The sequence below is a fragment of the Apaloderma vittatum genome, unplaced genomic scaffold, assembly GCF_000703405.1.
Source record: "Apaloderma vittatum isolate BGI_N311 unplaced genomic scaffold, ASM70340v1 scaffold4058, whole genome shotgun sequence".
Classification (NCBI taxonomy): domain Eukaryota; kingdom Metazoa; phylum Chordata; class Aves; order Trogoniformes; family Trogonidae; genus Apaloderma; species Apaloderma vittatum.
In genome coordinates, this window is record NW_009730085.1 from 18,794 (window position 1) to 90,882 (window position 72,089).

Sequence of the window (72,089 nt, forward strand, 5' to 3'; positions counted from 1 at the left end):
AGAGTTTCACAGGTCTTCAGGAAAAGAAAGAAGTATATACTCTGAAGGTCTTTTGAAAGAACTGAAGATTAGTTTCCATCTCCTGTTGAAATGTATTTTTTAAAAAATACTAGTCCATGTAGGAGAGGAATGATTTCTTCGTTTTTTCTTTGTTGTGTTCAGTGAAGAGAGATTTTAATACTTTCAGCTATAGTTTGCAAATGTCTTTCAGAAATCTGGAGTACTTAATTGGAAGACAGGTACATCATAATTCATATTATGAAGAGATCTTTTTTTTGCACTAGTGACTTCTGTAAGATTAAAGCAGCTGCATGTTGATAAAGATTCAAAACTGCTTCATAACAAGTGCACTGCAAATTTTCTAGACAGTGATTATAATGTGTGAATTAGAGCTAATTAAAGTATGTCAGTAGTGTAATGTACAAAATGGCTGATTGCCAATTGCAGGAACAGATTTAGGAGCTTCCTGCAAATTTTAATTTTTGATGAATATGTTTAGATTTCAAAACATGCCCTCTGATAAGAGGTGTTTATTCTTTGTTTATGTGTCAGTGCTGTTGCTAGAAACAAAATATTATTGACTAGGTGTTTGTCACAGATGAGAAATAATTTGTCGTGCAATCATTTTGATACTTGCTTTATAAAACGTTGAACACTTTCACCGTATGTAAAGGTGACTATTTTATGGTTGTGAACACAGCATGAACAAACTTTCACAAAAAGGCTTCTTGTGTCATATGTGGGATGATGCCACTCCTCTTAGTTTTGTGTCGACAGCAAACTTGCTTATGGTGCTCTCTATTCCCCCATCCAGGTCATTAATGAATACACTGAACAGCACTGGACCCAGCACTGACCCCTGAGGGACCCCACTAGACACAGGCCACCAACTAGACTCTGCCCCATTGACCACAACTCTCTGACTTCTTCCCTTCAACCAGTTCACAACCCACCTCACTACATGATCATCCAGACCTGTAGTGGTTTGACCCTGGCTGGCTACCAAGTGCCCACACAGCTGCTCTACCACACTCCCTTCTCTGCTACACAGGGGGAGAAAATATATCAAAGGGCCCATGGCTTGAGATATGGGCAGGGAGATCACCTGCATCTACCATCCCGGGCAAAAGAGAATTGATTTTGGGGAAATTAGTTAAATTTATTAAAGAACAAATCAGAGAATAGTAGTGAGAAATAAAAACAGATCTTAGAAAAATAACATCAATCCCAGTTTATCCACCTCCTCCTCCCAAGCAGCGCAGGGGAACAGGGAATGGGGGTTACAATCAGTTCATCCAATGTTGGTTCCACCACTTCTTCTACCTCCAAGGCAGGACTCTTCACTCTTCCCCTGGGCCATTGTGGGGTCCCTCTCATAGGAGACAAGCTTCACACAGTCTTCTACACCATGAGTCCTCTCACAAAGGGTAATCCGCCCCAACGTGAGTCTGGGGTGCAGTCCTTAGGGGGAAACTGCTCCAGCACGAGTCTCCCATGGCGTCACACAAGTTCCACTAGCCAACTTGTTTCAGCGTGGGCTTCCTCTCTCCACGGTCTACAGGCTCTGGCAGCAACCTGCTCCAGTGCAGGCTTCCCACAGGGCCACAGCCCAATTCAGGCATCCACCTGCTCTGGTGTGGGGTCCTCCAGGGACTACAGGTGGACATCTACACCCTGTCACACCCATGGGCTGCAGGGGTACAGCCTGCTTCACCATGGTCTTCACTGTGGCCCAGGGAACATTCTACCTGGAGCACATCCCCCCCTCCTTCTTCACTGACCATGGTGTTTTCACATACCTTCACTCCTCCATCTCTCTGTCAGTTGTGTGATGCAGTTTTTTTTCTTCCTGTTTCTTAAATATGTTTTCACAGAAGTGTTCCTCTCCTATCATTACTCATAGGCTCAGTCTTGGCCAGCTGTGAGTCCATCTTTGGAGCCGGCTGGCATTGGCTCTATCAGGCTTACAGGAAGCTTCTAGCAGCTTCTTGCAGGAGCCACCCCTACAGCCCCCCAACCCCCACCAAAATCCAGCCAGGCAAACTCAATACAAGACCACACTTCCTCAGTTTTGCTATGAGGATGCTGTGGGAGATGGTGTCAAATGCTCTACTGAAATCCAGATAAAATACATCCACTGCACTGTCGTCATCCATCCACCTGGTTTTGTCCTCAAAAGAGGCTATCAGGTTGGTCAAACATGACTTCTCCTTTGTAAAACCATGCTGGCTGCTCCTAATGACCCTCTTATCCTTGATATGCCCAGAGACAGCGCTGAGGATAAGTTGTTCCATCACCTTTCCAGGGATGGAGGTGAGGCTCACCGGTTTGTAGTTACCTGGGTAACTCCTTCCTGCCCTTTTTAAAGACTGCAGTGACATTTGCTTTCCTCCAGTCCTCAGGCACCTCTCCTGTTCCCCACAACTTACCAAAGATGATGGAGAGTGGCCTAGCAATGACTTCCGCCAGCTCCCTCAGCACCCATGGGTGCATCCCATCAGAGCCCATGGATTTATGGATGTTCAAGTGTTCCAACTGATCCCTAACTCAGGCCTCCTCAACCAGGGAAAACTCCTTTATCCTGATTTCTTCTGGGGCCTCAGGGCTCTGGGGCTCCTGAGGACAGTATAGGCAGAGGCAAAGAAGGCATTCAGTAACTCTCCCTTCTCTGTATTCTCTGTCTCCAGGGTACCCACTTCATTCACCAGAGGGCCTACACTGCCTCTAATGTTAGTTTTGTTGGCAATGTATTTGAAGAAGCCCTTTCTGTTGTCCTTGACATCCCTTGCAAGGTTTAATTCCAAGGAGGCCTTAGCTTTCTTAGTTGCCTCCCTGCATCCTTTGACAGCAGTCTTTTATTCCTCCCAAGTGGCCAGCCCCTCCTTCCATAATCTATAGACTCTCTTCTTCCACTTGAGTTTGCCCTGCAGTTCCCTGGTTAACCATGCAGGTATCCTAGATCTCTTTCTTGATTTCCTGCCTGTTGGGATACACTGATCTTGAGTTTATGGACAGTGACAGACACTAACATGAATATTACAGAATCATAGCATGTTTTTGGATGGAAGGGACCTTTAAAGGTCATTTAGTCCAACTCCCCATCTTTAAATAGATCAGTTTTCTCACTGCCTGATCCAACCTGACCTTGAATTTTGTCCAGGAATAAGGCTTTTACAACCTTCCTGGACAACTTGTGCCAGTGTTTCACCACCTTCATTGTAAAAAATATCTTCCTTATATCTAGTCTACATCTACCAACTTTTGCATTAAAACAAATACCTCTGGTCCTATTGCAACAGACTCTGCTAAAAAGATTGTCTCGATCTTTTGTATAGGCCCCCTTTAAGTATTGAAATGCTGCAGTAAGGTCTCCTGCGAGACTTCTCTTCTCTAGGCTAAACAACACTGGCTCTCTCTTGGAACCACAGAATTATAAAAACATTAAAGTTTGAAAAGGCCTCTAATGTCATCAAGTGCAACTGTCACCCTGACACTACCATGACTACTAAACAATGTTCCAAAGTGCTACACCTACACATTCTTTTTTAACATCTCCAGGGATGGTAACTTCACCAGTTCCCTGAGGAGCCTGTTCCAATGCCTCACCACTCGTTCAGTAAAGATTTTTTTCCTAATATCCAATCTAAACCTACCTTGGCACAACTTAAGGCCATTTCCTCCTGTCCTATTGCTTGTTACTTGGGAGAAGAGGCTAACACCCACCTCACTAGAACCTTCTTTCAGCAGCTGTAGAGAGCAGTGAGGTCTCTTCTCAGCCTCCTTTTCTCCAGATTAAACAAACTCAGTTCCCTCAGCCACTCACCCCTAAGACTTGTGCTTGAGACCCTTCACCAGCTTCCTTGCCCTTCTCTGGACATGCTCCAGCACCTCAATGTCTTTCTTATACTGCGATGCTGAGAATTGGACACAATACTTATACTGCGGCCTCACCAGTGCTGAGTACAGGGGACAATCTCTGCCCTGCTCCTGCTGACAGCACCATTCCTGACACGGGCCAAGTTGCTGTTGGCCTTCTTGGCCACCTGGGCACACTACTGGCTCATGTTCAGCCGGCTGTCCGTCAACACCCCCAGGTCCCTCTCTGCCTGGCAGCTCTCCAGCCACTCCTCCCCAAGCCTGTAGCACTGCTGGGCTTTGTTGTGACCTAAGTGCAGGACCCAACACGTGGCCTTGTTGAACCTCATACGGTTGGGCCGTTGATCCAACGTGTCCAGATCCGTCTGCAAGGCTTTCCTACTCTTTCTTTTGTCAAGGAAGTGTTCCATCTCTCAGATGAATTTTGTGGCCCTCCTCTGGACCTGCTCCAACAAAACCATGCCTTTCCTGTTCTGATGACTCCAGGGCTGGACACAGCACTGCAGGTAGTGTCTAACCAGAACAGAATAAAGGAGGAGAATCGCCTCCCTCGACTTGCTGGCCATACTTCTTTTGATGCAGCCCAGGACATAGTAAACCTTCTGGGCTGTGAGCACACATTGCTGGCTCCTGTCCAGCTTTTCGTCCACCAGTACCCCCAAGTCCTTCTCCACAGGACTGTTCTCATTCCCTTCATCCCCCAGCCTGTATTAATACTGGGGGTTGCCTCAACCCAGTGTAGAACCTTAATACTGTTAAGTCATCTACTGAGTGTCTACTTGCACCAGGTACTGCCTCAACGAAAAATTCAGCAATGCCTAGTTCCTACGTTGTACTGCTTACTAGGAGACTTTTAATAGGAGAAAGTGTATTAATATCTTCTGTTTTGCAGAGGAGATATGAAGAGATTTCAAAGATAAACACTAAATTTGTCTTCTGTACCACACTCTAGGTCTAAGCTGTGTGTTGGAGGTATGGGAGTCCTGGAAACTTTGGCCCCATGTGCTCCCACAACTTCAGTGATGACCTGTCAGGAGGACGGTTCTGCATCCAGTGTTGAAAAGGCTTTTTAAACAAAGTTAAATCTGAAGATCTAGGTCTCTTATCAAACCAAATACACTTTTAAATAATTGCAGGTGGCTTGCTGGATAGTTTTTTTAACCAGTACATCTGATCCTAAAAGAAGTAACAAGGATTCTATTTTTTGAAACATCTCAGTTACTCAAAATTTGTCAAATTTCTAAGTTAATATGTATTTAACTAGAAGAAAGGCAGAGATTAAAAAAAAAAAAGATACTGTCCAATAAAGACTCAGCTTTGACAGTCTCTTTAAAAAGTGGCAATAATAGTAGTATTGAACAGCTTCCATTGTGTTCGACTGTGGAGTGGAACTGTAGAAGTGAGACGCTGTCTGCCAGTGCCATTTTATCGAAGAATTACATAATGGCTTAAAGCAAAGTGTCTCCTTCCACACAAATCAGTCATATCCTCATACAACTGGATCAGAATTGGGCTGACCTGAGCAAGTCTTTGCCAATGTCTTGAATTAATAAATAATTGAGGATGACATAGAGCTAGAGAGTAGAGGGGAAGGAGATCTTAAGGCAATTTGGTCTGTGATATTCTTGTGTGAGTAATAAGGGCAATCTCTACCCAGAAGAAAAGGGGAGCACAGAAGTTATTAGAGAATTCAAAGGAAGCATGAATGAGTTTGTGCTGGAAAGGTGCTCCATCCCTGGCAAAGTGATGGAACAGCTTGTTCTGGGCGCCATGTTGAAGCATATTGAGGAAAGCAGGGTTATCATGAGTAATCATCATGGATTCACCGAGAGGAAGTCATGGTTGACCAATCTGATAGCCTTTTACGATGGCATAACTAGATGGGGACATGAGGGGAGGACAGTGGGTCTGGTCTATTTTGACTTCAGCAAGGCTTTCGGCATTGTCTCCCATGGCATCTTCACAGCCAGCTTAAGAAGTGTGGATTGGATGATTGGGCAGTGAAATGGATTGGGAACTGGCTGAAAGACAGAGAGTTGTGGTCAGTGGGGCAGAGTCTAGTTGGAGGACCGTGGCTAGTGGTATTTGTATCTGTCTATATATTTATCTATAGTATTTATCTATCAATATAAATATAAAATATGTATATAATATATACAGTATTTATATGTATGTATATATATTATATGTATATACATATATATACACACGTACATTGACTACTTTGTAACATTTACTGTATCAAAGTTAACTTTTGAACCAGTGGGTTGAAAACAGATTAAATGAATTAAAAGGAGGACGAGGATAATATCCAGTTATATGTTAAGAAACTACTGTGAAGTGTTGTATTTATGTATTGTTAATACGAAACAACTAAACTAATTATTGTTTTTTAAAGACATGAGCATATCCAGTGTAAATTAGATGTATTCTGAGCCTGGACAAAGTGCAGATCAGCTGATTTTTCATTCAGTTAATCAATAGTACTGCCTGTGCTTTTTCGTTGACTTCTTAATGCTAAATAGTGAACACTAACAGCCAGATCGGCAGCAATCTAAATTAGCTTAATGGGTCATTAGAGCTCTGCTGATTAATACCAACTGGGAAACTGGTGTGGACTGTAGACTGGAAATTTAGGAAATGGGAGTACTGCTATTTTATAACTCGTTTCATTCATTTCTTGTAGTCCTCTGTATTGCATAGTGACTTATTTTATTGCTGTATTGAATCAAGCAGGGATACTGTTAGCAACAAATAATGCAAGAACTGGATTGAAATTGGACTGGGAGGCACAGTGTGTTTGACAGGACTCTAGGTTGATTGGTCATGTGGGACTTTAAATTGCCTGTTCGGTTATGGTAGATGAGGAAAAGGCAGGCACTGACAGTTAGAATCCTCTATTCTCCATGTCTTTACTTGTTGCCATTCTGTTAGCAAAATCAAATTACTATTATCTTTGTGTTCCTTGACGAGAGAGCATGTGCACCAAATGATGTGGCCAGTAGACACATTTTGCAATCCTAGCTAAGACTCTTCCAAAAGTGGCATTTGTAATGCTTACCTGTATTACAATTTGATCTGCCAGCTAAAATCAAAGTAAGCCCCATTTCCTGCCTATTATTTGAGATTGAGACCTTTCTTTAGGCATCTGGTGTTTTGCTGTGTTTTCTTTTCTGTACTTTTGTGATACCTCTTGGTCTTCGAGGTCAAAAATGACACTTGCTGCTGGTGTGGGTAGAAACATTACTCAGAGTTATAATTAAAAGCATTAAAACTTTGGAAGGGGTATTATTAAACCTTATCGTTGAGTGGTGAACCTTATTCAGAAGTGAGATTGTGGATCTGTGGGGAAGAGAGGTTGGCAGATTATCCCATACCTCTGTCTCTGGGCTCCTAATCCTCTGCTGAGATGTAGCCCCTGGCAGAAAGGGACTACCTGCCTCATCACAGCATGGCTAGTCTGATGATGCTTGCCTAAACCATGCTGGGCTGCGAACATACCTGAGTCCAGCTTGGACAGGATTTATTTTTAAACCTCCCGGTTTGGTTGCAGAGGGGTCTCCTGTTTATCCACACCTCAGAGTCAAGGAGTGAAAATGTAGCTCATCTCTGGTTATGTTTCCATTAAGTAGTGACCAAATAAATAATTTTATTTAAACTTGTTACCTGGATTTTCCTTTTCCAGCTGGGTGCATCTTTCCACTGTCCCCTCTACAAAACTTCTCGTCTCACTGTCTTCTAGTCTTGATGTGATCTCACTGCAAGTGGCTATTTTTCTGGCATTGATCAAGTGTTTTACAGGTGTTGTAGTTGCTTTTCTTCACTCAGTGTGCAGCCAGTCACATTTTTGTTTTCTGTACCTGTGCTAGAAAGGATAGTTTAGAGTGGCAACTGTGGCGATCTTCCCTGAGAATATGAGCTGCAAGGCATGGTGCGTGAAGGTGGTGAAAGACATGAGGACAGCACTGGCTGTGAGGAGGACGTGCTCTGACACCTGCCACAGACTCTGGGTGATGACAAGCTCAGCGTGTGTCATCACCTGATGGTTCATGATGCCTTGCAGCTGACATCTTATGAAAGCCACAACCAACTAGAATGCTCACATGGAAAATCTTTGAGATTATTTTCATGGCTATTCAGATGGATGTAAAAGTCAAATACTATTATGTGGAGGAGACAGTGAGACTGCCCAGAGAAGAGCTTTTTCCTCTGCAGTGCTTTCTCAGGGAGTCATGTTGTAAAGCAGTGACTGTGCATAGTATACCAGAGCTGTGCTGTGTTGGCAGTCCCGTGGGCTTGAGGAGGCCAGTGTAGTAACTTGGTGAAGAGATTGTATTTATGGCCAGCTAAATGAGCCCGTGTGCTTCCTCATGGTGATGCTGCTCCAGTTGCCCATTCTCTCTCAAGCCTGTTGAGTTACAGCAAATCAAACTGGCTGTGGGGCAGTTTGCAGGATGGAGGAATCCTCCATTTGTACATGCATACCTGGTGACTTCCTAAAGTTCAGGCTTCAAGTGCTTAGGGCTGTTTTTCTGTATTTTTTCAGGAAAAAAATGCCTTGGTAAAGATGATGTGTTGTTTTCCATTCACATCTCAGGGCCTGAGGGGAAATATTTCTTTATTACTCTCTGGTGAACATCAAGTCAAATATTATGGTGCCTTTGCTTGTAGTTGAGGAGACCTTGTATGAGAGAGACTTCTGCAGCACCTCATCTCAGGAGGTATGTCTTGCATTCATTACAGTCGCTAAGAGAGTTATTTTGTTTGTAGTAGTTTGTCAAATATGCCAGGCAATCCATAAAATTAGAATAATGTCTAATGTGAAGATTTGAGGCAACCAAAGGATAAGGAAAGGTGCAGAGGGTGTGGAATGGTTAAAAGATTACACCTTCCATGCTTCCCTCTTCCTCCACTTCCTTTGTAGTATTTGTCATCGTTTTGTTATGCTGTTTAGCTTGGAGAAGGCTGATGGGGATCTTGTCAATCTCAGCCTTGACTTGGTCAGTCAGCTAACTTTATATGAACATCTTACTACAGGTGGTCTTTTAAGGGAGTTTGTATGTGAAAACCTCTGTGAACTGACTTAGAAAAGGGAATCGCACTTGCTTTCCCAGCTGTTTCCTGCAAGAATCAGATGAACTACTCAGATTTGCCCCAGCTTCTCAAGTTCAGTGACTGAGATAATCTAGCCTGGATTTCTTGCATGATAATAGAAATTTCTCTCAATATCATACCTAGGACAGCCCATCCCGGGGTGCTGATAAACTGGCTGTCAGTGCACTCATTACAGTGCAGGAGGAGTCTTTATTCAGCATCATAGGTGTCCTTGCAGCAGAGTTTGATGTTGGTTCAAACAATTGAAAAATCTTGCCTTTTAAAGTTCTTGTGGAGATCCATCTCAGACGGCAGTGGCTTTCTTGTAGATATTTTAAAAGTAACAGAAAACCTGGTTTAAGGCATCATTCTTCTGCTGGCTTTGCAATGCAGTCTCATTTTATTCAGGCACACTTCCTGCTTTCATTTCCTTGGCCTTAAAATAATGGTTAAAGATTCAGAAACTGCACAGACTGTGCAAGTAAATTCTCTCATCTACAAGATCGCTATAACTGTTCATTAGCGATGCTCAAATTTAATAAAAAATACTGTAATAACTGTACTGAGGCTAATGCACACATCAATATAGTCACGAGTTAGGAAAGGGCTATACTGTATATTCAGGAGGAAGAAAATATAGATCAAAATGAGGAGAGAGAAGAGATGGGGGAAATGCAAAATCAAGTATCCAAAATGTTCTTTGTTGTTGAAAATATGCAGTAAGTGGCAAGAGAGAAATCTCTGTAATCGGAAGCAATTATTTCAAGGGAAATTTCTTCTGTTACCAAGGACGTTTTCCATGAAAAGAAATCAAAGAAAAGTAGAAGAACCAGGATTGTCTGATTTGATCCTCTTTTAGAGTGTGAACATTAAATTACTTGTGTCTATACATAGTAAGTAGTGCTTTATGTGTGCATGAACAGATCAACGGCCTGCTCTCATCTTTTATAGGCCTCCTCAGCTGCATACTGCCCTTCAAGGCTGTTCTGTCCACAGTAGCATTAGGGTTATGAACAAGAATTATGATCGGAAGGCACTGACTCTGGGGAGATGCCACTTCTCATGCTCAACAGATCTGCTTGAGGTCATCACAGCTTCTCCCTAGTCCCAAAGCTCTTGGCTCACAATTCAAGTGCTGCTGATTGCCCCAGGAGATATGACTTGGATGCTGATGACATACTCGGCCAGACTGAGCTGGTGCTGGGAAAAAATATGCCCCAAACTATTCCTGGCATGTTAACTTTATGCCTGGAATCAAATATACCTCTTCCTACATTTTCCTCCCTGAAATGTTCACATTCTTGTATGCTAGTTCCTGAATTAAGAAGAAAAATAGCTAAATCAGTACTTTTGAGACGATCGTTTAACTAAAGTGTCAGATGAGATAGAGATCTCTGATGCATCTGAGCTTGCAACAGTGAGCTTGCAGAACAAAAAGGAAAAATAGCATAGTAGATTTGTTTCCAGTGTTGCCAAAAGAAGCGAAAACTTGAAAAAATTGCAATTTGTGGAGTGCTGATGATAGACAGTAGCTACAGATCTGTCCCCAAATATTTTATTTCCAAGTGATTAGATAGCTCATTTGTCTTCAGATTTTAGTTGACCACAAAATACAAGGTTGTATGTGATATTGAATATTGTATTCAATCTTTATATATGCAGTCAAATTCATAAATGAGAAGACTGTGGCAGTCTGTCCATCACAGGGTTTGACCTTCATCATGCCAACTGTGCTGTGTCTGATCTGCTGCTGAAGTTGCAACTTTTGATGATCTTATACTGTATGTTTTAGGTGTTTGAGCAATCCTGATGTAAAGTTTCTTTAAAAAGAATGGTAGTTACTCTTGCTGCATCAAAAATAAAAGCTAATTTACTATTTTTTTCTATAGATTGATGTTCTTGTTCCATGAACCCTTCTGGATTTTAGCATAGCAGGTGAAGGGAGCCTACTTCTGTCAAAGAATTTGTGCTACATGTCTGCCCACAAACAGTTGTGAAATCACATTTACACTTTCACTTGACTGACCAAATGAAAATAAGCTTTTATTGGCTTATTGTAGGTAAGTTTTATAAGTTTTAAGGCTTTTGCACCTTTTCAGATTTTCAGTACCATACACAAATGTCCAACAGGGCTCTTCTTGCATTTGGTATACACACAGGTGATACCATTGTGGTCAATGGGGCGGAGTCCAGTTGGAGGCCTGTATCTAGTGGAGTGCCTCAGGGGTCGGTGCTGGGACCAGTATTATTCAATATATTCATCAATGACTTAGATGAGGGAATCGAGTGTACTATTAGCAAGTTTCCTGATGACACCAAGCTGGGAGGAGTGGCTGACACGCTAGAAGGCTGTGCTGCCATCCACCGAGACCTGGTCAGGCTAGAGAGTTGAGTGGGGAAAAATTTAATGAAATATAACAAGGGAAAGTGTAGGGTCTTGCATCTGGGTAGGAACAACCCCAGGTTCCAGTATAGGTTGGGGAATGACTTATTAGAGAGCAGTGGAGGAGAAAGGGATCTGGGGATCCTGGTGGACAGCAGGATGACCATGAGCCAGCACTGTGCCCTTGTGGCCAGGAAGGCCAATGGCATCCTGGGGTGTATTAGAAGGGGGGGGGTTAGTAGGTCACGAGAGGTTCTCCTTCCTCTCTACTCTGCACTGGTGAGACTACATCTGGAATATTGCGTCCAGTTCTGGGCCCCTCAGTTTAAGAAGGATAAGGAACTGCTGGAGAGAGTCCAGCATAGAGCAACCAAGATGATTAAGGGAGTGGAGCATCTCCCTTATGAGGAAAGGCTGAGGGAGCTGGGTCTCTTTAGTTTGGAGAAGAGGAGACTGAGAGGTGAGTGTCGCAAGGATGGAGCAAGGCTCGTCTCGGTGACAACCGATGGTAGGACGGGGGTAATGGGTTTAAACTGGAACACAAGAGGTTCCACCTAAATTTGAGAAGAAACTTCTTCTCAGTAAGGGTAACAACACTGGAACAGACTGCCCAGGGAGGCGGTGGAGTCACCTTCTCTGGAGACATTCAAAACCCACCTGGATGCCTTCCTGTGTAACATCGTCTAGGTGTTCCTGTTCCGGCAGGGGGATTGGGCTAGATGATCTTTCGAGGTCCCTTCCAGTCCCTAACATTCTGTGATTCTGTGATTCTGTGATTCTCCTCCACCTTTTCTTCTGTGAATAGCAAAGAGTTTTATATCACATCTGGAAATAAAAAGAAGTGGGGAAGGCACACCAACTGCTTCTCTCAGTCCTGAACATGATCATTTCCACTTCACAGAGTCACAGAATGGTTGGGGTTGGAAGGGACCTCTGAAGATCACCTAGTCCAACTCCCCTGCCAAAGCAAGATCACCTAGATAACTTCTACATCTATAATGCAAAAATGCATGCTGTTTGCATTTAGATGTCTGTAGGAAATCTGTTGGCCTGACTCACACTAGGCAGAGCAGCTGGGTATGGCTCTTGGGGGGCTGTGGGGATGCAGAGAGGTTGTGGGCAGTGCTGCTGCCCTGAGCTTGCCCTGCTGCCACTGTGGCATGAAGTGAGGTCTCTGCTGAACTGATTAAACACAAGAATTAGCCTGCTTCATTCTGCACTGTGGCATGATCTTGCAGCCCTTTTTCAGGTTTCCAGTGGTGTTAATCTTACATTTGTCCAAGTAAAGACTGGATTGTTTGGAACCTACATTTGATAAAAGTAATAATTCACTTAATGGTGAGCTTTTAGAGTACAGTAATCTGGGGTCTTTGGAAAACCTCTGCCACTCGCATACTGCTGCACTATGCTGTTCGCTGCATGCTGTCTGCATGAAGTCTGCAAGGAAATCTGTCTGGAGGTGGCTTGACTGAGAAGAGGTGGGAGGCTATCTACACTTCACAGTGTCTCAGAAAACATTATAGCACCTCTTCCTACACAAATAATTACAGGACAGTAAGGAAGTTACTAAGTGAGAGGGGAAACATGCTCTCAGGAGCATGGCATGTGCTAGTTTTCTGTTAAAGAATAGTTTCTTTAGCAGAATTGGCCTTGTGAGATGTCCATAATTGTGAACATGCTCATACTGTTTGGAGAGCTAAAAATAGAATTGCAGCTTATTTTTTTTTTCTTATTTCTACACTTTCCAGTAGAGTATTGAGAGTTTGAAATATGGAATTAACCAGTGTAGTGTTCTAAGAGCAACAAGAGCTGCTGGCCTTTGCATTTGCAGGAGGAAGCTGTAAAAGACTGAATATGTACACTAAACATATTAATGTTAATTGAATAATGAGTAACCTAATCAGATTTTTAGCCAAGCTTGCCTGTTGTACTGTGATAATTGCCAGTTATCTGAGGCCTTAAAGCCAAGTATTTCCCCACCTTCCAACCTGTTTGATCTTAGAAGCGAGTTTGTTATGGGAAAGAAGCAGTGCTTGGGTGACGCACTGATCTTGGATCAGTCTGGTGACCAGAAACAACTCCCCAGTGCATGCACTGCCATAATCCACAAGATGGCTCTTAAAAAGCACTTAAAATGGTAACAGCTTCAGACTGAGTCACAAGCGGTTCATCATGGTCGTGGAGATTACTGACAAAGTCAACAGAGATGGGCTACCTTTGGAGTCAACTGTAGTCATGGTTCAAAAGCACAAAACACACTGATCCTCAGCAGTATTTTGTAGATTGTAAGGAGATGATAGAGGAACAAGAGTGAGTAGTTGGTTAAATCTTTTCCTGTGCATGAAAATTTCATTTATTTATAGGGAGGAAAAAATCAGAGTCATTCCAGTTGTGAAAGCTGGTCACTAGATATGGGATGACATCCTCAGAGTGATGGACAGCCAGTTCTTCTTTCTTCCTAGCTAAGAAGCTGATTCAGCCAGATGTTTTGGAGCAGTCTTCAGTGATTTGTAGTAATCTGTGCAATTCTTTTACTTCTCTTTGGACTCCGGAAAAGGGGGTGTTGGACCACATGACCTCTGGAGGTCTCTTCCAAACTCAACTATTCTGTAATTCTCTGAAGGTTAATCTCTCTGTTCTGTGTTATGTTGATCAAAGAGCAGTTGCTTTCTGCTGAGTTTTGATTGTTTGTACTTCACCATGTACAGCTCTAGGCTGTGTCCATTGATCCAGTAGCTGGTGTGTCTGTTAGTAGAATTGTGCAGTGATATTCTGTGTGAATCAAGGTGCTCCAGCTGAGATCTTTCGGCTGAGAAATACAGAGTTCCACCTATGGCAGAAATAGTATTAGAAACCATGTCTGGCAGAGCTTGACAGAATATGACTTTGAAGTGTTTTTTAATACAAAACAGTTCTGCTCACCCTTGCAAGCAAACCATGTTAAAATGTTTGCACGTATGTGTGCACGTATCTGGTTTCTCACTTTGTCCCTTTGACATACAATCTGACTGCAGTACCAGTCCCCATAAGGCAGCACAGCACAGGCCCCTGACACCATGTCCCCAGGCATGTGACCAAGGTCTGAATTATGGTTGTCTGCCGCTCTGATGGCTGGTCCAGGAGTCAGCTGGTGGTGGAGGGAAAATGCATCTTTATCTGCTGCAGAAGGAGAGTGTCAGTTGAGGGGGAGGCTACCAGTTCCAGGAAGTAACGGGGCAAGAAAGAAGCATTTCTTTTCCTTTTCCCACATTATTGCTGAGGTCTTCAAAGCAGAACAAGACACAAGTGAAGGAAGAGAAGAATTTGTTGAAGTTACCAGGAGTTGCCCAGAGGACGTGGGCAGACTGTGGAGTGGATATCTGATGGGGAAATTGTAATTGTGCTGTATTTGTAGCAGCATCTAAATTCTGGTGAAGTTAATAGTAATGTAATGAATGCTGCTTTAACAGCTTCATTCTCTGTCACACCTGTCACCTTTTTTGCTTTAGTTCTCAAACATGACCAGAATATACATTTTCTCTTTTGTCACTGCCTGCCTCTTCTTGCTTGCTGATACCTGACAACTTCAGTTTATCTGGTGTTAATGTAACTCCAAAGCCATTTGGAATTCTGTTCTTATGAACGAAGCTAAAGCAAAATGGGACTCTTTCTTGCTGACATCAGTGCACGTAATTAAAATCATTCAAACAGTTAAGTGTGCTTAGAATTGGGCTCTGGGTTTGTGCTTTATTTGGTAATCTCCCATTGAAAACCAAGATTAATTCATCCCTGTAATTATAGTTTGAAAGCATTAAAATACTTACTTAAAAGGTTAAAACTACTGACTTTGGATGATTTAGCTATCTGGATCCAAAGTTATTTGTACTGCATAACCCCGAAAGAGATTTGATTTAAAAAGTTTTATGATTTGTATTTGTGTTACCTCACAGACATTTCAAGTTTGTTTAATGGGATTGTTTTAAAAATTTATTCATTTTGCTTTGTGTCTTTTTTCAACAGAAACCTCAGGACATTATATACAAAAGGAGAAATAGCTTTTCTGGTTTCATTGCTTGAGAGGGAGTGATTCAGTTTGATTTGAGTTATGTATGGGCTAGCTCACCACTTAGAGAATGGAGGCTTATAAAATATTTTTTCTTACTTTCTGATCAGACAATTCACTTGAATAAAACATGTATTATTACATTTTTTTAAATATTCCTCTCATGTATAGAAAAGTCTGTATTTTTATTTTTAACGAAAATACCAATTTCCATGCTGAGACCAATTACTGGAAAGTGTGCTAGTTTGGCTGGCCAGGACTCTGGGAAGGGCACTCACTTATCTGACTTTCCATTGAGAAAATTTCCTGACCCTTCAGAGAGGCAGAAGGTAAGCATGAACCTGCTGGTGCTGCAGGCAACCTTGGCTAATTTACGGGCAGTGCAGGAACTCATTGTCAGGGAGTTGCAGAAATCCTGGGTGACTGTTGGAGGTTGAGATGGGGGAACGAGACTGTGGATGAGCTTCCTCAGCAGGTACCTTTCCTCAACAGGCACCCTTTGCTAACCATGGTGGCTGGCTGTGACCATGCAATTTGGGTGGCTGAAACCTGGGAGGTGTCTAGTTCAATGTCTGCAGCTTATTCAGAGGCAGAACAAAACAAAAGTTCTGAGAATTGCAGGGAGAATGCTCCCTGGTCTCTCTGCAGAGGGACAGTTTTAGACTTCTCAGGTCTTCTTCACCAGGTCTCAGCTGAATGCATGGGGCTGTCTGTGCATCTTTAACTTGTTTACCTAGAAACAGCAGTGTGGTACTTGGAGACCCGAGCTGTTTCTCATAGAGTTTTGACAGAGTTTATGGACCTAGAAATAGGTTTTATGGATAGCAGAGCATCATAACTTAAGGTGATTGGATATATAGCCAGTGGGCCAATGTACGCAAAAATGGGTCGTACATATAGTCTTCTTCTGACCCTGACTTGTTCATTATCTGGATTTTTACATTACTTCAGGTAGTGTCTGCCTCTCTTGCCCTGCCTTTGCATTTTAGAGTGCTGATTAAGTATGGGCAAATAAGCCTGTGACTTCCGGTTGATGTCAGGGGCACGCAACTGGTAATGAGCACTGGAAGAACAGTTGATAAGTGCAGCAGTTACCTGTGGGGAAGCTGAGTCACTGCAAGATCTATAATCTCTTTTTTTCCCAGTTGTTCTTGTTTTGCTCTCCTGAGTAATCTTTTTATTAAGCAAAGCTTGTATCACCCAAGCGACTTGAACACTAAAGGGCTGTGAGGTCAGAGTCGCATTGCTCTTGGCAGCACCCTTTGACTTTCTGAGAGGTGCTGTGGCTTTGATGGAGAGAACATTGCTCATCCACCTTAAAAAGAAGGTGAAATGCGATATTGTGGTGCACCAAGTCTAGTGTTTATGACTAGACTTGAAATAGCAGTGCAGCTAGGTAAAGATTCGTAGGGCTTTTTCCTTGTTTGATTGATTTTTCAGGCCAAGCAAAACAGTGAGAACAGACTAAATGAGATTGCAAGAACATCTGCATTGGTTTTCTGTCTACCAGAGGTCATGGAATTTGTCCTAGCCATTCTCCACAAATGTATTGTGATCTACTGTCAGTCACTGCAGAGTCCCCATTGATAAGGGTGTTTTCAAAAAAGCTAGGCTACACCACATCTAACATTTCAGCAATAGTCAGCAAGGGATGTCATCTCCTAAATATAGGAAAAGAACAGCAGGGAAAGCTCTTAGTGATACCCAAAGCAGTAGTAAAAGACTCCACTTCCAACAGCTGTTGGATAATCCCAGCACAGAAACAAGAGGACCTTGAGATCTGTGGGAAAAGAAGAAAGTAAAACATGCCAGAACATGTGGAACTTTCCTTCTACCTGTTTGTGGGCTATCTGCAACTTGTGGATCTTCACGGTGTGATTGCTGCTGTCAGGAGCATTCGAGCAGCACCATTCAACTCAGTAACTCTGTTTAGCCAGACTGTTCTTACGAGGGATGGACAGAACTGACAGTGAGTCAAAGGGAGGGCAGAGTGAAGTTCAGATACACTTGCCTGCTTTAGGAATGATATGTTAAAGCTTACCCATCAAAAATAGTAGCTTTGCTGTGACCGTGCAAATCTCTGGGAGACTGAAGAAATGATTCTGAACTGAAATGCGCTCTCCTTGAGGGACTTCTTTCAGCACTGAGCCCAATTATTTTTTAAATGGGGGGTTTAATGCTCCAGAGAAGCTGTAAATATGTCTGTAGCTGAGCTGTAGTGTAGTGTATATTCTCAACTGTCCTATTGTGGGAATTCAGTAAAGAAAACACAAGACCATCCTCCCTAGTAAAAGTACTAGCAGCTGTTTCTTGCAGTCTAAGTGATAATGCACATTTTACTCTTGAATATGTAGTGTTTGGCCACATCTTATGAAAATTTAATGTCTTGGTGTTTGAAACTCGCTGCTTTCGGGTTTTGGATCATAGCTGTTGTAGACACTTTAAATGTCTCTTGGTAATTGCTTGTAAGGTTGAGAGAAAAGAAATTAATCTTTTTGTCTTGTGGGAGGGGGGAATAAGCAGACACAGAATAATTTACATTGGAAAGGAGCTAGTCATCTGGCCCATCCACTGCTCAAAGCAAAGCTAATTCCAAGTTAGATGAGGCTGCCAAGCCAAGCACTGAGAATCAGAGATACAGAATCGAGCCCTGCTGGGCCCCTGCTCCAGGGCTTAACTGGTCTTGTGGGGGAGTTGTTTTTCCCTTACATTCAAGTGAACAAGTCCTTTTGTGCAGAGCTATTTTCTAGCCAGGAGGTCCCCATCTGAGCTACTGAATCGGTTTATCTGTCAGTCAAGGTCTGTCTTACCTTTGACTTCTTAAGGTTCCTGTCATCCAGCTTCTCTGTTGTGCTGAAGTTTCCCTGAATACCAACTTACCTTTTTCCCCAACTTGGTTTCACTTGCATACTTGCTGAGGGTGCTCCCCATCAAGCTGTCTCTGTCACTGGTAAAGATGTTAAGCGGAATTGGCTTGTAATAAGCTGTGAGTTAGCCTTTGAACCTTCAGCCACAAACTTTAGAGCTTGGTGGTACAGACAGTTTTTCATATAACACAGCACTTGTCTAGTTGGTGTCTTCCCAGTTAAACTGCAAGTATATTAAGGGTGACTGTGTTAAAAGCCTTGCTCAAACGAAAGGAAAATTTTGTTTTCCCCAAAGCCAGTCATTCTGTGCTAAAAGGCAGTCAGGTTAGTCAGTAATGATTTGCTATTGCTAAATCCATGGTAGCTGTTCCCAGTCACCTTTTTACCATTCATGAGCTGGAAATGGTTTCTGTCAGGATTTGTTCTGTCATCTTCTCTGGGACTGAAATGAATCTCACAGATTGTTGTTCCCCGGATTGTCCTGCTTACCTGTTTTAAAGATGAGTGTAACTTTTTCCTCCTCCAGTCATCATGACCTGTCAAAGGTGAGAGGGTGCAGCCTTCCAGGGATCTTGGCCTGTGCCTTCTGCACATCCAGATGAATCCTGTCTTGTCCCTTCTACTTATATGCATCTAATCTGTGTAAGTAATCATTAAAGTAGTCACCTTTTACTAATGAGAAGCAGTTTGAAAGAGAGAAACTACTAGGCAGAGAGACGTAGGGTGCTTGAGAGCAGACCTTGCCAGTGAAGACTGAAGCAAGAGAGATTCTGAGTGCTCAGTAATTTCCTTGGCTTGCATTATGAGCTCTCCTGCCCTGTTTAGTAGTGAGCCCCCATTCTCCTTGCCCCCTTTTGCATCTGACATATCTGCAGGAGCTCTCTGTTGCCTTTCCTGTCCCTTGCGTGTTTCTCATGCCTTTCAGGAATTCCAGCTAAGCTGTGCCCTTTCTATCTCCCTCCCTGTATTCCTCCTCTGTTCCTCCCAGGGAGCCTATCCCTGCTGAGACCTTCTGTACATGGATTTTTAAGTTTGAGCTCATTCAGGGGTTACCAATTCAGCTAAACTTACCTCTTGCCTTGCCTCCTTGCTTTCTTGCACACTGTTTGTATGCTTTAGAGGGGTTGTCTTTCAGGTTCAACCATCTCTCCTGAGTCCCTTGGCATTTAAGGAAATTCTTCCACAGGATACCACTTAACGAGGTTGTGAACAAGCTAATACTGCTGTTCTGAAATCCAGAATCTTTATTCTATTTGCCTTCCTTGCTTTCCTCAGTATTTTAAATTCTTATAACACCTCATAGTCATTCTGGCTAAGTCTGATGGCAAACTTAGCCAGAATGACTTCATAAAACTTCAAATGTCATCTTCCTAGCCATTTTTTCTTTAATTTGTACTACATTCAACAGTGCATCTTGTCTACTTAAAGGAATGCCTGCAGGAAAGAATTCTTTGATGCTCTCCAGTTGACCTGTTCCTGCTGTTCTGCTCTTCCAGCAAATGTCTCAAAGTTTCCCATGAAAAAAAGCTCTGTAATTGTGAGGCTGGGCAGTCTGTAGCATATGCATGCCTTTGTATGTCCCTTGTTTACCTGCCCTGTGGTTGTGATTCACAAGCCTTCATCCTTGACTCCTTGTATCAACATTGTATTGTTTAAATAATGGTAGAACATCTTGAATGTTTTCCGAAGGTGCTAGACAGTAAACTAGTGTTAAAATGTATTTGTACCCAAGAGGAATATCAGATTACTCCCCCTCCCTGCATTACTTGGGACAAGTCATTTTCTCTTTCTTTGCTTCCCAATGTCTCAAACCGTTAAATCTCTGTAGTAGAGACTGTCCCATACATCAGGCCAGTGTGTACTCTGCCCTACTAATTATAGCAAATTATAGTAAACAAAAAAAAAAAGTATAGTAAAGATGGCTGATATGCAAGCATTGCTACCTTCCAAAGATTGCAGGCATCACTGCACTAGTATTGCTGAATGTACCCAGTATCCTGGCTTCATGAAAGCTGAGATTTGGTGATACAGAAAACATGCAAGTCCTTCTCAATGGCAAAGTAGGATGGCCATGTCCTCATACACCAAAGGAAGACTGAAGGAAAGTACGTTACTGAAAACAAGTGTATGTTTGTACAGGATTCTCTTTTTACCAGGAACATAATGATTTGGGGCATGACAGTGCAAAAGATCATACTCTAATTTATTCTGCCAAGTGTAAGGATTTTGAATTTCTTTGAGTTAACAGCAGTAACCCAGTTAGAACAACAGAGCAGGATGAAGGCAAAAGGAATGTAGATTAATGCATGATGAAAACAAAAATTTAAATGACCTGTTCAAATTACTTATACATGCAGAAAGACAAAACATTTGTTGTATTTTTCAGTCAGAAATAATTTTTATATACTCTTGAATAACTGGCAGTTGCTTCATTTAGTATCAAGTTAAGTCAAGCCCTATATTCTTTTTGTAGTATTTAATAGGGCTTCCTTTTTGGGTTTACAAACCAATGGAGGTTCTCCGTGCATTGTGTGCTTTTCTCTGTATCTTCCCTGTAGGAATGCCCATTTTTAGGCTCAAGTATGTGCATGAAGACCTTAATTAAGAAAAAACATTTTTCTAAACTATCCTGCTTGTAATTTTCAGTCATTTCTAACCGTGGCATTTCCACCCCACTCCTACTTCTCTGACTTTTACATTACAAGTATCTAAAAGCTACCTTTTGACAAGTTGTTCACATACATTTTCTGCTGTGAGAACTGTGCTGCCTATCTTAAGTAGGTTTAAGTAGTTTTTGGCACTAGCCAAACAACTTCCGGTTGCTAGTGGCTATAGATGAGACAATAAAAGTACAATTGGCTTAATTAATGCCATTTTGAACCTACTGCTGTGATCAGTTGGTCATGTTTATACATGTACTTATTCTGACATAAAATACTACTGAAATAAAAGGACCTTCAGTGGACAAACAGGATTTGCAAGATCCATCCCTTGCTACTATCACTAATATCAGTAGTTAAGCCTTGTTTTAAACAAGACTGGATTTACTTTGATTTCTAGATTAGTGCAGGTGGCATTGAGCAGAACATTTAATGTGTCACATTGATTTTCCCTGTAATGCTGTTGAAACACAAATCACTGCTCTAATCATTTGTTTTACCATTAAAATTCTGTATGCAGATCTGGTCCCCTAGGACATCCGTGTGTAACGAGATCTAATCAGGTTCTGCAAGGAATATGCTATTGCTTCAACACTTAGCTGTAGAAAGCTTCATCACAATGGGAAATTTATACAATATTTAAAGTAAATTGTAGTTCAAAGAGACAACCATGAAAAGCAGAGGTGTGCAAAATTTTAAGACATTGCTCAGATTAAATAAAGCCAAATTCAATCCAGAGTCTTAGGATGATTTGTCGTAGCTCCATTTATTTTTAAAGAAGAAAGTGTTGTATCTGTCACTTCAGCTTATAGAGTTTTTTCCAGTTCAGTTAAAATAGCATTGCCATCGGAAATGACTGACTAGCAGGACCTCATTTTTGTGATACTTAATTGCCACAGCATACGTGAAAGTAATTTTGAAAACCCAGGACAACCTACAAAAGCAGCAGTAGCAGGCCAGACTTGTGCTCTGAAACTCATTTTGGTGCTAGGAGTTAGATCTCAGAGGACCTAGTCCTACAGTCTATTTCAGACATGCAGGTCTTGCTGACCTGGATAGAGGTTTGCAAGTGGTGTGACATAGGCTGAGGAGCAGCTGCTTGCTGTGGTGAGTCTGACCAGAAGCATCCTCTCCGGCTGGGACAGGGGGAGTGCAGCTCTGCCTGCAGCTAGACAATATTTCTGTATATACTGCCAGATTTCAGCATGAGGTATTTTGAAGGTTAGTGGTAGTCAAGGGTGATGAGCAACTCCTAGAGTCAGCTCATTTCTCCATAAAACAAGTCCCTTACAAAGGAATTAGCTTGTGTTTGAAGATGTCCTTAGTTCTATTGGCTGCTTTCATGTAAATGTCTAAACACTCAGCAAAATAAGTTGATTTTTTGTGTGTGTGGTTGTTGATTTATTCTTAATGGCCATACTCTTGAGATGCAGAGAATTTTGCATAGCAAAGCACCTTACATATTTGTATTCAGCTGTTATGTTGTGGAAAATGATAACTTCTGTATGTAGACATGTGAAGTAGTGCGTCTAATTCTTGTCAAGAGTATGATGTGGAGTTTCTGTATTTTATCTGTGGAATGCAGTGTTCTCCTTGTCTCTATTTGCAGCAAAGGAAAAAGAGAAATCCTAGAGGTAAATTTAAGACTGAAAACAGCACTCAGTAACCTTGCTGATGACCAGATGAGACCTGAAATAAAGAGATCAGACAGGTTACATGTCCATGGTTTTTTTCAGCTTGTATTTTAGCTGTCTATAAAGGAGGGAGGGTGGTGTTGTTGGTTTGGTTTGTTGTGGTTTTTTTTCCTTTGGTTCTGCAAGCTAGATGGTGCATGATTTGGTGTGCAGGGCCACACTCGCCTTGTAGGCTCTAGGGATTTATTGTGTGACTAGCTTTGCTGGGGTTACACTAGGATTGCTTTGATATTCAGAGCCTGCTGAATTCAGTGATCTTTAACGGCATAAGAAAAAACTGGAAGAGAGTAAGGGAGTGCTTAGAAAAACAGTGAAACAGGCACCGCCTTTCCTTCAAGTTCCTGTGATCGGGTAAACGCTGCCAGACAAATGTAGTGTATTGAGAAAAAGGACATGGGAGGAGTCCGTTGGTGTTGGTACATGTCAGAAATTATTAAGAAAGAATCACTAATGACTTTTAATATATGAATACAATATTAATTGTTTTCCTCTGTTGTGTTTTTAGGGTCTCATGACTCATTTAGCTTCTACATCGATGAAGCCTCTCCAGTTGGGCCTGAACAGCCAGAGACGGTCCAGAACTTTGTGTCTGTTTTTGGGACTGTGGCGAAAAAGCTGATGAGGAAGTGGTTGGCTACACAGACCATGAACTTCACCAGCCAGCTGGGGGCAGGTATACGATATTTTGATCTTAGAATTTCCACCAAGCCCAGAGATCCAGACAATGAACTCTACTTTGCCCATGGTTTATTCAGTGCCAAAGTCAAGGAGGGTCTGGAAGAGATCAATGCATTTCTTGCTGACCACCCAAAAGAAGTGGTCTTCTTGGACTTCAATCACTTCTATGGGATGCAGAAATACCATCATGAAAAGCTTGTCCAAATGCTCAAAGACACATACGGAAACAAAATGTGTCCTGCTATATTTGCCCATGAAGTCAGCCTCCAGTACCTGTGGGAAAAGGAACACCAAGTGCTGGTGTTCTACCACAGTCCAGTGGCTCTTGAGGTACCATTTCTTTGGCCAGGCCAGATGATGCCAGCTCCCTGGGCAAACACAACAGATCCGGAAAAACTGATTCAATTCCTCCAGGCATCAATCACTGAAAGGAGAAAGAAAGGCTCCTTTTTTATATCTCAAGTAGTGCTGACACCAAAGGCTAGCACGGTGGTGAAAGGGGTTGCCAGTGGTCTCAGAGAAACGATCACAGAAAGGTAAGTCTCTGGCAGGTAATGTGCTGACTGTGCTGAATGTGTATGTTGGTAATGCTGCTTTTCTAATCCTTTTTAAAGAAACTGCAGCAGATGTGGTTCTTCCATACTACTGTGGGTTAGTCAGAACTTGAGCGTAATCCTAAAATATTTAAAGAGAAATACGCTGAGAGAGAAGCTTTTGCATCTTGAAAGAAAATCTGGCACTAAAGCCTAATGACATCTACAGGATTGGCTTAGCCTTATATTTTTCTTCTTTGAGTGCAGGTTTTTCCATTTGTTTAGTTTTTCAGATGTAGTTTCCTTCCATAAACACTAGATGCCTTACCTCAGATTTCCTTACTAGATGTGGACAAAATTAAGTCAATGCTTTAGAGCGTTTAAGTTTTCATTTGTGCATCAAGCTTCAGGTATTGGTGAATAATTATTTAATTTTAGCTCATCAGCAAATCCTGATGCTGCAGAATTCACATCCTTAACTACCTTTACACACCTTAAAGATGCATGTCCTTTCTCTCTACATACTATCACACATTATGTCAAGGATATCAGGACCTAACAGGCCTTCGTTATTCATACAGGAAAGAGATTGTAGACCATTGTGAGATTCTGTACATGGAATACTGCGTTGTTAGGCCATTAATTGTTACATTACAAAAAAAAAAAGCCTTCTGTATAAGACATGCATTATTTATACCATTCTGACTTTGATAAATCATGGCTCATTTTCTGTTTAAAGGCATGTATGTGTGACTGTGTTCTTGAAAACTTGGTAGGAAACCTGAAATTTCGTGCCAAGACATGAGCTATTTTTTCCCCTCTAAAAAAAAATCAAAAGAACCAAAAAAAGAAAGGAAAAAAGAAAGGAAAAAAGACCCCAAAAAATGGAAAAAAAAAAAAAAGGAAGGATTGCAGAGTGTGGAAAATTTATAATGGGGATCAATGGCCTGATAATGTTCTGCTTTCTGCATGGCTGTGCCTCTGCCAGGAAGGTCTGTTGGGAACACTGTCCCCTTCTATGAGATGAATGATGCAGCACCTGTGACACTGGAACCTGCAAAGAAAACATGCCTCATTTTTGAGAAAGATTGGGCCATTTTTTATGGCAGCTTTCCCAAGCAACCGTTAACTTGAAAACACAGGGAAAAACTTTACCTGAAATGGTGAAACACCGACACAGACAGTTTTATAAGCAGTGAAATATGATTCAGAAGTGCTTGTGCGACTGCACTTGCAGCTTCTAGTATATCCTCTACATCTGTTTTTATAGGCTCCTTTGTACTGGGGATCTCCCTTTCTGCTGAGTCTAGACTACAATTCTCTGTACTGAGATACCACTTTCTTGATGAATTTTACTGTTAAGCATTCACCTTGTTCAGAGATTTGTTTTCCCTGGTAAACATCTTTCTGAGTGTTCTTTAGAACATGAAGTAGCACAATCAAGAAACTAACAGGTTCTTCTTAAAAGTTGCTGTATCAATAAAATAGCCATTAAAAAACTTTTCTTCTTCTCTCATGCATAGTGTACTTCCTTGAAGTTGTTTGGAAAAATAAAAACTTAAAATGGATTGTGGGTATGTTTGGCTGAGCTCTGGTTGACTTGGGCCTTTGGACTGTTAGTATGACTTTCTCTGCAGGAAATTTTGATATTATAACTCACTTGAAATATCAGTTAATAATTGGGTTGGAATACCTGGCAATGCTGTTTTTCCAAATTGCAACTCAGGTTTTTCACATGAGCCACGAGTGTATAATCACATCTGCTGCATAAATACTTTTTTCCTTCTTTGCATAACTCTTTTAACCATTGCAAAAGAAATGGACCTTTACAATTATCTCCAAAGCTAGTATTTAGTTTTCCAAGTGTGACATCTCATTTGGAATTTGTATTTGTATTTTTATTACAAAAATACAGTGCAGAAAGACACAGGGTTGGAATGTGTGTTAATCTACAGAGAAACTGAGCTTGTCTATTGAGTTAACTGCTCTAAAAGTAAACATCAAGTATACTCAGAACTGCTCCTTAATTGATAATGATCCTGTTAAAAAATAAATATATGAGCAATTAGAGGATGCACAATTACTAGAATTTACAGAATTCTCTTCAATCTTGCTGTATTTAAGAGTAATTTATGTAATTTAATAGTATGTAATCTGCACTAAATAAAGAGCTGGGGCATATTTTCCAGCTGTGCTATGTTTCCTACTTTGAACCATTTCATAATTATTAGTAAAAATGATTAATCTGTCCTTTTCAGAATGAGTACACAGACGAAATCCCATTATTGTGTGTAGGTAGATAACATACATGCTTTTCTTGCCAGTTGCTGCATAGATTTATACATTTTACACAATTTTCTGCTTATTAGTAAATGCTGGTGAAGAACTTTGCATTAAGAATGCAGTATCTTGCTTTTGGCAGCAGTTCTTTTAACATACTTGTGTTAGGTTTTTCCTCACATGGAAGTTTGAGACATCTGAATGCAAATGTGGAATAATGTTGAATTTTTCAACTAATCCTTGTGTGAGATTTTATTCTCCCCTAAATACCATATTTAAGAAATATTCCTTCTGCATTTTCAAATTAAACCCATAGTTGTCTCCTTTCTAACCTATATATACAGTGGCTATTTTCATTTACATGTTGGCTTAATTCTGAAAATGGAGCAAAGTGCAGATCCTTTTGGATCCAGTAAAACGTACCTGGTTTTGATCTCTGAAGTTGCTTGTTAGTCATAAAATTATTTATGATTTGAAGAGCAGTGGGCAGGTTAAGGGGAAAACCTGGTTTCTCCTAGTTGCAACATCTGTCAGACTCGGAAAACTGCAAGCAGACACCATGCAATAATCTATGCTTCTTTCTGCTGCTTTGTAGCTCACGTTGTGAAAAAGTACACTGAAATATTCCTCCATAGCCAAGATTGTTGGTTTAATAGATTTTCGTCACGGCTGCTTGTCATGACAAAGTCCACACGTTCAAACTGCAGTATAGCAGTCTCCTGAAGCGATACACTTTGGAAGGATAAGTTCTGCTATTCTTCAACCTCTTACCCACAGCATAAATATGTAAGATGGGAAGCCCACACTAACCTTGATGAAAAACAAAACCAAAAAAACCTGTTTCATGCTGCTAAGACTGAATTCAGTTGAAGATACACTAGGACTCAGTTTTTTGCTGATAACGCTTGCTCACAGGCTTTGCTGTCATCATAGCATCGCATAATGCTCTGTGGGACAATAATTTGAAAGAAGGAAAAATTATGAGGTTATAAAGCTTTCTATTTTGCACAAATAGAAGAGGGGGAAAGCCATTTCTCATAAGCTTTTCCGAGGACCACAGCTCAGCATTACAAAACTTTATAACATAGCATTCATATTCATTGCTTGAATGAGGAGAATCACTCACATATGTGCACATTATGTTTCTTGGATTTGATGAAAAACTTAGAGGACTAACAATATGTTTTCAAGCTTAACATTCTGTCACACACAGTTTAGATGCCAAGAAATACCCTTTGATTAGCAAACAGTACGCACCAAATGAATTACGTTCCTTCTGCTTATTGAATTAACTTCACAGTGAGGCAGCTGCCTTTATTACATCTGAAAGGCAGTTGTGAAATAACCTTTGGAGGAGTGTAGAGCTGTTCATAATAATTTAGTTTGTTTTCTGATTTGCAGTGAAATTGCTAACTTTATCTCTGACACTAGAGACAAGCATGATATTCTCTTTGTCATCTCTGAGGCTGGATAATAGAGAAAAGGAAGAATAGATACCCTTCAGAGGATGAAAAATTCCTGTAGTACTTTTAAACCTTTCACGAAATAGAGAACAAACATGTATCCATCTGATTGTCATTTGATTCACAAATTAGTCTCTACAGATAAAGTTTCCTGTAGCTCACATGCGATTAAGTCCTTGCATACCATGCTGAAGCTTCCTCCTTAGCAACCAAAGCAAATAAAAAATATATATAAAAAAAATCCTGCGCATAAAAATGAACGTTTGAAGTGGAGGCAAAGCAGCCATACTATTAAAGTGTTGATAAGTACACTACAGAAGCTGTCTAGAGAAAAACCATCTTTCAGTGCAGTCAGAAGCTAAGCAGGGACAGATTTAGCTAGCAAATAGGTGGCTATTATATGAAAAATCATGCCTGAAGTTGCAGGAAGTGGGATTTTTTCAGCAGGTTACTCAGGATGCCAAGCCATATCTCAACCAGTTGAATTTTCAAGTTTGTATGTTGCTGGAGGAGTAGGATTTGATGATGTTTTGCTCCGAACTTGGTACTGACCGATGCCATTGTTGAAGTATTTTATGTCAAAAAGAAAAACAACAGAAATGGCAACCGTGGCAACTGTATTTTGCTAACTGTCTGGGCATCCTTCATGCCTGAAACCTTGGTATGTGTCTCTATTATGAGCTACAGGAGAGCAGTAAGCTCTGATGAGCTGTTTCGGGTTTAGGCAGCCCCATAGCAGCAATGGTGTGAGTTCTTTAAGTGACGAGAGGCCAGTGTAGACTTGGCCCCTCACTAATGTGTATGGTACAAGCATGCTTGTTCCTCAGTGTGTTTGACTTTGGAGGTGACTGTCTTCTTCCTTCTTTTTTCTTTTTTCTATTCTTTTTGTTCTTTTTAGTTGGTTGGTTTTGACCTCAGAATGCACAAACTATCATTCTGATATACTACAAGGGAATTCAAAAATACTGGGCCATTCAGCGAAATCCTTAGTATTTTTATTCTTCTACAGACTATCCGTAATTACTTTTCTAGTCTTACCATGCAAGAGGCAATTTCGGTGTTTGAACACAGAGCAGCAGAGGAAGACCTTGGTTTCATTTGAGGCATCTATCTGCCACTTCAACAGGCCCACACAGTAAAATTCCGAATGGGCTATGTGTATTTGGTCTGATTTTTCTGGAGGGTGTTTTAGTGGCTTTTCGTCATCAGAGCATCTGTCTGCACAAGGGTTTTAGCATAGGGTTCCCTTGGGAAGTGCTGGGTTACTGTGTCTGATGGATTTGGTCCTGAACCACACAATACAAGAGCACAGCATTTTTAGTAACTTTGTTAGGGCAAAGAATGTATTTACATACCTGTTAGTTGCCTGTGTGATTTAGTCCAGAAAGGAAGTTGATGTGGAGATCACCAGCTCTGTGACCACCAGCGTTATTGGTAGCTTAGCTTTGGGGTGTTTGTTTGGAGTAGTTGGCTTAGTGCTTTCTTATGGGAGGTGGGGTTGTCTCTCAGTCTTTTCCTCTGTTTAGCCTGCTTGCAACATCTATAATTTTGTTTCTACCAAACCACGTGCTTGCAATTACAGTATATGCTGTGTGACTGTTTGTAGAGATATTTTATGTGATCCCATCATCGCTTTCTGAGCACAATCTGACCCTGTGTATTACAGAAAGCAGCAAGTGTTTTTCATCAGGAGAAAGAAATGTTCATTCCCTAAGCACTGCTGCTGTAAGCTGTCACTAACATCTACTTGTCCTGGAGATTTTGTGCTTCAATCTGCACAGCTGCTGTAGTGAAACTGCAAATGGATCATTAAGTCAGTTGAGTTTTCTTTGATCTTTCTGATATTACTTAGATCACTAAGGAGAGAACTAGGGCTGTGATTCTGTGAAACTCTACAGCTAATAGATGCTAACAAGTATTACCCTAGGGGAAGTTCATTTGCTGATGCTGAGCCTGGGTCTTTGAACTCATTGTGAGTGGAACAGCTCCTTGATGGATTGGTCCTTCTCATCTTCATTTGTAAGGTACAAAATGAGCACAGAGATTTACACAAACAAGCCCTTCCAGATTTATTCACAAGGTGGCTTTCAAGCTTGTAATGATTTTTCTGTAATACTAAAACATGTAATGCAAATTCAAGCAAATACAAACTCAGCGGACAGGACAATACCCGTGTCTTTATGTTGTGTTAGCACCTGCATGCTGCAAACCCTTGACTACAAGACTATATGAGTAAGTAGATCTATAGGCACATCCTTGTCAATTTTTAAGCAGAGAAGTGGTCAGTTCTGGACTAACTAGCATGTAGTCACTGTAAATTTGGAAGTTTGATTTTTTTTATTTCCTGTGGCTGATCCATGGTCCTGGAGTGTATGTGGATGTGTATGGAAATCGTAATAAAAAAAAAAAATCGTTGTCAGCTCTTAAAACTCTGTTGCATATGAAAGTCTATTGTGTCATTTCTGATGGGTTTGGGTGATTCTCAGCGTCTCCAAAGACTTAGGAGGGATTTTAGTTGTAGTCTAGAGAGAATGCATCCACACTTCTCTCTAGAGAAGTCACCTACATATCCCCAACTTCTGCAGTGGCTATCTCCATTTGGATGGTAGGCTAAGGAAGCCTTAACTACAGAAAGCCCCTGGGATCCTTTGTCAGAAGGTACACCAAGTCTGAATTTTCTGAAATGCTTACAAACGAGTAGCCTTTGTAGATTGAATGAGCAGTTAGGCATGGAGGCTATAGCTAAAGTGATGGTGGGGCAAAGCATGTAAAGGAAGCACTGAGGGATCCTGGAACCCTAGTGCCACATTTGTGCAAAAGAAACAGCTGGAACAGGGGTAGTGGAAAACAGCTCATGAAAATGTTGGTTTGATCTAGTATAAAGCTTATTTTTATTTCTTTTATTCTTAAATACTGGAAATGTTTAACCTCATTTTATCAATCTTTTCTCTTCAGCTTTGCTCCTAGGCAAAAGTTTCATAGCTCTATTTTCTCCCAGGATTGATTTTTTTTTGGGGGGGGGGGGGGGGAGGGCGGTGAAGGCTGAGATGTGAACTTCATGTAGTCAGAGATTACAACGAGACTTTGTCTCTGATTATACTAATAGCATTGCATGTATTGTCCCAGGCTGTACAGTGGCTTCAACAGAGGGCAGCCCGTTATAGTAAAATGTCTTTCAGTATTTATCTCAGACACTATGAAAAATAATAAAAATCATGTCTTTAAGACACTGAATGGAATTCAATGGGATTTGACCGTTGGCAAGATTTTAGTATTGTAGCTGTTGTTCTGAGAGTTTTTGTAACTAAGCAACTGTCATCCAGAATGTATTATATAATGAAATAGTATTAAGATGTGAGGGAGAAAGAGTGGTTAGAGTAGGGTAGAAGACATGGTGAGATGCAGGCACTTTCCCACTGAAAAATTTTTGTTTTCTGAGCTCTAGCACAAAAGAGGATCCTTACTATCATTGGTTTAATGGTAGGATACTGAAACATTACTAACTTAATCTTTCAAACAGCACCATAGTGCTTATGGTGCAAGCAGTTGTGTAGTAAGTTAAGAATGAAATCAGATCATGGGTGATGGGCTCCTTACTTTTGCTGCTGGACAGTGAAAGGGGACAGCCATGGACCTTTATTCCCTTCCTGCTTGGATTCGTGTAATCTGAAGTCTGAAACTGTCTTCTTGCATTTCCCAGTGAGACTCATTCAGATTACAACTCTGAGGCAATGCCATAACCCAAAGAATTCCTACAGATGTGGTATTGTGCCACATTGCTTGAGTATCTGGGAAGGGATCATTTTAAGCCAGTGCATTCACAGCCTTGTTTCCTGGGGTTCGGAGGAATATTGCAAGGAAATCTTCCTCCCCGTGCACAGGTTTTTCTAAGACCGAAGTTTGTTATAATTCGCCTCAGTTTTGTTGCTTATCAGAGGAAAACAACAAAGGGGCCACCCCTCTGTTGCCTGCTTTTTGATTGAGGACAACGACAAAACAGTGAGGACTCAATTCCTCACGATCCTTCCCTGCTGTCTCAGCTGAGCTGAGTGCTGCGCAGGGCTCGTGACAGCCTTTCACCAGCTCTCTCCTCCTACGTACTCTCTTTTTGCTTTTTTTTTTTCATTTCTTCCTCTGGGCTGCTGCAAGCAGGGAGCCCAGCAAGTTTCATTTCTACTTCGGCTTTATGCGCAGTGATGGCTAGGATTTGTACAATTAAAATTAACTAAATCTGAAACCAGAGCATTACCATCAGCCTTTAAAGTTGCCACTGGGAGGAATTAGGAAAGTTGTTTCATACCCAGAGATACTGTTTCAGGCCGTCATTGGTTGCTAGGCATGTGGTCCTGAAGCTTATTGCTGGAAGGCCATCAAGGTACTTGTGTATTGTCTACGACTCGCGGTATTCCTCTGAAGGGTGTGAGCATGTGGCATGGAGAGTGTCTGGCCCTGGTTTGGTCCATCTGTTAAGCATCCTCCTGCAGAAGGTAAAGGATGGGGCTCAGCCAAGAGGGGTGAGTAAGTTCGCCGCTGTGGCACTGGAAACGAGAGCCGTGCCCTTGTCTTGCTCTCACACTGGGCACTGTTGCTAATCTCAGCTTGGAGAGCATTTGGCCGGTAATGATCTGTCCCACGTCGTGGCATTTGCTGCTGATTTCGTCTCTCCATCAGACAACATTTCAGTGGTATTACTGTCTGGCTATGCTAGAGCAGGAGAGACAAAAATCCAACTGAATGGTTTCTCTTGGTGGAAAGCTCCCTCCTTTGAGCTCTGCAGTCTGAGGAACATTTGTGGAAGTAGCAATCCATATGATGAACATCTGGGGTTTTTATTTCTAAGCAATTTCTCATGAGACTTATAGGTGGGCTGTTGGTTCAAAAATATTTTCCAGCTCAGGTAGGACTTTTCTTTATTCTCCAGTAACTGGAAATAATGCATTGGATGTACTGAGCACAGGGCTCAATTACTGTAATTCCGCCTGAATAATGTTCTGGGCTTCTTTTCTGCCTACAGCCAGCATTGACCACACTGGCTGTGCAGCTTTTCTCAGGGTACATATCTTCTGATATTCAGGCATATATTTTTATCCAGGCCTATGCTTGTGAAGTTTTGTCATCTCTTAAATAGCATGTCCCATATATACAATATACCAGTGCACTGGGTCCCATGGACAGAAGCTGTGCTGTCTAGCAGATCTCCCCATGAGTCAGCACTGGATGGAGGTGTGTGCAAGGTCTCTCTGGCTGGTATTTGATGCTTCATGTGAGGCAGACACTCAGTTGAGGCCGACCACCGTCAGCATCTTGGGTTAGAGGTCTGTAGGAGAAAGGGGACTGCAGCAGCTCTATGGTGAATGCGCACCTTTGTATCCCACAAGAGGAGCGTGAGTTGCCACAGAGACTCTCACACTCAGTGCATGGCTGATGTGCCTTTCCTTGTGTCAGTAGAGTAGAGTGGTCAAGAATAACTCCACATCACAGTGGAGGAGGAGGGAATCACCTCTCTTGGCAGCCTCTCTTCCCACATCTATTGCATGGATGGACTGCAACATGAGGGCAAGGGAGTAAGAGAAGATGAGGTTTGAGACCATCTGAAGAACCTGAATGTACATAACTCTATGGAACCTGAAAAGATGCATCCCAGAGATGCATCCCAGTTCCTGAGGGAATTGGCTGAGGCAATTGCTGTTACAACCCGGACTGAGCAAACCCAGGCGCTGTGGAGGTTTCCAAATTCCCTCCGGCTAAATTAAGGTGAAACACCACGAAAGGACCTCTTAGAGGTTTTATTTAAGGCAGAAGCAACCTGGACTTGGACAGTATAATGGTAGATGGTGCAGGTCCTAATAAAACATTTCTAAGGAAGACATTTTTTACAATGAGGTTGGTGAAACACTTCACAGGTTGCCCAGAGAGAGGGTGGATGCCCCATCCCTGGAAAACATTCAAAGCTAGACTGGACGGTGCTCTGAGCAACCTGATCTAGTTGAAGATGCCTCTGCTGATTGCAGGGCTAGATTAACTTTAAAGGTCCTTTAAAGTTCTTATTAAATAAAAGATGAGATCAATTCAGAAGTTTCCAGTATTACTGGAAACATAAATTTCTCACAATGTCTCCATATTTCAAATGCTGATCAGAACAAGTAAGAGCTCTCCAAATCATCAAAACATTTTAATTTTTTAAGCTAATTTGAAATCACATCAGTGGTATATTAGTTAATATTTTATTTTCTTTTTTAAGGGTTTGATCTACAGTTCTTTGTTTGATTAGATGTGGCAGCAAGTGTATGTTTATGTGAATTGTTTCAACCTAGTGATTACAAAAACATTTGTTCTTTTTCCTACTGGTGCTGCTTTTTATTGAAAACTGCAGGTACCTTAAAGTCTACTTTTTTTTTTTTCTTTAGGAATGCATTTTTCAGTGTTTTTCTCCAGGCAGAAGTCTATTTTAGTAGAATAGTTTAAGTCAAAACATTTCAACTTTGTGCTTCTATTAATTCTGTCTCGTCTTCATATTTATGTTACAGTGTTAATTGCAATATTTAATGCTGTTTCAATATTCACAGCTTTTCATTTTTAATATTCAAAAGTAGGTCTTGAACTTTATTTGATGGGAGAGGCCAACATTTTGTATTTGCTTTCTGTTTCAGAACAAAATCAGATTTTGAAATGCTAGAGTTCCTCACAGAACAGCAGTTCCTGATTTCGGGCCAGATCTATTTAATACCACAGTGAATGTCTAGCACTGAAGTACCCTGCCTTTACTTGCCCCTTGATATCAATGTTGATTAAGTGACAGTCTGCAGACAATATGGTACTTTTTTGCTCACTCCTACTGTCCTTTTTTTTTTAGTAACTATTGGAAATTACAGTTTTATTCCTTAGCTATAGGGTGAATTCTACTAGCCAAGCAAAGTAACAATATTTTTAACAACAATAACTCACCTGGTGTGCATTGTAATAAAACTAGTAGGACAGAGTTCCTCAGGGAGGCACTACTATCTAAGTAATATGATGGCACATCTTGAGGACTTTTACTTCTGTCCATGAAAAATAAGTCAGACCTGTTTTTATTTTTCTCTAAGAAAGTTCAACCTAATTATTTTGGCTAAACCTGAAATGGCCCAATTTCCCTCTTTAAAACTTAAAATGATTTGAAGTCAGAGCAGACAGCATGGTCGTAGATGTGGTCTAGAGTTAGTAATTTGTGACTATGCTATGTGGAAGCTTTATGAATGAGTTGAATTTTGCTGTCCGCCATGTTATGTTGCCGCTGATTGCATCAGCTAGACATGTCAAGGCTGTTGACTGTAAGGCTGAGTTACAAGAAAAGATTACAATTAACATTTGATTTCAAAATCTGCCGGTAATGAATGTTAAAAAAGGTAGCTCAAAGGTCAGCAGAAATATCCACCAGAGAGAAATAAGTAGATTTTATCCCTTCCAGTGGATTCCTTTGCACAATGCAGTAAGTGAACTGTACTACTGTTAACTTATACTAGGCCCTTGTGAATTTGTTAAAATAACTTATTAATCCTGCTTATTGTAATGTTAAGTTCTGCTATATTCATTGTGGAGCTTGGAAGTTAGTTTTTTACCCAGTGTTTGAATTGTCAGGATTCCTCCTGGAGCCTTCTTTGCTACTTCCAATATAGCTGGAGCAGATGTTATGTAAAAGCTGCAAGAAGTGACATTCAAGCGGAGAGTAGTCCCATCTTTCTAATGTCTATAGCAGAGTTGCTGAAGGACTAGCATAAACATTGCAGACAGTAAAGCAGACCTGTGAAAACGGTAATTTAAAGTGGAAAGCAGCAAACATAATTCCTTACCTAAAAATGGCAGGAGAATGATCTGAGCCCCCCACTAAGGTTTCAGGAGAAGGTGAGACTGAAGAGCTTAACTGGGAGGAAGTGATAATTAAAGGTGCAGAGGTTAATGGAAAGTAGGATAAATGCTGATAAGGTTTTGCCAAAGGTGAATAGTGTCAAACAATCTTAATTTCTTTCTGTAACTAATTCTATGGAAATTTTACAGAAAAATTTTGGGATTTCAGTAGTACAGCTGGTAAAGTGTTAAGTAGAGTATTATCATCTGAAATGACATTTGGGAATCAGAAGTAGAGTTGGGACTGGTTGGAAGTACCAGACAGAAGAGAAGGTAATGGTAGCAGTCCTCGAAGAGCCTAATCGTCTTTAATATTTCCATGAAGGTCCTTGGATTCCACTGTAGGAGACTACCAGTGGAGTTTTCTGATAACGCAAAGTAAGAGTAAGAGAGGGCAGCTGAGGGGTAACATAGAGCAAGAACTGGATGCCTGTAGTATTTAGAAATGAGTTGGAATTTGGTGACATAAAATGCAAGGTCATAACAATGGGAGCGTGCTGTGGTAAGGTGGATTCTTGTCAGCTTGGGAAGCCAGGCGAGACAGATGCTGGAGTGTCACCCATGGCTGGCTAAAGCTGAGCCCTCAGTGGGAAGCATCTGTGAAGAAGAGTGGTATCCTCTTGATACACAGTGGGGCATTTCCAGCATGCGCAGGAAGGTGGTGACTTTACTGCCCAACGTGCAGGTAGAATATCTATCTCTTTGGATATCCTGTGCAATTCTGATCATCCATGTTCTGGGGAGTAGATTAAAATTGACACAGATGCAGAGAGAGACTACCAACTACGATAATCAGGGAATGAATTGCTGAAGACATTGAGAGAGCTTGTCTTGTTTGTCCTAGGACAATGAAACCTGAGAGGCCATGTGATTACTGTCTTTAAATATCACAGAGGGATGAATACCAGGGAGGGAAAAGAACAGTTTAGGCTAAAGGCTGGTGTTCTCACAAGAGTAACCGTTACACTCTGACTGAATAAATTTAGGCTGCAAGTGAGAGTAGGGCTCCTTGCCATCTGGACGTTAAAATTTTCCAACAGCCTTGCAGCTGGCAAAGCAGGAGCGAGAAAGCTGACTGCTTTTAAGATGAGCTCTATCAGCTTTTGAAAGAGAAACTGAGCTCGTTAGCAGGTCCCCCTTCCACAGTCTCCCTTCCACAGGAAAACATCATAGCTGCTAGCACGGCTTTTCAAAGGCAGCGGTGCACAGTCTTGTCCATGCCACTTGCTTTGCCACTGGAGATGGGAGGACAGGACAGCAGGACGCAGCATTCCTCTCACTGCCAGGCTGCTCACAGGAACCCCGGAGAAGCAGGAGCGTGTGGGAAGGGTAAGTGGGCACTCTCACAATGTTCGTTCATAGCCCCAGTGGGTATTGAGAAGTCGTAGAAGTCTGTTAGGGGGACTAATCCTCCTGACCTGGGACCACCTTGGCAAGAACATAAACTGGTGAGTCGGTCACCACAGTTGTAGCCAGAACAAACATTTCTTACTGTGAAAGAGCAGTGGCTGTTCTGTAATACCTCCTGGGTACTGTATTTGGCATAATTATAATTGGTGTAGTATAGGGCTTGTCATATGAATGCTTTGGGCTTATTAATGCTGAGTTGTGAGGAAAGCAAGAGGAAGGAATGAGGAATAGCTCAGGGAAAGATGTTCCTGGTAAATGATTCACAGCAATGCCCAGGATGCTATTTAGGAGGATATTGCCTCTGGGATCCGGCTGATTAACAAAGCCGGTTTAGTAGTGTGAGGCCAGAGCTGGAAGCCAGAAAATGTACAAATGATAATAAGCAGCTTATTCTCCTCTCTGGTGAGTTGAAGTAGTGGTAGTGCAGGAGCTAGTGGGTGTGTGATGACTCCGGTCCCCCGTAGCCTGTGGTCCAGGCACCGGGCTGGGATGTTGGGCATCAACAACAGCAGTGTAACAAGGATCCTTGGTGCTCTGTATCTATTTGATGCATGCCTTGCAAGGGAAATGATAAAATGGGCTTTGCTTGTGAAGGTTTGCTGGAGAAAGCAGTGGCAGAAGTATAGTCTATGCAAAAAGACAGCTGCTAATATAATCAAAGACAACAGCAGCAGGAAGAAGAGGTGGTGCCTCAAATGGAGAGAGGTACAGCAGGGAGGAATTTCCATGCTAAACAGAAATTTGTGGGAAAAACAGATTTGTGAGCACCACTGATACTATTTGTGAAACTGGGTCAATCTGATGACTAACTGTATTTGAGGCAAATGTGTAGGAAAAATTCATCCTGATATTTGCTAACTTAATGCTTTAGAAATATTGAAATGTTTTGACACTTTCAAAATAATTTTATTTTTAAATGACACCTGAAAATTATTTACATTTTCAAAGACCAAACAGTAAAAAGAGATTGTTTAATTGGCTATGTTGAACATTAACTAGGTTTCATTTTTTTAATTAACTGAAAAACTCTATGTTCACATATAACTTTTTCCCCCACCTTCTCATTTCCTGACTTATTCTAAGCATATCATCATTCAAATCAGAGCTGTAACTATGCCCAGGTTTTGTTACCTGCATGTGCAGCCTGAAGCTCTTACCATATTCTCTGCTTCTTCTTGCTGTCTGGATAGCAGCAGTGGTGGATAACAGCTATTTCCTTGTGCCTTTTTTGAAATTATTTTCATCATAATTATCCATTTGAACTTTGTTGGGTGGCTTGCTTCATTGTCACGTACTTGCTAATGTTTTGCAAAGGAAGCAGATTTCCACCTTCTCTGAAGAATCAGAAGGTGTTAAATTCCTGGGCATGCTGTAAGGCCCATCTCTTTTCTTCACCTTTCTCTGATTTTTCAACATTACATTTAATATGAATTATTCTACAGTGTATCTGTCTGAGTAGTGTATTGTGAAATATACTGAGCAAAGTACTATGGCAAACAGCTGTGTGCACTTCTGTATAGTTTAGTTGTCTATTCTCTGCCATTACACACTGACTTTATATCTCCACTTGGCGGAACAGAAAAATGAGTACCATTTAGAGATGTTTATATGAAAGAGTATGGAAATTGCTTTGCTCTGCAAAGGGTTCAAATACAGGTGAGATTTAGTTTAATGTCAAAGCATCTGCAGGAAGAAAATGTTAATTTTGCAGGCTGTGTTATTAGACTAAAAAACCCTGTAGATTTTAACTATTTAATTAAATAATTTAGATTTATTGTGGTATCTGTTTCAGTGGAAACTGTGCAACAACGTGTGAAATTCTGTTACAGGCACTACAGTGGAGTGATAGTGCTGGCAAATAGAAGTTTCTTAAACTCTGCATTCACATAGCTGCTCTGCTTTCCCCAGTACAACACATACATTTTTACTAATGTTTCCAGTTACTTGAAAATGAGATTTTTCAGAATTGCTTTGTTAATTCATCTGTGTTGCAAATATCTGGGCAGGGCTAAACACTGCTAAAAATAACCTCTTGTTGTTTGCTATGGAATAACCCATTTCGTTGCTCTCCATGTGAAATTTCAGAGTATTTCCTCCATACACGACCTTTTGTTTTCAGTTTTGTTTTTGCTTTTATTCGTAGCCTTTTGATCTCTCCTTTCTTACATCATTGAAATTTTAAATGCTCAAGAGGTAGTTTTGTAACAAAAGGCTGAGCCATGGGCAGCAAGTGAAACTGGGAGCTGTGGTGTAGCAGGGCAGCTCTGTCAGGGCAGCTGGAGTCGCCCTACCAAAAAAGCTTTTTGAGAGGTCCCGAGTGCCATTTAGTGGCAACCATTGGAGAAAATGAAACCCTTGGCTGAGTCTGGTGGAGGAAACCTTGACCACAAATTGTCTAGTGCTGACTACAACATACACCTGTGAAAAAGCAGTTCCCGCTCTGCAGTCAGCTCTAACACTCGATTTGAATGGTTTAATACAGTGATTCAAGTGTAATGAGTGTATGAATAAATCATAATTCTTTTTTCTAAACAGCTAGAAGATGAGGATAAAGCCCCAAACATGTAGCTGTTCCCTTGATGTGTTACAGATGTTTTTTCACATAGCACAGAGGTTTTCTCCATTTTATAGGCAGTGGAATAAGTTTCAGTTCCTATTTCCGGAGTCCATGCTTTCAGGAATCAGGCTTATCTCTGTTTGGACCACAAAAGGTTGAAAAGGAATGATGTTCAAGCAGCATTCAGATCTCTCCATTCCCCTCCATTTTCATAGTTTAAGACTTGCACCGCTGTTATGAAAATGGGAGATGTTTCTCCCCTAGTAATCTCCAAAAAGATAACTGATTATCATAGAATCATAGAATGGGTTGTGTTGGGAGAGTTCTTAAAGACATCTAGTTCCAACCCTCCTGCTATGGGCAGGGACACCTCCCACTAGACCAGGTTAATCAAAGGCCCATCCAGCCTGGCCTTGAACCCTTCTGGGGAGGGGGACTTGCACAACTTCCCTGGGCAACTTGTTGTATCTGTCACTACACTCCCTGATAAAAGGGTCCTCCCCATCTTTCCTGTAGCCCCCTTCAGGTACTGGAAGGCCGCTGTAAGGTCTCCCTGGAGCCTTCTCTTCTCCAGACTAAACAACTCCAACTCTCTCAGCCTGTTCTCACAGGTGAGATACTTCTTCCCCCTCGTCATTTTCATGGCCTTCCTCTGGACCCACTCTAGTAGTTCCATGTCTTTCCTGTGCTGAGGATTCCAGAGCTGAACATAGTACTGCAGGTGAGATCTCACCAGAGCAGAGTAGAGGGGCAGAATCACATCCTTCAACCTGATGGTCGTGGGTTTTTTGATGCAGCCCAGGATACAGTTGCCTTTCTGGGGTGCCAAAGCACATTGATAGGACATACTGAACTTCTTGTCAACCAGTAGTCCGGAATACTTCTCAACCCATTTTCCGTCTGTCCTTTGTTTGTGCTTGGGATTGACCTGGCTCATGTACAGAACCTCACACTTGACCTTGTGCAGCTTCATGAGGTTGGCACAGGCCCACCTCTCAAGCCTGTCCAGGTCCCTCTGGATGGCATCGCTTCCCTGCAGCATGTCAACCACACTGCACCACACACCTTGGTGTCATCAGCAAACTTGCTGAGGGTGCACTCAATCCCACGCTCCTTGTCACCAACAAAGGTGTTAGAACAGCACCGATCCCTGAGGGTTGCCAGTCATCACTGGTCTCGACTTGGACATTGAGCCGTTGACTGCAACTCTTTCAGTGCAACCATCCAACCGATTTCTTATCCACTGAGTGGTCCATCCATTAAATCCATGTCTCTCCAACTTAAGGTGTTGTGCGAGACAGTGTCAGATGCTTTGCAGAGGTTCAGATTAGAAAAGCAGTTGATGAGCTTGTCTAACTTAATCTGCTGGATCACTGAGAAAAGCCAGCCTTTGAATACAGGAATGCTCATGACAGGGAGTAGGTTTCCTGTTAATTCCTGGACTGGCATGCATTTGTCCATATTAGCATATATAATGTGTATTACGAGGTCTTCTTCAATCTCAGTGCGAAAGCTAAATGCCTCACTTTGTTTGGTAGCAGTTCAAGCTTTTAGCTCTGGCATTGCCCACTTCATTACCCCACTACATTTGCCAAAAGAGTGGCAAAAATACCAGAGTTGCCTCGTTAATAAGACCTTGTACACTACAGCATCTACTGCGTCCTTTCCTGGCTGTCTGCATTCCTAATGCTGGTAGTCAATGCCCTGGGTGTAATCGCTGAAAACATGGAATCAGGGAAAAATAGGATGTTGGATATTAACCACTTATGGAACCACCATTGGCTTTTATTAAATGTCCCACTGTGTTTTTGTACAAGCACAGAGGTGTAGGTTCAATAAATTCAGCTGAAATGTTCTTTGAAAGGAGAGCAGGAAAGGCCCATTTAAGCTCATTTCTTCCTCTCCTTAAAAATGAAACCCAGAAAGCCAACAACAGCTCAATAGCAGAATGAAGACATCTGGCCCCAGTGACCCTGCAGAGTACAGTGCTGTGATCAATTACATTAAAATATTCATCTGACCTCAGCACAGTATCCTGTGTCACCTGATTAGATGCACTTCCAAACTGTATAAAGCAATTGGAGATGACTGAATTATAAATAAGCACTTCAGAAAAATACATTCAGGGCTATTAGATATTAATGTAGGTAGTAGTTCTTGCAGCATGACGCTCATTAGCAATACAATATCCATTCAGGATCCAGGCAAGGAATTCCTACCTGTGCACCTTCGAGACTATTAATAACAAAATTCCACCCAGCAGTGCCCAAATTTTCTGGTTCTAGTCAGTCTGGCCATACTACTGCAGCCTAGAGAGTATCTCAGGGATAAAGATGCGAATCTAAGGAGCTGCTTCCCAGTCTGTTCATGCCAAGCTTATGTAAATCTCTGTGCTTCAGTTCATATATTCTCTCCAGTTCATATGTTCCGTGGTTATGTCAGGTCCAAGAAGGCAGGAGATCCTGTTACAAACCAAGTCTTGTCAATGAGCTGGGCTATTTGGCACAGAGATGGCAAAAATGGCTAATTTGTTTCTGTTAATTAAGACTATTTCCATGTGCTGATTTTTATTTTGTCTCTACAGGTTTATTAGCACAATGGAGAGAATGGTAAATTTTGATCAGAGAGCAGAAACAAGCAGCTAGCATGTAGAAGAAGAGGACCTTTTAAACTAGTTTTGCCACAGAGAGAATTATGGTAGAATGATGTACTATGGAGTGGTACCTAAGATCCGTGTTCTGCTAGGAAGCTCATTTACTGTGATTCTGTAATTTACTGTGATTATTTTCTGTGGTTCTGTGGGTGACCTCATTAACGTTTATAAATATGTCAAGGGGCAGTGTCAGGAGGACGGAGCCAGGCTCTTTTCAGTGATGTCCAGTGACAGGACAAGGGGCAATGTGTACAAGCTGGAACACAGGAGGTTCCACAAAAACATTACAAAAAACTTTTTCACTGGTTGCTCAGAGCACTGGCACAGGCTGCCCAGGGAGATTGTGGAGTTTCCTTCTCTGGAGACATTCAAAACCCACCTGGACACGTTCTTGTGTGACCTACTGTAGGTGATCCTGCTCTGGCAGGGGGGCTGGACTAGATGATCTTCTGAGGTCCCTTCCAACCCCGGATGTTCTGTGATTCTGTGATACTGATGAACAATAAATTTTTAGGTGGAGCAGAGTAGGATATGGTGGGCTTGAGCAGCCCACTTGAATGCCATTATTTTTGGAAGCATCTATTTGTGGGTACCCCAGTTGAAGCTAATGAGGATGTATACAAATATTTATGGAGGGATGCTCTGAATGCAGAGGAATATTGTGACATCTCCATCACTGGGGACTTCTGAGTACTGATTTAATTGAATATTTGCCAGGAGCGGTTTGTATTGTGATCTTCGTGATCCTGCCCAGAATGGGCTGGATAAACTTGAATGACTTTTCAAGGTTCTTTCCCATCATGATTTTTATGATTCAGTGACACACGAGACATCCACTGCTCCCTCTGGAGCTATGAATTCTCAGCATCCTTGAAAACCAAAGTCAGCGCATGCTGAATTACGGCTCCAGAATTAATCAGTGTTGCTGCAAGTGTGGGTAAAATTGGATTGGCGTGGGGGGAGTTAAAGAGTGTAGGGATTCACATTCAGGCTCCTGTGAATACATTCTGCTGCAGAGGAGTGCTGTTTTCTTTGAAAGGTCACTCCTGTGTGCAAAAGGCTGCAGGAAGGCAAGGTGTGTGCTTTGCTGGAGAGGGAAGAGATGCCACATGTTGGTTTGCCCTGAGCAAATGTACCTGCTTCAGTTCTTGGTGGTGTTTCTGGTAATGGGCACTTAATGCTAGGCAGCATAGCACTCTGTAAATAATACCAGTTTCTTACTCCAGATTAGGTTGTAGCAGCTCCAGGAGAAAACCTGTTCTCCGCCTTTATTGATCAAATTCTCATTAAACAGTGAACAACCCTTTTGTTTTGTGTTTATGAAGTTATTTTTCCTCCTTCTCTCTTAAAAGCTCTGCAGAGAGGAATGTCTGTTTCACTATGGGAGGTCCTGTCTTAGAGCACTGCTGTCATTAGTCTTCTGTCACGCTGTCAGGCTTTGATGACTCAGGCATTAAATAAAAAAAAAAGCAACCACTCCTCTATCTGATCTGAAATAGCATAACAGCAAATTTTCTAAAGCAAAATTTAATGCAATTAGTTAGGTCATATTTTCCTTCTGAAAGCTTGTAATAGGACTCACAGTTTTGCTGCTTGGACTGAAGCTACTTGACTGTTTAATTATCATTTTTTAAACAAAATTCAGTACCATTAGAGTCTACTTGAGATGTCTGATAAATTAAAAAAAAAAAGAACAAGTCTTGAATATTCAATAGCTTTGAAAAGGGATATGAATGATTTGTAGTTCAGGACAGTGTTTCTCAGCTGAGTTCTTTAATGCCTCACAAAATGGTTTCTGAAAGAAGTGAAAAACTTAAATCTACACACATTTCTGTTCATATGAGCAAGCGAACAGAATGGAGAAAATAGAGGTAATAAAATAATACTCAAAGCTGAGCTTAGATTTTATTGGGTTGAAAATGAAAATCACTGTAGCAGTGCTCTCTGAGAAAGTACATGTCTCCTCAACAGAAAAAAGAGGCTGGAAACAGTGATATAGGGCATGTTTGCGTACTTGATATCAGCTTACTAATTCTCACTGACCTAGTGAGGTGCCACCTGCATATAAAAGCTTTGGTCTCAGAAGAAATATCGCCACATCAAATATCTCTGGGTGACACTGCGTTGTCCAGCAAAGGTAGGTCCCTGCTGCACAGGTCTCCTTTGCTTTCCCCCTTCTCATGCAGACTTTTTGGCAGGTCCCGGAGCCCCAGCAAGAGGCTGCTGGGCAGTGTGGGTGGCAGCGTGGGCAGCAGGTGCCCCTGGTGCTGAGCTGCAGCAGCAGTGGGCTGGGACTTGACCACAGCCCTTCCCATGAGGTCCTTCCATGTAGTGTCTGGTCATACTGCTTTCACACCCCTGCTCTCTTGCCCTCCTGGACATCAGGGGCAGCAGTCTGGTACCATCTAGTTCCCAGCCAGTGCAAATAGATCATAGGTTCTATTGTATTTCTTCAGTACAGAAAAATTTTCACCATGATTACTAATCCCTATCCATAGTCAAACCCAGGTAATGTACCACTACTCCTGTGGCTTTCCCCTCCCTGCCCTGCTCGTGCTGCTAGCCCTCCCTTCCTGCCAGGGACATGGGAAAAGGAGTCGACTTCAGATGCTCATTTGTGGAGCGGAGCTGTGCTGGCCTCACTAGCCCTAACTCAGGTCAGTGAATCTGCAGCAGGTTGAAAACAGTGCCTCAGGTAGTTGGGTGAGAGGAAAAGACTCCTCTCTTTCTCCCTGTGCAGGTTTTGCTGATGAACATGCCTTCCCTCCTCCCTGGCTCTAGGCTAAGGCAAGCAGCACCCTTCACAGAATCACAGAATGTCAGGCATTGGAAGGGACCTCAGAAGATCATCTAGTCCAGCCCCCCTGCCAGAGCAGGATCACCCAGAGTAGGTCACACAGGAACGCGTCCAGGCAGGTTTTGAATGTCTCCAGAGAAGGAGACTCCGCAGCCTCCCTGGGCAGCCTGTGCCAGTGCTCTGAGCACCCTTCTGTGTCTCAGTGGTGGTGGCTTTCACAGCCCTTGGGGGTTGGAAGTGATTCCTTCCAAGAACTGTGGCCAGGAGGGCTGGGATGCACAGCTGTGGAATGCAGCTGACTTCAGTAAGTTTAAGGGCTGACAGTATCCTGCATCTGTCAGCTTTCCAGCTGCCTGAGTCTTCGTTTGTAGCATATTGATGTAGGACTTTTCATCTAGTGTGCCATTCTGAACGTTAATTCATGTCGCTGAAACCTCACAACATGTCTCTGAGACCAGTAGGACATCCAGCTTGCACTGCATCATTTACAGTGGAGGCAGCTGAGGAACAGGAGGGCTGGAAGACCTGAGGTTGCCCTCAGGAGGGCTAAAGCCTGTCCTGCCTGCAGTTTCAATAGTGTTATTGCTGTCAGTTTTACCAGCACGGGAGTGTTTTATTAGGAAAACTCATTACGCTACCCCCATCAAGCTGTGAGTGTAGTCACGATATGACTATACCACTGTAGTTAGTGGGGTAACAGCAGGGATTACAAGCCTTGAGTAGCTACAAGTGTGGCCTGTACTCACACGGCTGGTCTATCCTCATTCCTTGCAGGGTTGGGATCTGCACTTTTGGTGCCAGAACTTCAGCAAGACCCTTAAGCACAGACATGAACATCCCCCATAGGAGACCCAGGACCTGCCTAACTGCTATAAAGGTGTGCAAGCTAAGAGGCTTGCATATGCTCGTGCACAAATCATCTCCTGTCAACATTGCAAGAATATCTACAAAGACCATGTTACCTAGTGGGTTTGTGTGAGCACAGTCAAGTAGGTGGCTGCCACACAGCATGGTTTGTGTTCCTCTGACTAAAACCCTTAATGAGAACAATTACTAGTTTGAAGCATGCAGAGACTGGAAATTACAAGGAAGGGTGAATAAGGTTTGTGCTGTTATCACAAAGACACCCTAAGGAATGTTAAAGTAGGCTTATTCTAGTAATTATTGTGAGTGAGTGAGATATTTGTACTGAAACTGAGCTATGTATGGTTTTTCACAGTCACTGATGTAATCCACTTTCAAGGTAGCGCTATGGGAGGAAGATCATCTGCATGAAGTTTTTTCCTGTGAATTTCTATCATAAGCCAAGTTGCATAGCCTATATCCAATCTTTAAGGTCAGCGGGATCTTTTGTTCAGGTATTTTTTGTTACAGAATTGTGTTCTTTGGCTTTGCTATGCAAATCAGCATTTTATTGGATAATCTGATTCACTTTGTGACTTATCTTTGAATGTTCTCTAGTCTTGTGAAGAAAAGATTTCTGTGACTTTATCTAACAATTTGCATATGAGTAAAGAGTCTTGCAAATGTCTCCTGTGCGAAATGTCAGTAAAATATAGATAACCCGTTTAACTACCAAGCCTAATGGGAGACGCAGGGCAAGCTGAGTTTAATATAGAGCATAAATCAAAAGGAGGCATGACTATTGTTAAAGGCTGGCTTAATAAGAGCACAGTATGAAAAAGAAAACAGTATTTCAGTCTACATGGCTAAGTGTATAGACAGCAAACTCTATAGTCTGAAGACAGAATTACATCAGAAGCAGCTTCAGAACAAATAAAGGACATCAGAAGAAGTTAATTACACCTCAAGGGGGAGTAAAATATCAAGGGTATCAACTTATGCAGAAGGAAAGAAGAAAAAATTCGGTGCCTGCCTGCAATCAATCAGTTCACCTTTAAACCTGAAACTCTTTGAGCTTACATAGGATGATATTAAAGACAAAGGCCATCTTAGAAGTTGAGCTTTGTGTCTTTGTCCACTGCTCAGCAGTGTATCTTGCATGTGAAGTGGAGTTTTAAACCGCTCTGGACTTCCTTTTATCACCTTGGTGGTCCATGCTGTTCTGCTGAGAGCTGTCCTGTTCTGGTTGCTCACAGATCTTTTCAAACAATATAGGCATTGCTGGATGTTTAACACCTGACCCGTGCCTAATTCGGTTCCATGCAGTGCAGCTTTTCAGAGTTACATAAAATTAAATAATAAATGTTGTCTGGGTTCTTACATAGCAGAGTGCTTAAGTTCAGTTTTATGAGATGATGTGTATATGTACACATGCTTCAGTCATATCGAATCAATGGGCTTAAACATGGATCCTACAGTGGAATTAAACACCTTTTGCTGAAGCAAAATCTTAGTGTTGTGCATTGACCTGTAAAATTATAGAGGGAGCTAATTATAACTGCTTGGGTTTTTTTCTATTCTAAATGGTTTTAAGAAATGACTGATTCTGGTGGCCACTGACAAATAACAAACTGTGTCTGTTAACAGTTTTCCAAAAGCTTTTGTGAGCAGATTCAGGTTCAGCATGTTCAGTTTGATTCAAATTTCTGTCAGACCAACATTTTACATGTTCCTTGCTTCTGTGAAAAAGGCTGTACAACATGCTGGCTGAGGATGAATCACAGGTTTATCGATTTTAGAGCAAAGGGAGAACACAATGTTGATCTAAACTGCAGAGGTCCTCCCCAGCCCGTAGGTTCTTTCATTTAACTCAGCAGCTTGAGGCTGACCAAGAGTGTATATTTTGGAATGACTTCCAGGCTTGACTTAAAGGCTTCAAGTGCTGCAGAGTTTGTCACCATCGTCGGGAGTTTGTTCCAATAGTCAATTACCCTTTCTCTGAAAAATCTGTACCTTGTTTTTTTGGAACTCTATTAACTTTGATCTTCTAAGAACTGAGTCTTGCTGCTTGGCATTGGTAGGTTAATGGTTGGACTCACTCTTTACTAAGTGAAACAGCTCTATGACTTCTTCAGCAGAACCGGAGAGCCCTTTATTTTCCCACAGATATTTCTTGTGATCATTAGTTTATTTTTTCATGGTGTCAGAAAAATTTCTTTATACTCACAAACCCAGTTGGGCAGACGTGTTTTACACCCCAGTATTCCTGTGCTAAGGCTCTGACATAGTGAAACTGTGGCATCTTAGAAAAGTCATTATGACTGTGGTACTTTTCCGTTCAGTTACTAACCACTGGTTTATGTGTAAATGTAATTCATGGCTAGAATATTAGTACTGAGAAGGAAGTATATGCTGTACTTATACTGTAGAGATTATGGTTGCTCCAGTGTTCCCCAAAATTCTTCAGTATTTCCTTGGATGTGTCAAACATACTTTGCAAATGGCTTGAGTTCCGTGTTACTTCTTTTTCTATGAATGGTTGCCATGGAGTCACATGGCCAGATGATATCAAACAGGTATCTGGTCTGTGCTTTTACCCCTAACCAAGATCAATAATTACTGTGAGCTTGAATGGTCTTCCTTTAATTCTTCTACTGAGAAGTTGAAATGCAATTGACATATTATTTCCACAGAGAACTGAAATTATAAAAAGAAGAGTTTTCAAAAAGCCTGAGCAGTAACCTATGTCCTTTCTCACATGGTTCCCTTAGAAACCAAGTAAGACCAATGGGTGTCACTGTTGGTAAGTACTGCCTCAATGCATTTGTCTCGCTGCTTTATGAGTAATTATTGTTCCTCTTTTCTCCTCAGGGCTCTTCCTGCAATGATGCAGTGGGTCCGAACGCAGAAACCAGGAGAAAGTGGTGTGAATATTATCACTGCAGATTTTGTAGAACTTGGTGACTTTATCAGCACAGTCATAAAGCTCAACTATGCCCTGGATGAAGGTGAAGATGACACTACTTGATAGCACTATAATATGTGTGTTGTTGCATTACTTAGAAATTAAAAAAGAAGATTGCATTTTAAAAGAATTATGTTGTAAAACACTAATCTTCCTATAACACACTGAGGTGTTTAGGGCTTTAGTGGGTGGGCGTAGGGGAAATGTTTTAGTCAGTTATGATAATTTTTTACATTTGTGTTTCCTGTGAAGAGCGAAACTAAACATGTTTACAGTGTTTGATAAAAGAAGGCCATTTACATGTTTTCCATGAGGTACCAAATGCGAGTCATGTGTCTTCTATGGTTATGAACAGTGCCAAGTGCTGCTTTCAGAAAAATGGGATGCATATTGCCCTCTGCCTGCAGGATTCCCAATGCTGTGAGCATTACACTGGGATGCTGAGGACAGTATATCTGTCCCAAGACTTTCAAGCAACTACACTTCATCTGTTAGGTAGTTTAACTGATCCTATTTATCAGTGAGCTACTGGTTTAAATGCCTTTGTGAAGTAAATCCAAAGTCATGCCTCCCAACACATGCATATTCAGTGAACAGTAAATACAGTGTACTTCATAGCTTACACAGAGCACAGACTAAATCCTGCTTGCTTTTCATTCTCAAAATGGGATTTTCCTATGTCTCTGCCCCAGGTCAAGTCAGCAGATATGTGATGCTGGCTTAACTCAGTACTAGGAGCTGCCAGTGCTTATTCTCCCTGGTTCTAGCAGGAAAAAAGTTAGGCTACTTCCTCCCAGGTTTAATCTTATCCAAGAGGCTGATCCAACATCCACTGAATTTAATAGGAAAATTTCCTGTGTTTAGGATGGATTGGGCATAGGATGAGTAAACTGTGCATCCTGTATGGTGGGCAGGATTTTGTCCCGTAGTGGAAACCTGCTTTCCACAGGACAAAAACTGCACTTAAAAAATAGTTTCAGTCTAAGCTTCTCCTTAAGGCAGCTGCAAACACAACACTTCTCTGCTAATCACAGAAGAATCAGTGCCAGTTTCATCAGTGAAAAATTGCTGTACTAGGGAGTGTAGCAGTTCAATTTCTAGATAATAACAGTACTCTGTAGTCCTTAAATTGATTGTATATAATACCACATAACACATGGTTGGAACTTTACCAAATGGCACTGTTCTAGCAGCAGAATTGCTGAACATCCTACTTCTAATGAAACATACATAAAACTCAAATATATGGAAAACTTAGTGATTTATAAAATAAGAGCATTGCCACTATATGACACCTAACTGGATACAATGCGGTCAATCATATCTCCCGGACAGATCAATGCACAGGCACATAATTTTGGAAAACAAAACATTTCATTTGTGCAAAACAATAGATGCTATAATGTCTTACAAGAAAATACTCTTTGAAATATTGCAGGGTTTTATGAGATAAGTCTAAGGTCAAGTTTCTGTTATTGTTAGTAGAAATTTTTGTTGAGCCAGAAAAGAGAATGGCACCATGCGGTCCTTTGCTATTTCCTGTCAAATGATAAAGAATACCACCTACCATCAGAGTTTAGGAAAACAAAAATGATCTTCTTGATCTGGGGATTATAGGAGTTTTGTTCTTGTTTTTAATAGGAAGAAGTGAAATAAAATGAACACTTGCTGCTATTTTGTACTGAGAGGGTGCCTTGGAAAAAGTGTGTGTGTGTGTGAACTGTGAAGAAACATTTAAGTGTATATGTAGTATAATGACACATTTGAATGTATGTGTATGACACAAAGACATCCATGCACACTTGCATAATGATATTTGGGTTTCTGGACAGGAGTATTATAAATTTGGTTGAAAAAAACTGTGCAGCTCTTATGAAGTTATAATGCCTCCTTCAGTAGCAATTTTTTCCACATAGGTTAGGACTGTAAGACTCATCCCCAGTAAAATCTGTGATCTAAGCTAGTTAGGTTTTTTTACAGCATTAAAACTTAACCTGAGTTGCCCCAAAAAATTGACAGAGTCACAGTCCATCTTAGCATTGAGGTGTGGGGCTCTAGAGCTTCCACACATAACTAAGCAAGATAGGGGGTGGATTGATGCACTTTGTTACCAGTTTCCAGAAGCTATCCAAGCAAAATTCATGTAACAGAAACATAAAATGAAACATGGGCATATGAGTGTCCCACACAGAAACATTAAAATATTTGTTATTTATTGGTGATATGGTGTGAAATGCTCTTTTTGTTTTACCCTTTATCTGGATTTGTTTGTTTCCAGACTCTTCCTGGCATCCTTCATCTGCTTAAGTGTTGTTGAAAGAGTTAACATATCCTTTTAATATAGAAAAGTAATCTGAGTTCTTGGGTGGAGCAAAAACTAGGTTTCGTTTTTCTGATTCTAGTTGAAATTCTGTTGAATCTGAGAACATCAACAATACCAAGTTCCTCCTGGGACCCCCCCTCACACACACACACGAGACACACAGAGCTTTTCACTTACACTGAGGTGTGCTCAAAACAAATAGTCTGCTGTATTTAAGAAAAGTATATGTGTGTGTGTGCGCCTGTATATATGAATAAATATAGAGCTGTCTTGAGCTTGTTAGCATTGTTATGAAATGTTTGCTTAGTGTCAGTTTTATTCTGATTGTCATTTGGGTGCTGGAAAATAAAAGCGAAGCAAAAAATACCAATCCTCTGACAAGTAGGATAGTAGACAAATCATACACTTTCTCCATTAATGGGGAAAAAAAATCTTTGCAAAATGTTACATTTTGGTCAGAAAATTATGTTTTCATTTAGCTGTCGATCTCCTTTCTATTGGAGAAGCACAGCATTTTATGTTAGGGACAGGTAAACAAACTTGCCTTAATTACTAAAAAAAAAAATTTGAGGGAGTATATTATCCATACTTTTCTGGTGAATTCATCTGCAAGACCCCAAAACTGTTAAGTACTGATAGGGATGCACTCCCTGTTGATATTGTTTGGGAGATCTCGCTGAAAAAGAACAAGCCAGAAAGGTCTATGCAGCACAGTTGGATCATTCTAGAGCCCAGTTTTTCCACCCATATGCAGCTAAAATCTTCTTTGGTCTCAGCCAGAAAAGTGCTGTGGGGTTGGGTCAGATGCATTTTTCTGACCTGATTAATTTGGGAGGTTTCTACAAACGTGTGATGAGAAATCTTGCATGGGAAATTAGATGCCTGTAATCAGCCCATCAGAGGAGAAATACCTGTCTACACTACTGATCTTCATAAGCATCTGTTTGCTCAAACTGTCATGTCATTCTCTGCCAAAACATTTTTTTCCTTCTCATTTTCCCACTTGCTATGTTCATTGTATACACATAGCGTAGTGTTGTTTTCTGACATTTTCATGTGATTACTTGATCCTTTCTTTTCCGTCACATTTGAAAAATTGTGACTGTGCTTGCACAACATGTGCAGTGTCTCAGCTGGTGTAAACCTACTTGGCTCCGTTTTTCAGTTTGCACAAGCTTATACGTCTTTGCTCAGTACTGATCCAACCTGCAGTGATTTGGACCAGATAGCAGATGGCCTGTGAGTCTGCTTCCTTCTTTGTGTTAAGGGGGATAAGATCAGAATCAGACCATGGGAAGCTAGTTTTAAAATCAGTAGGTTATCTCCATTCCTTTGCTGTCGGTTACATTACTGGTTTTGTAGGTCCTGCCATTACAAGCCATTATTTTAAACATACACGTGTGTGTATATATATACACATATATATGCATACATGCATGTATGTGCACATATATATATATGTGTACATGCATGAGAGGGAATGTATGATCTTGTTTTCTGAGATAAGTCTTTCTGTCATACTGATACAAATCCAGACCATTTCTACTAACTTCAGAGTAGTTACTAAACCTTTACCTTGGCATGAGTGTGTAGTAAATATATGCTGTGTTGCAAGGGAAATTTAAAGTTATGGGACTTAACTCCACAATACCAAAATAGTGGAGTGCCCTGAAACTCCAGCTCCAGTGCTGTTTATCATGAATATAGTATATGCAGCACTACGTATTAGCAACGCTATATGGGGATATCAAGAGTTCAGGTAACACCATTTTAAGCTTCTAAACTTCTTTTTCAGTGAAGTAAAAGCTAATAGTGTATATGATGTATTTGCCATATCTCAGTGGTAGCTTCTGTGTTACAGTCACTGTTGTTCTGAATTGTGTATGTTTGCCCAGTGATGAGGTTAAAATATGCTGTATAGTATGTGCAACGTATTGATTACAAGTATGTTGGAGTTCAGTGATCTATTTAGGTTTTACTGTACTGCTGTTTTGTATGTATGTGTATGGGAGTATGAATTGTCTACAATGTTTGAGGAAATAATAATTAATCCTAAAAGAAAAGGGCAGTAATGTAACCTGCCTTAATGCATTTGCAAAGTAATTGTTTAAATCTTGTAATAATTACCATTTCTGATTTCAAGTCAAGGGTTATCCATAGGGCTGACTCCCTCACTTTTTGACACTAAGGAGTTAAACTGGAAATTACTTGGAGCTCACTTACGTATTGTTAAATAAAAATAGGATGTTTGCCTAATCGGCTACCTTGATTGTATAAGGTGGCAAAGACATGGTTTCCAGCGTGATACAGATCGTATCACTTTGGCTGATGTCAACAGAAATTGTGATCATGCAATCGAATGGCCTGAAATTCATCTTGTGGGATACAATCATGATAGGACGGTGGTGATACCTTGGCTTTGGGGCTGTGCCTGGATGCTATGCAATACTGCTCATGTCCCGTGCTGGAATGTAGCCATAATCAAATTCACAGGAAGAGCTTTGACCTCTGCTCCAACCTCGGTTGGTCTGTAAGAATTCGCATATAAAAATGATAAATGTTAAAAGACTAAGCAGCCTGGCCTGGCCCGCCCATGTACAGCATTCTGCTTTCAGGAGCCATGGTGGTTTTAATTCAAAAAGCTCTAACAGTTTCCCAGTGGCTCTCAGGACCTAGTGATCTAGTTAGGAATCTCTGCATCACCCACAGGTATGACCCCTCTACCATTGCCACAGCCAGGTCTAGCTCTCCCTGCGTGGTTTCTGTCTAGATGGCACTGCCTGAGGCCAAGGGTTATTCTGAAAAATGTACAGAACCCAGGGAGGGTCCACCTCGTGCCTAGCTGGTTGGACAGGCATGGGCAGAACATGTCTGCCCTACAGTACATTTTGTGTGAGGTCAGCTTCAGTCAGACCCACATGAACAGTGACTGAGGGAAGACGGAAGTCTGATTTCAGCCCTTCTCTGCTATCTTTTTCTAGTTAAAATGCAGCATCTTCCCACTCTTCTCTTTTGCCTCTGCTTGGTGCTCCATATCTCAGCTTCTGCATACGCATCTCTTTAGCTGCCAGCTGCAAGCAACACCACTCAAAGTGAGTACTATAGGTTTGTCATCCTCAGTACATCACAGCAATCCATAAGTTTTCAGAAGATGTTGAGTATGAGGTGAAAAGATGGCAATGTCCCACATCTGATGTTCCAGAATGGTTTATTTCCACACTCCAAGCTATGTACACATGTCTTCTTAGGTGGGCCACACCTTGGCTGATGAGAGTTCAGCTGTAATGTTTCACCTTCCAAATTAAAAACAGATTTGATGATATTCCAATGGGTATCTCTGAAGATGGAAGTACAGATAGACTTTTTTCTGCAGTGGAATGACACGAACTAGTCTCTTCCCTCAGCTCTGGGTCCTACAAAAGTCAATTTGATTGGGAGAGACTCCCTTAGTAGCTGAAAGCAATTTTGCTGTGAAGCTGGAATCCTTAAAGCAGAATCTTGTTTTTATGTGTAATTATTATTATTCAAGTTAAAATAGGTGGTTAAAAATACAATTTTAAAAAGAAGAAATATCTGGCTTTGCCAGGACAGTTGTTAAGTTTTCGACTGCCTGAGTCATGAGCAGTTTTAGGATCATGCAGAGCGATGATTAGGATATTATTACCACACTGCCTCCGGACACTGTTCAGGGTCTTTGTGCAGAAGCCTTATTATTCCCAGTGAGCATTAATGCATTTGAATGACTTTTCTCCGTTCTGGTGGGAAGGGTGATTGTGTAACACTGAGGACATGGAGCTCCCTGTGTGTTGTGCCCACAAAGGTTCACAGAGCTGCACCTTCTCTTTTTAGGATCTATTCAATGGTACTTTAATAAATGTTGTGTAAGAAATGCCTACAGTTATGTATAACAAACGTGAATTTTTATGACAAGAATGTGTATTTAATGTAAAAAAAAGAGTAATATAAAATCTAGTTTCTTTGTATGCAGTGTAACATCTAATAAAGCTCTGATATCTGTATTCTTGGTTTCTGGTTTCATTGCTGCATTCAAGACTTTACATGTAGGAGGCTTCTTAAACACATTTTTGCGATGTGGGGTGGAGCTGGATGTTAGACAAGCTGTGCTGTTATCTTAGGGGCTACATTGACTGTCCCATGAGTCATTGCAGCAGGAGTACCATTTCCACCTGGTTACTGTGGGTCTATTGAATACCACGGGAAGCTGTGATGGATTTGTTCTTGCTGTCAGGGGCACAGCAGGCTCCTGGCTACGTCTTTCCCTGACAGGGCAGGTGGAGCAGGCTAGCCACGTCCTCAAGCTTGGTTCCAGAACATACCAGAGAGGAAGCTAGCTCCTGCCATCTCCATGGTGTCTCCTTTGGGGTTTGGGGACTTGTTGCTCGGAGGGGGATGCAGGCAAGCCCCCACCAAGACATCTCTGCAGCCAAAAGCATGGTCAGCAAGGCTGAACTCTGTAGCGTCCTGCAAAGGTGAAGTGGGGCACGTTAGAAGCCAAAGCCTTTCTTCATGTTGACAGCTTGGATTTTAAGGATACTATGTCCTGTGTAACTGTAACCTGCTATTTTTGCACTTCACTACAAGCTTAGCCACTGGCTTCAGCATATTATCACCTACTTCTGATACAGAATAGTCTAGCAAAGAGGTCTTTACTGGGGACATCTAGAGTTCCAGGAGCTAATGTCTGCACTTATCTTACAGTCCTGAGCATCCAGTGTTAGGTCAAGCTAGATCCCACATTTGCTTCTGCTGCCCTGGCTGTATGAAGTAAACTTATTAATTGTTATTTGTCAACACTGCCAAGGCTGGAGAGGCTTTTTGTAAGGGCATGCGGTGATAGGACAAGGGGCAATGTTTTTAAACTAGAGTAGGGGAGATTTAGATTAGATATTAGGAACAAGTTCTTTACTACAAAGTTGGTGAGACACTGGAATGGGTTGTGCAGAGAAGTTGTGGATGCCTCATCCCTGGAACTGTTCAAGACCAAGCTGGATGAGACTTTGAGCAATCTTGTCTAGTGGGAGGTGTCCCTGCCCATGGCAGGGGGGTTGGAACTACATGACCTTTAAGGTCCCTTCCAACTCAAGCCATTCTATGATTCCGTGATTACTTTTTTCTTCCTTCTAGAGAGTCACAGGCAAACACAGCCCAGGTGCCCTTCTCCCACACGGCTCATGCCCTCTCTCTTGGCCTAGTTTGAAGCCAAGGAGCCAGCCACAGGCTGTCAGGTTTCAGAAGAAGATGCCATGAAAGATGAGCAATATCAAGGAGACCTCTCTGTCAGTGCCTCCTTGCAGTAACCCATGAATTAAACTTCACTGCTGCTTAATATGTCTCCCCTCCTCTTCCTACCCCACAGCTACTGTCTTACTGTGGGAGCATATGGGTTGCTCAGTATGCAAAATGAGTTGGTGCTTAGACCTGGGGCCTTCACTCATTTCAACTTTTTACATTTCTCTGTGTTTCAGTGTGAAGAAAATGGAGGTTATTTTACAGTACTGAATAGTAAATGTGAGCTTTAATTTGGACAAGTACCAATCAACAAAGCTTCCATTTCTCCTTTAAAATGGCAGAACTGGTACCCCATTTTCATATAGTGATGAACAGTTTACAAACTTGCCCAGAAATGCCAGCAGCTGGAATAGGATCTTGAGCTCCTGGGAGGGAGAGTTTGACTCCTGTGCTGGTGGGGAGGAGTGCGGTGGAGGTGGCACAAACTGCAGGGGGGGCGGATCAGCTGTGAGGGACCCAAATGAGGAGCTGAATCTCACAGGATGGCTCTGAACGGGATGTCCTGGGGGACTGTGGTGTGGAAAAAATGTGTTTTGGGGAGAGTCAATGAGAAAGCGGGGAAGACCTAAGAAGACGGAGGCTTTGTTCGCCTGAGAGGGGAATCATCACCTCAGGATGTGTCACATGGGAAGAGACTGAGGTCGATGCTTTGTTAGATGCAATAATAAATACTTCAGGTATTTTGCTTCATTGAGAGATCATAGAATCATAGAATTGTCAGAGCTGGAAGGGACCTTAAAGATCATCTAGTTCCAACTCCCCTGCCATGGGCAAGGACAACCCGCACTAGACTAGGTTGCCCAGAGCCCCATCCAGCCTGGCCTTAAAAACTTCCAGGGATGGGGCTTCCACCACCTCTCTGGGCAACCTGTGCCAGTGTCTCACCACCCTCATGGGTAAGAACTTCTTCCTAACGTCCAATCTGAACTGATCAATCTCTGGCTTAAATCCATTCCCTCTAGTCCTATCACTACCCGACATCCTGAGCTTACCTTGGAGTAAAAAATCTATTATTAGCCAACTGTCTAAGTCCTCTGGCTTTACTTTCTAGTAACCAAGGAAAAGAATGAAACCCATCTCTCAGTTTGCATTCAAATGTGGGAGGACAGTGCATTATGTTACCGGGTGGTAACTGAACAAATTCCTTATTACCAGTCTTCCAAGCCTTGCCACCCCCAGTGCAAATCTGTGCTGTAGACAGGGCACTGCAGGTAATAGCACTGATGTCAAACAGGGTTTAGCTCTTCCATCTTTCTCTAATGCTGTTACTAATCAACCTCGAAGTCTGACCTGAGTCATCAAAGACCTTACAAAAGGTTTTTTAGGGTTGGTTTCCTGACAGCAAATCACTAATTGTTTCCCTCCAGGAATGGGAAGACTTGCCTATGTTCGTTGAAACAACTCAAAATCTGAGCAGACTCCTTTCCACTCCATCACGTATCTGCTACCCCATAAAACCGACCTCTGGTCCTTCTCTAATCACAGTATTCAAAAATAGGAAGAGTGAGAAGTTATAGGAAACAAAGTATACTGGGTATACTCTTAATGTTCAAGCCTTGTAGCTCATGTAAAGTCATGGCAAGTTCCTAAAATAGCCAACACATTTTAATAATTTCATTGTCATTGGCATATTTCAAGAATGTGTGTCTGGTTTTGTATTTTTACTGAAAGTAAATATGCAATTAGCAGTGAATATAGACAGTGAATCGCTGTAGCCTGTTCTCCAGGCTATTGAGAAATGTGTATTTGTCATCCCTCTGCCTTTCAATCCTCCAGTAACTTCTAGCATCAGCACTGAAACAAACTGGAAATAATGGAGCAATAAAATTCATTTGCTTTGGCCATCAAAAAAAGCAAATCACAGTAAAGATCATGAGGAAAGAAATAGGAACAAGCCAGAGCACATCATTATGTGTTCATCTAAGCAGCATCTGTATCTCAAGTACTGAGAGTTTGGTTAGCCAGTCTCATGGAGCATGTGACAGATCTGAAAAAGACTCAGAGAAGGACAACAAGAATGAGCAAAGTTGCAGCTAATGCCCACCTTGGGAGTAACTAGGTCAGGTCTCTTCAGACTAGAGAAGAGGCGATGTGAGGAGATATGATAGATGGCTCTGAACCCATGAGTGGCATTGTTGTAATCAAACAAATTTTAAGGAGCTAATTGCTTAATGAGTAGTTAATCACCATTTTAGTTAAATTAGTTTATTGATTAATGTTCGGGTAAGGAATATAGAACTCTACTTATGCTAAGAAGTTGCGTGTAGGCCTTGCTAAAGCTAGAGCTGGTGCAAGTTGCAAAACTGGCAGGGAATGTTTTGTACTTGTTAAACAAGGTCTCACTGAACCTGTGCTTTAATAAAAATACCAGCATATTTCATTTAGACAGATCAATATGTGCATTTCACGTGGGCATGCCTCCCTATCTCCCTACCCCTGTATTTCGTGCCTTGTGAACAAATGGGATGTCATCCCAATGGCCAACGATTGCATGGGAATAAGATATATGAATATTAATAAGGGTTGAACCAATCATTATAAAGGTCAAAATTAATAGCGGGCATTGTATGCATGTTTATGTTAAAATATGTTAAAGATTATGACTTTGTAAAAAGGTTGTATAAATAGATTGAATCTTTGTGAGGTATTCGAAGCATTGAGTGATTTCCAAGCTTCCCAGCTCTGCAATAAAGAAGTGCCTGCTTACCTACATGTAGGTCGTTTTTGCGACCTTCCCTTTGAAAAGCGCAACAGCATGGGAAGGGTGGACTACAACTGGTGGCCCGCAAGCAGGAGGAGATATCAGCTGGATCTTGCTGGAGGCCTGTTAAGAGCAAATGGAAGGAGGGTGTTTGACCAGCTGTGTAGTTACACGTGGGAGCTCCTTCCTGCATCATGCTGGAGTGAGTGTTGAATGTTTTCATAAAAGCCCAAAGGGAGACAAGGCACGTTCATGAAAAATAAATTTTTTTAAAGTTAATAGATGCACAGACAGTGGATTCTTCTCAGGTACTTCCTAAGCTGCAAATAGTAGGAATTTAGGATCTTAGGAGCTGCAATTTCACAACAGAAAGTATAATAACAGAATTATTACTTCTGATGGTAAACAAAGTTTAATCTTTCACACAAAACAAAATATGATGGCACCTGTCCAGTGATGAATAGGAAAAAAGTTAATTCATGTTATATGGATGTGAAGATAAACTCTGCTTGGATAGCTCATCCTTGAACACCCCACTGATTTGTTGTCATAATTCAGGTTCATCTATTTCCATATTTAATCCTTTCTAATACCCTTGGCTAGACAGGATTATCAGACGCTGAGAACATTATCTTGGAGGAAAAGACTCCGCTACACCTTCATTCATGTACTTGATGTGCCAATTTTCATTAAGACTGCCTAGCTACTCACCCAACCCACATTTGTGTGATAGCATTTTTGTGTGGACTAAAGATTTTCACATTTAATTTACACCAGAGTCTAGAGCCAGGAGTACTTTATTAGCTACAGTCACAGAGCCTAGTATCAATCCAACCTGCAAGACTTGTCTCCATAGTGAAATCTAACAAGATATTTTGTCTTTGTGCTCCATGTTTAATGAAACAAAGACTGCAATAGCCTTTCCTAGATGAAAAGCAAGCTTCCATATACAATGCTTTGGGATTATTAACTACATAATTATGCAAATAGGTGATCATACCCACGATTCATAGACTTGCACAAAATAGCAGTGCTCCAGTTAATCAAATCTTTTAAAGATGAGTTTGTTGTCTGCTTGAATTACTGGATTCCTAAATCTCTAATACGGTGAGATTAGGTGCTTCTTTTGTAATATGAGGGTTACTACTCTGTACATCTATTTGTGTAGACAATGTACTCTTCAAGAAAATGATGTAAACTGTATTCTCCTTACTGGAACAGGTAAATGTGCAACCTAAACTTAGCTGAATCTCTTTGTATGCATGCATAATCTGTCTGCATGTATTGAACAAGGAAGGGGAAGGGCAACTTCTTTCAGAGAACTGCTTGCAAAACCTGGCAGTACCACCATAGGCACTGACTGCATAGTCTGAACACTGGAATTTTAGCCTGTGTACAGCAAAATCAAAGTGGAAAGCAATGGAATGGGTGGTGGGGCAGTTAGCTGCCTCCTCTTTGAAATGCAGCAAGGCAAAGCTCGTGTATCTCAAGGCTAGTTAATATTAATGGGGGCTTTTTATACCACACATTGCCAGCTAGCGCTGGAAGTATGCTTGCTTCTTTAGTGAGGACTAAGGCTCCTTGCATTTACTGAAGAAGAGGAGCATGGACCACCTGGCCAGCCATTACGGAGTACATCAGATACAAGAAGTTTAGGTTTTGTGTTTTATTGGCAATAATTTATTAAGAGCTGGTGCCCCAGACTACCTCACCACGGTCCAGAGGGAAGCATGTGAGGTAGGACCTCAGCTTTCTAAGGGTTAAACTAAATGTTACTGGTTTTATAAAATTTGGCTGCAATTTAGCCTGAGGATGACAAGTTGGTGATTTAAAACCAGAAACAGGAGCAAGGGAAAGCAAATGCAACCCTACACTTCCTAGAGCCATGTAAGAGGAGGCTGTTTGCTGATGAGGGAGGTAAATACGGCTGCTGCTGCTCTCAACTGTTTGTCATCTTCCCTCTGCTTTCTTTTTAATAAAGCCTGAGTCCTCAATTAGAGCCATCTGAAAGGACTTGACAAAAAGAAATGTAAATCAACAATTTATGATGAAGATGCTTTTCAGCTTTCAGGGCGGCTCTTTCTGTACATTGAAAGTGCGAGTTGTGCAAAGGCTGCTGTTAACAAGTAAGTGTAAAATGTGTTAATTTGCCTGTAATCATAGTATTTAACACAGTAGAGCTCTGAGGAGATTTCTCCCCAATGTTCTTTTTGTGCAGCTAAGATTAGATTTTGGATTAAATAAATACAGCTTCTAGAAAAAAATAAAAAGAGCTTAATTTAAAAGACCAAGTTACTGATGTGAGAACACATGTATATGTTTCAAAATCAATTATTCAGTTAAACTTCCCTCTTGATACATTTTTTTTTTAGTTTACCATTTTCTCGAACACTCAGAAAGGACTCTTGACCTTCTAGAAGAATTAAATAAATAGCTTGGAGAGTTACACTGACAATTTTTTAGTAACTTTTAGTCCCATAGCATTGTGTAGAAAAGAAGAGAGTTGGACCTGAATGTCTCACTTTTTATATGAAGCCAAATGCTTGACCTGCTACTGCTGCAATGAGCTCCTTTATTTCTTGGGCATCATGGGCAAAAACAGGACAAAAACCTGATACTCTTAGCCAGTGGTGTAGCTCCTATTGCAGCCTTCGCTGCATTGATTGGACCATGAGAGTGAACGGAAGTGATTTAGTGGAAACTTTGTGGGAGAAAATATCAGTGATAACGTTTGTTCTTGTGTGTCTTGTGAGATCCAGTGCATGCTCAGAAACAGCTGGACATGAGCCACCAATGCATACTTGCAGCCTAGAAGGCCAATCACCTCCTAGGCTGTATCAGAGGAAGTGTCTGATGGATGGAGAGAGGTGATGCTGCACCTCTGCACCTCTGCTCTGCTTTGCTCTGGTGAGACCTCATCTGGAGTACTGCATCAGGCTCTGGAGCCCTCAAAACAAGAAGGACATGGACTTGTTGGAGCAAGTCCAGAGGAGGTCCACAAAAATGATCAGAGGACTGGAGCACCTCTCCTGTAAGAACAGACAGAGAGAGTTGGCTGGAGAAGAGAAGGCTCCAGGGAGACCTTATAGTGGCCTTCCAATCCATGAAGGGGGCCTACAGAACATCTAGGGAGCGACTGTTTACAAGCACGCATAGCGACAGAAAGAGGTGTAGTGGTTTTAAACTGGAGCAGGATAGATTTAGATTAGATGTTAGGAAAAAGTTCTATCAGGATAGTGAAACACTGCAACATGTTGCCCAGAGAGGTTATGGAGGCTTCAGCCCTGGAGGTGTTCAAGGTCAGGCCTGGTGAGGCTCTGAGCAACCTGATCTAGTTAAAGATGTCCCTGCTCACTGCAGGGGGTTTGGACTAGATGACCTTTAGAGGTCCCTTCCAGCCCAACACGTTCTAGGATTCTAGGACTGATTCTACCTAGTAAGCATCATCTGTGCATATGTGTGAGCACTTTGCCCACTTACATGGAAGAGAGGTGATTCTTTAAGGCAAGAGAGTTGATGTCCTCCAAAGAGGAATTGCTCCATGTTTTTATATTTTGCAAGGTTGCATATAGGTTTTGGGTGGACATCTTTTCCTTTTTGAAATTTGTTTCCTGAAATATAGAGTTTTTCTACACAAAATTGCTAATCACTATCCTGTTAGCCAATTATTTTGACAGTGTAGTACCCCTGGGCTCCTGCCCCAGGCGGCTCCCCAGAAATAGGTCCATGTGCTGACTGACTGGTCTGCAGAGCTTTCATTCTCATCTCCTGGGGCTCTTCTAAATTGCTTAGAGCACTTAAATACCTGCAGACATCAAAAATAGAATATCTTGATTTAGGTCCATACTCCCATAACAGTTAGACAAATGGTTTGGGAACCTTTCTGTGGCTAGTTTTGTGATTATAGAGGGGATGGATAGCTTCAGCAGATAAAGCATATTTGATTCCTGTTGTTTCATTTTTTCTTGAATTTTTGTACAAAACCTGTGTGGTTGATCCTTCAGAGCACATTAACCTTCCAAACAGAAAACGCTTTTCCTTTCTGAGTAGAAAAGATACTGATTCTCCCTGCCTGTGTTTTATGTGTTGGCATACAGCCAGTTGTTTGGGGCTCAGATGCCAACTTAGAACATGGGATTGCCTTGTGTTTGCTTCTTACAGCATGTCTAGTATGAGGATGCACCCAGGTTTTGCTCTGTTTTGCCTGGTCTCCGTTCATTTGCTCCACTTCCTTGGAGCTTGCCTGACATTTTACCTCTACAAAATAAGAGCAAGATTATGATACTCTAATTTGCTGGCACTTCATATTCGCTTGAAAAAAAGCATGAAGCCTTGGAAATGGAGCTTCTCTGTGGATTTTTCAGGCAGCTAGGGATGGCAGTGGTGGGATGCTTGGGGTCCAGCACATGACCAGGTGCCTATGGGTGAGCAGAAGCAGCCTTCCCGTTTCCTGGGGAAGGAAACATCTGCTACATCATGTTGCAAAAGATTCTCTTTTAATCTACAGTATGATTTTATACCTTCAAGCTATTCTTAAACAACAGCATTCTCTTTGTCTATCTGACTGCAGTATCTAAGCTGTGTTATTTGAGATTCCATTTAATGCATTTTTATGACAGATGGAGGTGGCTCTTCTGTTTCTTTACTGTATCTCAAAGTTTTCCTTCAAAGGTGCAGCTGGCTCTTCTGTGTGGGTAATAGCTCCCTGATAGCTCCTGGGCATATCGCATATAAGCATGGCTCCCGTAGCACATCCAGGTGCCTCTGTGTTGCATCTGTGTGTCCAGATGGCAGATAGAATACTTTATTCTAACGGTGTCTGCAAGCTACACTACTCCTGTTGCTTTAAAGGTGATGAACTGTGCAATTCTGAATGTACTGGTGAGTTGATGAAAGAGAATTTTCAGGAAATTCAGGAGAGACATCTGACTCAGAAATGAGCTCCTCCTTCAGACCAGACCTGGGGCTTGGATAAATCACAGCCTTTGAGGACCTACTTCTTGGTTACTATAAATGCATGTGGTCCTGTTGCAGATACTAAAGCAGTATATGTACCAGCTTATTGCCTGGCTCTCACCCGTGTTTATGTCATGTTTATGTTCAGTTACACTGAATCCATCCCTCTGGGAATCATCAAGGGTTCAAAACACTGCCACTCAGTCTGACCTGTAAGTCCCGTGCAAAGAATGTTGCATTGGTATTGGGGTTTTTACAGGAATTTTGCAGTGGCTAACTGTGAACCAAGCTATCTCCAGGCACTTCTCCTGGTCTTTCTGCTTCCAAACCTACAAGTCTGACGTTTTTTTATCAGGGATGGGGGACAATAAAACATCCACTTTCAGGACAGTGACCCCACCCTCCCCATCCTCTCCCTGCCTGACAATGTGCTTATGAAACCTAAGTACACCAAAATTTTGTAGGATTTAGAGGATCTGGCTTGCAGCAGTCTGGGATAATTCCTGTCACAGTGTTGCTCAAAGGACCAAATCAGGTGAAAACAGGCTGCTGGAAAACAAACAATGGATGTGCAGTGTGGACAGCTGTGAGGCTGTCGTGACAATTTAACTTGGTGCCACCAGCCAAACATTCAAATGTGTTTGTGTGGTGCTTCAAACAATTCAGGACTTAAATCAGGATGAGTGCTTTAGAGCTGCTTAGCAACCTATGAAATCCAACATCAGAGCCAAACACATGTAATGCAAGATGTGTTTGTTTTGTCCTGAAGCGTGTAACTGTTACTCTGCAAGTGCTCACAGTTTTATTTCCAGTGCCAGCCACTTTTAAGTGTGGCATGATTTGTAAATCTCTGCTGCTTGATTCAGCAATGTTCTGATCTAAAAGTTACATTGTCATGATTTGTAAAACAGAGCAATACTTTACTGCAACGCTGATCCATACAGTCTCAGCATGTGTTAGCCCTGGACTTAGAGCCAAATACTAAGGCTCTGTTTGGCAGTTTGTTTCCCCTTTCAAGTGGTGATGGTGCAGCTGCAAATGATGCACCTGAATGCAGGTAACAAGTTTGCACTGTGGCCTAATTAATACAGATCTAGTTTTCTATCTAGTTTTCTTATCCCTGAGGAGTTGAAAAATATCTGCTATTGCTCATGTTTGTCAGTCCTCAAGTGAATAGTGCAATTAGATTTTAAGTGTAAAAAATTAAATCAATATTTTAGTAGCACCTCTGCAGGATTCTTGCCTTGCATTAGGCAGAAAACAGTAAACCTGGTTATAATAAACATACATGCATGCGCATATACACGAGGCAATATTTGTATTAAATAAGCTGTGATTATTGCAGGGAGAGCATTCAGCACAAGCTCCCCATAGTACACCACCGTTCTCTCACTTCACCTGTTGCTGAATGTGTCCTACAAATCCACTGTGTATAGTTTTGTTACTATACTTTATTTTAGTAACTCTAAAAACTGCCTGTGGCTCATAGACTTATAGAATAGTTGGAAGTTTAAGGTCATCTAGTCCAACCCTCCTGCAGTGAGCAGGGACATCTTCAGCTAGATCAAGTTGCTCAGAGCCCCATGCAGCCTGACCTTGAATGCTGTCTTTAATTTTAGTCAGATTGTAAGGATTCTAGAAACAAGAAGCATCTATGCACAGCTGCTATGAGATTACAGCTGGATCATGAGTAATTAGATAGCAGACACTCTGGGTAATTAATTTTTGGTTTAGGCACCTCCTTTTCCTTAACTGTTTTAATTCTTCCGCAAGAACTTTAAGATCATCAAAAAAATAAACCGAATTCCTGTCAGTGAAGCTGTGTCTCGCCTCACTCATTCGTCAGAAAAAATGAAGCTGAGTTAATGTGGTGATATCAAAACCTTATTTTTTTTTTATTTAGGTATCTTCTACAAAATTAAAATTCCTTCATAGATTTGATCATACAGAACATGGTCCTCTTTTCTATCATCTTCTCCCCCAAACTTACAGCTCACTATACTCTGCCCACTTGCTTTTTGTTACACTCATTGAGTCTCTCTGACATTTCGTCTAAGAGAAGCTTCTCACCTGACTTGGTGTTAAATATTTTTTTAAATTAAACAAAAGCTTTAGTCACTATGATAAAAAAATATAAAAATAATTTCAGTATGAAGAGTCCTCTACTGTTCTTCCCAATGCCCTGCTTATGACCTTGCTTTTAAGTTTGACCTTTTCTAATTTTTATCTGAAGAAATAACCTGTTTATACCTAGGCATGGAGATAACTATGGCTGTGTCACTGTAATTGCACTGTGCTGTTTCTCTGCAGCTTAAAAAATTCAGGTTACTGGCTATTTTCTAACCTCTGAAGAGCAGAATTAACACTACAGTGTCAGATGGATGTTAATGACTTAAATTGCCTTTAATGAAATGAAATTAAAGGTATTTTGCATGACCTTCTTGGCTGGGGTGAATAGCTGAAAAAAAAGAAGGCAAATCTCTGATATATGTTGATTAATTTGTTTCTACAGTTCCCTTGGGCTAAATTACTGCAGGGGTGCAGTCAGCTTTCTTCACAAGGCCCATCATTATTAGCAGTGCTGAAAAACCACTCATTATGGGTGTCTTTACAAGGCAAAGGTGGTGCTAAGCAAGTGTTCATGTAATGTATCATGGGTCTGCTGATTGCAATATGCTGGTTACTGCACAAAGTGTTCAGCTTGTTACAGGTTAGTTCAATAAGACCCACTTCAAACATCAAAATGGGAAATTGTGTAGCGAAACCACAGTCTTGGAATATCCCTTTCATAGGGATGCTTCTCTGGTTTGCTGTGAATCACCTTGTGGTGCTACAGTGCAGAGCATACGATGGCAACTTGGGGCAGCCTGTGGAGGAGAAACCATGAGTGCAGCCTAGAGTGCTGCCAAGCCTCTGTGCAAACAGGGCAGCTGGGTGGATGTACAAATGTGTGGATGGATGGATGGATGGATGGATGGATGCATGGGTGGATGCATGGATGGATGCATGGATGGATGGATGCATGGATGGGGAGAATAGGACCAGTGGAGGACAGTAGCAGCAGGTCATTGCTGCACTGTAAACCAGGCAAGCAAAGATGAGTGTCACATCTAGGGTAATTATGCATCAGGAACATCAGGGCTGTCCATGACCAAGCACCAGGAATAAAGGGATTTAGTGGAGAGAGTGTGGATGGGAAAGCAAGCGTCAAAATGCCTGCAGTCAGCAGTGTGGATGTACCTGAGGCCCAAGTGTGGTGTGTTAGTCATGAGACCTCCTTCCTGCCCCAGAGGGCAGCATGGGCTTGTGTAACGAGTTAGAACTGGGACAGACAGTGAATCAGAGGGCTTAACTCCTATGATCTCTCAGCTTTATACTAAATATGACATACATGGAATGGAATAGTCTTGTTGGTCACCTGTCTCGTCTGATTCGCACTGGAGGTGCAACCTTTTACATCCTTCTGATCCCATTTACTTCCTGGCATGGCCAGCAAGCCCAGCAAGGCACACAAAATCCAGCAGTGACCTTGGCATTACCACTTTAGTAGCAGACAGTGTCTTCAAAAACATGCTGCTAACTTCAGGAAGTGCAGCCTCTCAGGAGAGACCGAGCTGTAAAGTAAAATCATTGAACAGAATTAGTTCTGTTTAGCTCAAACCAGGACAGCTTGTATCTTCACCAGCTTCCTCCATCAGCAGCCTCCTTGCATCCTGCATCTCCATGCCTCACAAGTGCAGAGCAAAAACCCTTCTGTTGTGTTTGTCCCTTCCAAACAGTGCTGTCTTCTTCCTCCAGCTTGAATTCATGCAGGTGGCAGGGAGCAGAGAGGCGAGTCCAGGCTGCACTTGGCTGGGCTGCAATGTGTGATGAGAAGCAGACCTGGTTGTAAATGATGTCTTTATCCAAGAAAATTCATAACTTGAAGATCATGTAGTAGATTTAAAAGTGAAAAAATTTCCTTTTAAATATGTGAACAAAACCCTGAGTCTAAAAATAGATGAGGAAAAGGGCAAGAAAAGTAAGTGATTCAGCATGATACATAAAAAAGAAGGCACGGGGCTGTGCATTGTAATTCGTAGTTCCTAACCTTGAGTTTAGTTGTCTGGACTACACCTCCCTCTGCTGCCTTATCTTGAATTTCATTAATTTAATTACTTCAGTGGGAACAGGAGCAAGACCTTAGGCTGGGATTTTCAAGGACATTTCAGGGAGTCAGAGACTCACTAGTGGTTTCCAGAATAATGTTATTGCTTTTAAAGCCTATTGGAAAGACAAAATCTCAGTTACTTGTAAATGGTGGGCTAGCAAATCTGAAGTTCTTTTATTCGCCTCCTGCCTGCAGAGCAAGAGGTCAGAAGAATTATATATACCTTGGTAGATATATCAGTATTGTTGTATTTGTTGGCCATTGCCCATAATCAGAGCCTTCGACAGCTAAGTATATACATATCCTTTCTAAAGTACGTTTTAAAGAAAATTTAGGGAAAAAAAAGATAAAATAAGAATTGTGTGGCCGATAGACTTACAACAACAAAATCACAGTACACTTTACTAGATCCACCTCTTGAATGCCTCAAAATATGTTAATACAGGGGAGGCTGAAGATCATAAACTCAAAATTTACTCACTGTGGACCTACTTGACACCTTAGGCAGGCAAATGGACAGCCTGTGATTGCGTGGACACCCACAGTGAGGAGCAAGGAAAGAAATGTTTTTCCATCTTCATCAGTCTAATTGTGTGCATTTTCACCCATGTCTGCTACATAGGCTTCAGCAGTGTGAGCAGATCATGTAGGCATAATGGAGATCCCTTTTATTTTCCCAGATATGCAAGGATTTACAGTGAAGCTCAGCAGATTAAGGCTGCCAGATGGGCTGAGCTTGGAGTTGGGTCAGTCTGAGGGTCTCACCATGCGCTCTGAAGGAGCTCAGTGGGAAGAGTGAGAAGGGCCTAAGCAACATGACATAGCATAGAATTTTTGTCCCATCTTTATACTGGTGTACAAGGAGTCATACACACAGTTATCCTTGGATTCAGAGACATACACACTAAATTTGCACAACGAGCTGTTCTTTGCATGCTGGTCACAGGCAGACAAAAGCATATGCAGCAAGTTTAGCATGCAACTCTCCTCAGACACACAAATATCAGCATAAGTCATGAAAATTAGAGACCCAGATCTGAAAACCTCGCCATTAAAGGCATTCCAGTATCATCAGAGTCCCCTGTGCTTTGTCTGACCATAAATGGATCATGAATAAAACATTCTGAGTCATGGAGACGAGCACAGCTTCCATAATTGCAGGTAAGAGATATCAAGATGGCATGGCAACACCACCAACATCCCAACGTAGGACATGGGGTGTGACAGAGAAATAGTCATCTCTCCTCTATCAGCAGACACATTTCAGGAGCCTGTCTGCCTGCCATGGAGGCACATGTGGACCTGCAAATCATCCTTAGATAAATCTACAACCACAGCTCCTGACTCTGCTGCCAGGATGCTGGATCAGGACTTTTGATCCATCCTAAGGCTTGGGTGAAGAACTGAGATCATGCCTTTCTAACACAACTCCTGTGTGGACTTTTGGATTTCATTAGCAAAGTCTGTTCAGCATTGCACAGAATTGCTTCGCCACAAAAATACACGCATGTAAATGTTTATTTATGTTTGAGGAACTGCAGCTAAAAGGGGGAGAGAAAAGACTTTGAGACAAAATGCCTTTCAGGACTTGTAGAAAGTTGTGGTAACTTAGAACTCCTATTGTGCCCGTAGCAAAGACGTTACCATCCAGCAGCAACTGTGGTGTAACATGCCATCTCTAAAGCCTTTCTGTGGGAGCAGGGACTCTAACAGCAGAAGGTAGTGGTGATATTTAGTCCTATGGAAAGGAAAACAAAGAACCATTTCCATATTTGCCTCTATGAATACTTTATATAGGGTTTGCTGTGTGAAGAAGGACCTGCTGCTTGCTCCTCTACCTCTGCTGCGGGTGACCTGTAAAACAAGTACACAGATACACACACATGCATCTGTCATTCCAGCTGTGGCTTTGATTAGAAAGATCTATCCATATACTTATTGAAGTTACTTTCTAAATCTGTGTGTCATGCTTCTTGGAAACAGCCTGTTTCAGGTCACAGAGTGTAATTAAAGACAATTAATGCAATTACTCGCAACTGTGCTATCGATAATGCTCCAGATGCCATTACAGCACTGTGCTTCCTGCTGCTGGCCCTCACAGGCTGTGCTTTATGTTCTCCTAGTGTTGTCATTGTGGTTAAACCAGGGGACTGGAAATGAGCGAAAAGTACAATTTATTGTTCCCAACTCCCCTCACTCTGAAAATTTTGAGTGGGCTAGGCAGATCTCAAGCACATTTATCTATTCTCTTTTCTATTCACTGACTTATGAAGAGTAGAAAAGAGACAAGAGTGAGGACTGACATGGAAAATAGGCATAGCTGAAATGTTATAAAGCATTATGTATAAAAAATATATTTTTCAGTAATCTGTTCTACAATTAAACATGTACTAAATGTGTCAATTTCCACTAATGAGTTTTATAATTATAGAGTGACTATTCAAAGAGACTATAACTTTAGGCAGTAAAATCTGAAAGACTTGGATTAGCCATGAACTTCAGAATTTGCTTCTGGAATTCAGCCCTGTCTTTCCCTTTTGTCTCAGCCCCTGCCAAGTAATTTACAGTTCAAGAAAGGCTAATGGAGCTATAAACAAAGAACAGATGCCTCTCACATTTACTTTATTGGGATGTAGTATGAAAATAGCCACTGCTTCCAGAGGAGGGCACATGCATAATTACAGAACTGACTCAAGCCTCCTGCTTATCTGCAGAACAGGTACAACATAAATCATCTTTTGCCTTCAATGCGACTGGCTTAAGGGGCTGAAACCTATCTGAATTCACTCTCTCTCCTCTGGGTTTATGTTTGTAAAGCTGGACTACTGGGATGATCATTAAAATCATTAAGTCCCTAAAGAACGATTGACTACTCTAAGCTCAGTTTTAAAAGCTGTCTCAGACAGATAGTGGGATATCTTTGGATCACCTGTGAGCCTGTCAATCACCACACATACATTAAAGTTCAATTTTTCCCATTCACACCGGCATGAAACAAAAATATCTCAGCTGAGCAAAATGGTGTTGAAACCATATTATAGCAATGCAGCTGTGACTGAATTCATTAGCACTGGGTCAGGGCTGCCTGGTGTTCTCCTGTTTCCTGAAATGCAGGTTCAGCATGTCCTGCTGTAGCTGATGTCCCAGCACCGCCTGCTGCCAGGGCCAGCTCCTGCTCCTTCTGCTGCTGGGGAAGGGGATGTGGTGGCCTGGGCAAGCCAAAACCTTCATCAGGGAGGGCTGAGTCCATATCCCTGCTCCCACAGGAGTGGTTGCAGGATGGAGGAATCTGGGTCCTTGGAAAGATGCAGTAGGACTCATCCAGCTCTTCTTGTGGAAAAGATAGACCATCAGCAGATACTGGTAGCTGATGGTCTGCTTCACAGCAGGCAGGTGTGTTAGTGCACACACAGGTATCTCAGGACATGAGTCCGAATGAGCAGAGGTAAGCTAACCTGCAGGTGCACTTTGCAGTGCACTCCCCAATTTGCTGAAGCTGGGTTTGCTGGCTCTGGGATATTGCAGGGAAAGCAGTTCTGACAGATACAGATGGTCTCTGTGCAAAGCTGAGGCTGGTATTCAGCTCTTTAGTAGTCAGCATTACCTTGTTATGGAGAGGCAAAGAGCCTCAGCTATGTATGAGGGAAAGATTTCCAGACTGACAATTTTCATATTCCCTGGTGTTGAGCATTTACATCTCAGCTGACAACAGTCATGGTTTGAATTCTAGGTCACTTCAGAAATACCACTTGTCAAAGCATGGCAGAGTTGCAGGAGAGCCCTTGGGACCCCTCACAGCTCAGGGTCCTTTACAGGAAGCCCTGCCTCCCACTAAACTTTAGCTCCTCCACTGAGTGTGTGACTTACAAGGCGTTTTGGAGAGCCAACCTTCAGATGGGTGGTATGGCTGTAAACAGAGGTCAGAAAACAGGTCTCGAAGATGTGATATTTAGGACAAATGTTCTGATAA

General features: G+C 41.7%; 1 protein-coding gene across 1 annotated transcript; it reads left to right on the forward strand.

Annotated features, from left to right (window-relative positions):
- Positions 1-23,121: 23,121 nt before the first annotated feature.
- Positions 23,122-48,778, forward strand: PLCXD3 (phosphatidylinositol-specific phospholipase C, X domain containing 3; the record flags this gene model as incomplete). The annotated part of the gene is made up of 2 exons (XM_009874644.1): positions 23,122-23,830; positions 48,586-48,778. Coding segments are annotated over 2 exons (866 nt in total), but the record flags the coding sequence as incomplete, so codon positions are not given.
- Between the last annotated feature and the right edge of the window lie 23,311 nt (positions 48,779-72,089).